This window comes from Apium graveolens, chromosome 4 (assembly GCF_009905375.1).
Source record: "Apium graveolens cultivar Ventura chromosome 4, ASM990537v1, whole genome shotgun sequence".
NCBI classification, from domain to species: domain Eukaryota; kingdom Viridiplantae; phylum Streptophyta; class Magnoliopsida; order Apiales; family Apiaceae; genus Apium; species Apium graveolens.
This window is the reverse complement of record NC_133650.1, coordinates 295,880,744-295,952,832: the sequence shown is the minus strand read 5'-3', so window position 1 is coordinate 295,952,832 and position 72,089 is coordinate 295,880,744. Positions and strand designations below refer to the sequence as shown.

The 72,089-nt window shown below is 35.8% G+C and overlaps 2 protein-coding genes across 2 annotated transcripts; one reads left to right on the top strand and one right to left on the bottom strand.

Moving 5' to 3' along the window:
- The first annotated feature begins 30,791 nt into the window (after window positions 1–30,791).
- LOC141721262 (mRNA cap guanine-N(7) methyltransferase 1-like) lies at window positions 30,792–36,633 on the top strand. The gene is made up of 13 exons (XM_074524089.1): window positions 30,792–31,049; window positions 31,313–31,452; window positions 31,543–31,611; window positions 31,700–31,771; window positions 33,671–33,772; window positions 33,943–33,999; window positions 34,101–34,239; window positions 34,688–34,752; window positions 35,014–35,064; window positions 35,170–35,232; window positions 35,820–35,943; window positions 36,100–36,161; window positions 36,346–36,633. Exons 1-13 carry the CDS (start codon window positions 30,971–30,973, stop codon window positions 36,436–36,438), a joined length of 1,116 nt encoding a protein of 371 aa, XP_074380190.1. The 5' UTR covers window positions 30,792–30,970; the 3' UTR covers window positions 36,439–36,633.
- Window positions 36,634–36,701: 68 nt separating this feature from the next.
- Window positions 36,702–39,557, bottom strand: LOC141721263 (uncharacterized). The gene is made up of 4 exons (XM_074524090.1): window positions 39,192–39,557; window positions 37,735–37,891; window positions 37,346–37,439; window positions 36,702–37,222 (listed from the first exon to the last, which is right to left on the bottom strand). The coding sequence occupies exons 1-4, from the start codon at window positions 39,518–39,520 to the stop codon at window positions 36,942–36,944; spliced, it is 861 nt and encodes a 286-aa protein (XP_074380191.1). The 5' UTR covers window positions 39,521–39,557; the 3' UTR covers window positions 36,702–36,941.
- Window positions 39,558–72,089: the final 32,532 nt, after the last annotated feature.

Genomic DNA, 72,089 nt, shown 5'->3' with positions numbered 1-72,089 from the left:
TTATTACCACATTGAATACACTTCGAGGGATCTCCTCTTAGGTGTATTGGGTTCCCGCCATTGATGAATCATGTAGGGCTAACAGCCCCATCCCCAACCTAGATTTATGGACTACAACATGCTCAAGTCATTTAGTTAAAGGATCAGCTATATTATCTTGAGTACCAATGAACTTAATAGCAACGACTTTATCAGACATTATACCCCTTATAGACTTTATTCTAACTTGGATGTGTCTTTTAGTTTTCGCGTTATACTTAACACTTCTAATTTTTTCGATAGTTGCATGACTATCACAATGAACGGAAATAATAGAAAGAGGTATGCTTACTACATGTAACACTAACATAAGTCCATGAAACCAGATTTCTTAGCTACCCAACTTGCATCACTGTACTCCTCAAGTACACCCGAAAATTTTTGGTAATAAAAACCAAGGGAAATAGTTTCCTTAAGATATCTAAGAACTCTATCCAGTACCTCCCAATGAGTCTTGTTTAGACAACTCGTGTATCTCACCAACTTAGACACAAAATAAGAGATATCAGTTGATTAAGTCAACTCGATCCCAAGAATCATACTACCTTCACCCATGTCCTTTATTTCAAAGTTCTTTTTTAAGAAACTTTTTGTCTCATTAATAATATTAATATTGGTTCCAAAGAACAAAATATTATCCACATACAAGCACAACACAATACTTTCACTGCCTCTAACTTTATAGTGGACACACTTGTCACTTTCATTAACTAAAAAATTGAAAAATAAAACAGTTTCATCCGAATTTTTGTGCCAGCCTACAAGAGCTTATTGTAGGCCATAAATGGACTTGACCAACTTACATTATTTCCTTTCGTTACTAGAAGTAACAAATCCCTCAGGCTAATCCATATAAATCTCTTTTTGAAGGTCACCATGAAAAAAAACTGTCTTTGCATCCATCTGATGGATGATACCAGGTACGGATGCCAATGTTATAAGAATTCAGATTGTAGTCATTCTAGAAACAGGAAAATATGTATCAAAGTAATCAATGTCTTTTCTTTGCCTAAATCCCTTAGTTATAAGCCTGACCTTATACTTACCTATTGATCCATCCAGGTTCAACTTCCTCTTGAAGATTCACTTACATTCCATAGTTGAACACCTAGGAGGAAGATCAACTAACTCTCATGTGTCATTAGAAATAATATATTTCATCTCATTTTTCAAAATACCTTTCCAATTCCTTGATTCAGAAGAATCCATGACCTGACGAAAAGTTAATAGTTCGTCCTCGACATTGTAAGTGATCAAATCACTTCCAAAGTCCCTAACAACCTTTGCGCGTTTACTCCTTTTAGGTTCCTCTATTTCACTAGGAGTAGAACTACTAGCTTGATCCACCCCCACATTTGTCAGCATTTCCACATGATCAAGAATGGAACTCGATGTGTGAGTGGGATCATCATTAAAAATACTTTGAGGAATGTATTCCTTCATAGGAAACGCTTCCTCAAATAAGGTTGCATCATGAAATTCAACTATAGAATTTACCACAATACAATCTATGTCAGATTTTATTACTAAAAATCTCATAGCAGTTGTGGAATCACTATAACCTAGAAAGATAGTATCAACAATCTTTGGTCCTAGTTTCTTCCTCTTGTCTTCAAGGATAAGTACATTTTCAAGGCAATCCCACACTCGAAGATATTTCAAACTAGTTTTATTACTATTTCATAACTCATAAGGGGTCTTTTCCATATGTTTCAAAGGGATTCTATTTAGAATATGACAAGCGATATTCAGAGCCTCTCTCCACGTGTACTTAGACAACCCGGAGTTAATCAGAATACTATTGATCATATCTAAAAAGGTTATATTCTTTTGTTCTGCCTTTCCATTAGACTCAGGTGTGTATGATGGAATAACCACATGAACTATACCATTGCTTCTGAAAAATTTGTCAAATGAAGTACTCGTAATGCTTACCACCTCTATCGGATCTCAAATATTTAAATACTTTACCAGTTTGTATTTCAGTTTCATTCTTATACATAATGAACTCATCAAGTGCTTCATCCTTATGTTTAAGCAAATAAACATAACAATATCTACTACAATCATTAATAAAGATAATAAAATATCGTATATTATCTTTAGTCAACAAGCCATTAAATTCACATATGTCAGTATAACTAAATCTAATATTTCAGAATCTTTTACAACATTATGAAAAGTTTTTCTTATTGATTTAGAAGAGACACATACTTGACACTTAGACTTTTAATCAATAACATGCTTTGGGATCAACTCTAAATTTCATCATGTTCTTTAGAGCATCAAAATTTAAATGACCAAGACGAGAGTGCCACAAATCAAGTGATTCAACGCAATTAATAGAAAAGGTGAGTCAGTTTAACTTACATTACCCGGGGTCTATATAACCCAACCCATGTGTTAATTTTTTTTCTCAATTTTAAAGTTTTACCCCAAAAACAAAAATGCAAATCAAAATACAGCAAAAAGCAATATATTAAGCAAACTCCGGGGAAAACTAACCCCGGAAAAAAATCACCAAACAAGTTCAAATTTTACAAGCCAAAGGCTCAGTTCAGAAAATAACAAAATACTTGAAATAAAATTGCAAGGCACTAAGGCCATTTATTGTTATTGTTGATTTTCTTGGGTCTCGGGAGGAGGAGGAGTCTGCTCGGGCTGATCTTGAGGCAAAGAAGGCTGCGTGGCAAGTGGCTGCTCGGGGAGGGCCGAATCAGAATTGGAAGCACCTTGGGCCCTTTCAGATGCGACAATTGCATTAGTTTCGTCCTATGGCTTGTATTCCTCTTCAAAATAGCGCTCAAGGAACCCATCAATAGCACCCCTGGGGACTTTAGCCAAATAGAGGGAGACAACTTTCCAGCAAATATGGATCTTCTCGACCACTTTGTCATTGAGCTCTGTATAATAGGCCGGAGTACCCCGAAAACCCGCAATGACGTCCTCGGGCTTTGGCTGAGAAACCAACTCCTCCCTGAGCTTTTTGTTTTCATCAACAACCTTCTTCATCCGGGCCTCGGTTTGATTCAGAGTCTGCCAGACTCCATCGACGATCTGCTTATAAGCAACATTCTCCTTGACTTTCAGCTTCTTAAGCTCCCCTTCTTAAGCTCCCTGTTAGCATTCTCCAGATCCGTCTTCTCCACCTCCCCGACATCAGCTTTTGCCTTCAAAGACCGGGTTTAGCCACGAGCCCGATGACTTTAGAATTCGAATGCAACAGAAAGTAACAATTCCAGTGACAAGTTAAGGCACAAGAAACACAAGTACAAATCAAAATACTTACAGCAGTGATATCCTCCTGGAGTCTAGAAAAAAAATCATCTAGGGGCTCCCCCCGTTACTGCCTCCTTTCAGCATTTGTGGCGTAATTCTTAAACAACTCCCTCCTCCTCGTCTCCGGAGTGAAGCTATCCAAAAGAGCCTTTAGAGTCTCGGGCGTGTCCGGGGCAAGCTCCATAGCAAACTTCTTAGAGGCTCGGCCCTCCGGGACCTCAACATCAGTAACCCCAAGAACAAGACTCTTCCTTTTTATGGGCTCCTTTTCAATCTCCTTCTCAAAGACAACAACCTCCCCGGGGACCACAACCTCCTCCACCCGTTCACTAGGACCAGTTGAACCAACATCGTTCACCAAGGGCTCTGACCCGGAAGCAACATCAACAACTTTTTTTATTTTTCCCAACCTTAAGGTTGTTCAAACCTCCGATCTTACTGCATTTTGAGGTCAAATCCTTCAAAATATCTGATATTCTGTTCGGTAAAGGAAGAAGCTCGGGGATACCTGAAATAAAACACAAGACAAATGTTATCCTCGGATACACATAAAAACCTACATAACGACCAACACAAAATAACATAGTAAAGCAACTTATAGCCAGCAACATGCACATTATCAAGAAATGTATCACGGGTCAACTGCCCTCCGAGAGCCCCACATAAGTCATTGACCATCGTGAGAGTCCCTTGTCCGAGCTGCTGGACCGGAATTTTATATGTTTTTAAATATTGTTTATACATTGGCATAAACTCCACGTCCCCTCCCGAACAAATATAAACTCCTTATGCCAACCCTTAAGGGAATTCATCATCATCACCAGCATCACCATATTATCCGCCGGGAACCCACAATCTTCTAACTCAAACAAAGGCTTAACGGTCGACTTCTTGATTTAAAGAGATGATGGAAAATCTTAAAAGTGGGGATGTAGTTTTTTACATGGCAACAAGCCAAGAACTAACTGATCCACTTGATCGAGTTCGGAGCCATCTACGTGAAGGGAATCCTATAAACATCCTGACACGGGGCCTTCATAAATTGGTGCAAACCCAACCTCGTTCCCCGGAGATGCTCTAAGGGAATCTCAACAAATCATAATGTGTCCCTGGAGTGTTAAAAATTCTTCTATCTAAGGTTCCCTACCTTTTAAACCCTCTGGGGCCCCATACACCTCGGATAAATCCCGGTAATAATATCCCAACGGATGGAGATCCCTCGTACATTGGATAAAACAATGGTCCACATCCTCCCAGGATCCATCATCATTGGCTATGGGTGAGCATAAAAATCTGAAAATCGGATTATCCGAATTTCCGATCCGGTATCCGATTTAAAAAAATTTGATTATTAGGATATCCGATTGAATAATTCAGACCGGATATCCGATCCGGTTTTTTTATACAGATTCAGATTTGGATCCTGATTACAACTTTTCATAAAAACCGGATATCCTGATTTAATCCGGTTTTTACTTTTTTTAATAAAAAATAAATTATATATATAAATACAAGATAAATTATATTTATTTTAGATTTAAAAAAAAATTTAGTGACATTATGACTGTTTCTCTCTAGGACTTTCAAAGTTTCAGGTTAATATCTAATTGACTCATAATTTATTTATTAGTATCATCAACAAATTTGATATAAGTGTGTAATGTCAATATTAACAAGTTTACATTAACTATGCTTGCAAATTTGATATAAGTGACCATAAGAAATAAAAATTTATGTTTGACGGGTATTCTAAAAATAAGATAACAAATTTAATATAGGTGTGCAATAAGAAATATGTTTATATTAATCATGTTTGCTAATTTATAATCGATGTTTATATTAAATTAATATATGTGTCACCATTTTTCCCAACAAATAATATGATGACAAAAGTATAGTTTCATGCATCATTAGTTTCACAACTTGAATATGTATTATTTATCCAGTAAATCGTAATTTTCTTAAAATATGGAAATTTTAAATGGATCCGGACAATCTGATTTTCGGTCCGGTTTAATCGGATATCTGAATATCTGGATATCCGGTTGAATCGGATCCGGAATAAAATTTTAGCGATCAAAAAAACCGGATATTCAATTTAAATTTTAAAACCAGACTGGATATCCGGTTTTGCTCACCCCTATCATTGGCTAAGGTACCCCCGTGCCCTAAAACTAAAGTCTTAGCTAAAACCTTGACCGGTATCTCAACTCGGGGAGGCATATCTAAAGATTCGCTAGAGGACCAGGAAGAAGAAGACAAAGAATCCACAACACCTATATGCTGGGGATAATTCGGGTTCTTCTTTCTAAGGTTAGCGTATTGTTTAAAGCATCTACCTTGTATATACATGATAGTAACCCAGTCAAATCCCCTCCAATTTAGTTGGAGGTTCCCACTACAAGTGAGGAACAACACACTGTCAAAACCACAGAGAAATCTGTGAGTCAAACTGTGACCCTAGTCACAGGTGTTTCTGATGATTCATTCACCTCACAATCTCAAACTTGTATTCATTTTTTTGATGAAATGAGTATGATTAGACCTATATGGATTACCCCTGATCATATGATCACAGACAACTCTTCTCAGCCACCTCATATTTCTGTAAGTCAAACAACAATTGAGCCTTTCATGTGAGAATGAGAGAAAAGATTGAGAGAAAAATAGAAATAAAGAGAGGCATAATCCTTCCTGGAAAAAGGAGAGCTAGATGAGTGTCTGGGTTTAGTAATCCTTGTGAGGAAACTCTGACTCTCAAAAGTCACGAGACTAGTGCAGTGAGAAATAGTGAGACTACTTATTCAAAAGAATAGAGAGTTTAAGACTTTTGTTCCTGACAGACTTCTTCTGCAAATCTAAATGAAACCCCTATTTTACTTGATAAACTCATCACCACATATCTCACTGAAGCTTGAAGCTGCAGACAGTGTTCTAAATGGACAATGACAACACCTTGAACAATGTGCATCTAGCTGGATCTTTCGACCTGGAGATAATGTCAAAAAGGGGAGAATATATCTAAATGCTAAAACAGCTGATGGATGTTGCCAGATAATAAAATTCTATTCTTCATAGGGGGGAGAAGAATAAATCTAAATGCAACTCACAAAAGAAGACCAGATGGGAAGATTGACTTGTGCATTTAGTTAAAGTTTTGACATCATCAATCAGAACTTATGCATAATTCCATAATGAACAAGTTGGGGGAGACTGTAATATATAAGTGATGATGTCAAAGATCACTGGAGATAACAATATCATTAGTGTCTCTGATCAAAGTATGAAGCAAGCCAAATGGACATCTAATCTGAGGAGGAGATTAATGAACTATTGTTTTTAGTAATCAGTTAAGCTTGGGGCCAACCCTAAGTAAGTTGTATTGTTATCTTAATTTGTATTTTGTACCTGTAACACTTAAAGTCTGTAAAAATGTAAAGGAGCAGACTGAAGTCTTTTTCCTGAAACAGTATCAAGCCTAAGAATTCTATCTGGAAGAAGATCAAGAAGATCATGCCTCAGAAGAATTTTGAAGAAGTTTGGAGTTGAATAAATCTGTTTGGAGAAAAATACTCTAAGTTAAGATCTCTACAAGTCACAGATTTAATATTATAGATAAGTCATTCGAGAACTCCAGAATGGTTTATCGAGAATTCAGGATAGCTACTAGAGAACTCAAGAAGATATTGACAAGCCAAATTAAAGAACTGAAGATTGGAGATATCGACAAGTCATTCCTTCACTAAAGAACTCAGAGTTATCCACAAGTCTACATTCAGTAGAGAACTCGAGTTATCGATAAGTCAAGTTCCACTAGAGAACTCAGAGATATCGATAAGTCAAAATTCACTAGAGAACTCTGAGATATCGACATGGTAAATTTGACTAAAGAACTCTCAGATATCGACAAGGTAAATTTGACTAAATAACTCTGAGATATCGACAAGCCAAGAAGCCACTAGAGAACTAAGAGTTATCGATAAGTCAAAGTGAAGATGTGAAGACTAGAGATCTCGACAAGCTAAAAATCTCTTATAGAGAACTGGAGACCTCTACAATCGAAACTAAATATAGAGTATTAGAGATCTCGATAAGCCAATATACTTATCGAGATATCAAGTGTTCTATAAACCTAAACTGGAGATCTCGAGGTACAATCTTAAAGTACAAAATTGCATATCAGTTTAATATCCAAGATAAACAATCAACAAACAATCCAACAGCTGGATTGACAAGTCTACAAAAAGCATCTTGAAGAATGTGCAAGATCTATGGCAAAGATTAATTGACAGAGGAAGATTAAAGTGAACACGGGATGCTAAAGATATGCTAAGCCAGAAATGGAAGATCTACTTTTCTATAAATAGAAATGACAAGTGACAGTTTAGAAAAGCTAACAACATGTCTTATTACACACTGTGTAAACCAGCAGTTAACTAAGTTATAAAGTTAATACTGGTCCTTAGTCAGAAGTAACAATTTAGATAAAAAAATTTGTAACACTCTCAAGGAGAAGCTAAGCTCTTTATCAACAAAGAGCCTAGAAATTTTGTAGCAAAAGAATCCTAATTTTACTTTAAAATTAAATGAGTTTTGAAGATCTGTGTTCTTTTATATTTCTGCAAGTTTAAATTCTGCATGAACACAATTCACTAAAAGAATTAATTTATTTTGTTCAACCATAAACATTCAAGAAAAGCTCAAAAATAGTAAAACACATTTACCCCCCCTCTGTGTGTTATTCATTTCCTAACAAGCGGTATCAGAGCAAAATCTGAAAGTAAACAGATTTAAGATCTTGGAAGAATGAATACACAGAAAATCAGTAAAATCAAAATTCCTACCTTTGACAAAGCTAACTACATTCTTTGAAAAAAGAAAATGATGTTGTTCATCAAGATGACCAATCCACTATACATTCAGATCCTTAAGGATGGACCCTTCATCTCTATAGTTAGAATTGAGGAATCTATATATGGAGAGAAGATTATCCCAGCTCTTTATGCTCCCAAAGATCCTGTTGAGTATACTAATCCTGAAAAAGAGAAAGTTTCCCTGGATAGCAGTCTACAATTAATGTTAATTGAGTCACTTGACAATGTAATGTATAACAACATTGTCAACTGTGACACTGTCAAGAAAATATGGGAAAAGATTGAGATACTGTTAGGTCCCAATGTGTTTGTAGAAGGGGGGGTTGAATACAAACAGTATCGAATAATCGAATAAATGCGGAATAAAAAATGTGAAACAAAATTCAAGTTAAATAAAAATATTATTAAACTTGAAAGGTGTTACAACAACTGTATCGATTACAAGGAATTAATCTCAAATTAATTATCACAAATTTAGAATAAATTTGACATGAACTTTTTCTATTTTTGCAATAATTTGAATCAAATGCTAAACGCGATTTGAGATTAAGTTCTAGGGATTTTGATCCGCTAGATTGTTACACAAGAACAAGAAAATGATTTCTAGTTGATTGGATTTAACTTTACAAGCTAGAAATTATGATCTTGAAGTTTGCAGATGAAGGATGAAATATTTTGTTTCTTTTTCTTTTCTGCTGTGTTCTTGTTTTGACTTGTGTTCTGGATTAAAATTGTTGAATGGCTGCTTCTGTCTTTTTAATCAATCAACAGAATGGAATGAACTGGAATGACAATCCCATAGCTGGTAGGACTTTCGGTGAGACTATCCTTCGAACTAGCAAGACAATCTCAACAGCTAGCAAGACTTTCGGTATGACAATCAAATAAACTAGCAAGACTATCAGAATGAACTAGCAAGACAATCCTCCTCCCAGTGTAACTTTCGGTGAGACTATTGAAAATGGCCTGGCATGACAATCGGTATGACAATCCTGATTGTCATGCTAGTTCATTTTCAATTGTCTTGCTGATTTAATGCAGATTTTAATCCAATTAAAATTCTGAAAAACCTTAATATTAATTCAGAATTAATTAATCAATTAATTCAATTAATCAATAAATTAATCTTTGCAGATATAATTTATTTTCTTAATTAAATTATATGACTTAATTAATTAATAGAGAATTAATACTAATCTGAGCAACAACCATTCTTCTGAAAATCTTCTGAAAATTACTGAAAATTATGAATCAATTCCACCACTTCAACGTTGACACTCGATGTACTGTCTGGTTCATGAGTGACTAACTTCCGGGACGTTTCTTCATGTCTTGACTTTGATACTCTGATTTTCTTCAGATTAAATCCTTGTAATTAATTGATACCCTGACGAGATCTCTGTCACTTGATTAAATCCACAATCTTGATTTATATCACTGAGGCATGATCAATTTCTTGAACTTCTTCCAGTAAATTAATTCCTCAAGACTGTAGATGAACCTTGTTTCTGAATCCTTTGACAGATATTACTTTGCGAGATCTCTTTGACGGTAGATCCACTATTTACTTATTACATTCTTATTTGAGTTGAGTTAAATCCTCGAATATACAAATAGGCTATGACATATGACTTACAATCTCCCCCTATTTTTTTGTTAGACAATAACACACAAATACCTAGAGGATAACTCAACTAACAAATAAGAAAAAGATATAAACTGAAATGCAAAGTAAATAGTAGAAAAGTTTCTAGAAGACATTTAACATTTTCCAGATTCCAAGTAGATGTTCCTCTAGACTGAACATATCTTCAAGTAGTTTCATCTTCATTTGTACAACCACATTTCCTGTTAAGAAGCACATATCTCTCTTGCTTCTCCCCCTATGAGAATCAACTGATTAAAGAAGATCACCTTCATTTACCACCTCTCCCGTACAATAGGATCCGCAGATAAAAGCCAATGGTACTCCCCTAACAGCTTCTTCCCTTACTAGAAAATCACCTTGTGTTTACCACCTCTCCCGTACAATAGGATCCGTAGTTACAAACAACAATAGTGTGGTGTAGTGTACATATGATCTTTTTCTTCCTCCCTGCTATTTCTCCCCCTTAGTTGAGGAATCCTCCAAACTATTACTTAAGCTTTTATCTCCCCCTTAAAGAAGGAATGTATGCCATCGTCTGAAGGAGTTCTCATATTTCACTTGGTTGGAAAAGAAATAACAAGAAGTTTCTCTTTCTTCCTCACTGTGAGTGTGTGATTCTGTTTAGTGTACCTCACATGTGTTTTACTCTTCTCTCCACTCGTGTTTACACTCATTCTCACAAGTGTATTACTCCTCTCATAGCTCCAAAAATCAGCTGTACCTGCAAGGAAAATCACCTTAGCCATCCTTAAGGAGGTCACAGGTGGTGCAATGGGAGTTCACAAATCCCCATCCTTGTTAAACTCGTCAGATGAATCTGAGTCATAATCTACAAGTTGCTAGTTTCCCTTTTAGGGTTCCAGATTTGAATTCTGGGAAGGTAAATAATGATCCAAAGAATTTAGCATAAAGATCAAGGTTCCCTTCTAATGTCTGTGAAGACATTTCTTTGTGACTCATCAGGTAATATCTGAATCATTGTCAACAAGTTACCGATCTGCGCCTATGTCAAATCCACTATCCGCAGATGCATCCAGGGGATTTAAGCCTGAGGAGGTAGACACTGACCACTGACATATGGCTTTTGGATCAGTATCCTCTCCTAACACCTGTAAAGGCAATTGGTCCACTAACGAACCTTGAACAATCGAATCTGACCTTAAAATGGTCGAAACTCTTGTTTTCGACAACTCATCCTTTGTGTGTGTAACCTCTCCTTGTGCATCAAGAATTGTTTATGTTTGAAGTGGTGACACTACATCGGATGCCTTGGCCGACAGGCAAAATTCAATAGACGCACCCTGTTGAGAGAATGAATCTAGTAACTGTTTTTGTGCCTTTCCAGCCATTACATCTTTTTGAGAAGATGTATGGGGGCTAGCAGTTGTCTCGGTTTAAATACTACTCATCTATGTAGGAGACAAAGCTACTGGGTTGACTATAGAACCTTCCTTATGTGGTGCACTAAGGCACTATCTCCCTCACGCTCATTCATACTACATTTAGTGGTAAGAGAGTGTTGGTTGGTTCTGTTTCTGTGTTTGTCTTTACAATTTGGGATATAAGTTGTGGGTTTTCAACCTCATGATTGTCAATGAAAGAAAGTCATTGGAGATTGAAACTGTATCACAGAACATATGGAAATATAGAGAGAAAATGATTTACAATAGTGATTTCAAAAGATTTTACATGAAATAAGAAATCACTAATGTAGAAAGAAGTTTGAGTTCAATGATAGCATTATCAATATACCACTGCACATATAAAATAATATGATTGTGCCTAGTGATAAGAGAGTTAAAAATATGACGACTCTACTAGTTCATATTAAACAATAACTTTAGTTAGAGTGCCATACCATGTCCTTGACGATTGCTTGAGTAGTACACTAGTTCATACCAACCTGAAGTGAGATTGTGAAGAAGAGATTGCATAGTCCAATAGATCTGCAACTGCAAAGTCCATGAACTAAGGTGCATTGACTTCCTCTTTTGACTCACCAACCAGGAGTACACTTGTACACATCTTACTATAGTCCAATTCCAAGTGTAATGTGCATCAGGTGCCCGATATGTCATAATATTCTCAAGTATCGTCACTGGTGCTATATGTTAGATACTGCTTCCTGATAATAACCTAGCACAATATACAAAATTTCATTGATAACATATCCAGCTTGCAAACAGCCATATCCCTCAGATAAACCTTTGCTGTTATCTCCAAAGGTAAACAGGGGGCCAGCTTTCTCAACCACATTTGATAGCAGGGCTCTATCTCCGGTCATATGTCTTGATGATCCACTGTCAAGAATCCACACTACCGGTTACATCTGTTTAATGCCCTGCACTTCAAATGGATTAGACCTTCTTCGGAACCCAAACTTGGTTGGGCCCGACATACTTGTAGAATTGTCCTTTGTCAGGCAAAACAACATTTTTAATTTTAATGGTCTCAACATCCTCAATGACTGAACATTTGACCTTGTAAACAGCCTTAACAAATTTCTGGTTAGGCTTAGGCACAAATGTCTCCTTTCTAGCCTTAGAAGGACTAGCAGTCTTAGACCTATCATGCTTCTTGTTATTCACATGCTGACGAGGAGTAGTCTTATCATTAGACACATGCTTACCATTAAAATAAGCATACATCATATTAAAAGCACAAGACATACAATTAGAAACACCACATGCTTTATGAGAGTGATTAACAGCAGGCAATTTATGCATGGTAGACATGGCATTTTTGTTATCCAACTCATGTGTGTCTGAGTTAGTCTCAGTTGCTTTCACAACTTTGACTGGAACTTTCGACTCATTTGACTTGGAAACAATCTTCTCATTAGCATAATCCTCAGCACGTATTTCTTCTTGAATAACAGAAGAGGTCGCATCAAATGGTTCAACAATTGATGGTTTATAGAGGGGTTCATCAACACCCTTAAGCACATGTGGTACTTCCCTCCCTTTAGCACAGACATGAGGAGGGGAGTTTATGCCTAATTCTCCAATAGCAACATTGTAATCATAACCTATTCCAGATGTTTGATTAACAGCTTGCTTACTGTAGAACTCTTTAGCCTTCGAACAAGAATTGAAGTAGGTTCTAACCTTAGTCTCAAGACCGGTGATCTTGTCTTTGAGAATAGTTTCGAGTTTTCTATAACAGTCAACTCTATTCTCTAGAAAAGATACTTGTTCTTTTAATTTATCTTGATTAATGTGCACAAGTCTTAATTCATTGACCTCTTTCTCAAGGTCTGTGATCTGTAAACTTAACAATTCATTATCACGACGTGCACAATCTAAGTTACCTCTTAGATGATAAACCATTTCAGCATCAGAAAGTTTTACCTCTATTCTTGACGATGAAGCTTTTCCATCAATAGCCATAAGAGCAAGATTTCCTTCATCTTCATCTTCACTGTCAGTATCATCCCAGCTTCTTCCCTTTGCCAGATAAGCCCTTTCAGAGTTCTTTCTTACTTGCTTTGGCTTCCTACATTCTGTGGCAAAGTGTCCCAACTCATTGCAGTTATAGCATCTGATGGTGCTCCGATCAACCATCCCTGTTTTGTATCCACCACTGCTGGTGTTAGAGGATGAAGATCCACCTTTCTGGAATTTGTTGTAGTTGGACTTGTACTTAAGCTTGGGATTCCTCACTACTAGAAAAAGTAGAATAGACATCGCCTCTTAGACATCGGTTGCTTTTGGAGCCGATGTAAAAGGTGTTTTATACATCAGTTTTAGGCAACTGATGTCTTTTGGTTTTGTAAACATCAGTATTTTAGCCCAACCGATGTTATATGTCTGTTTTAAAAAAATTAATCAGCGCGGCTTCCCCGTTTTTCCCCCTTAGCCAAATAATCTATTCCCTCCATGTTTCCCCCCTATTTTTTGTCTTAACAAAATTTCCCCCCCTCTTTTCACACACTTCTTCCCCCTCTTTTTATTAATAATAAAACAAAAAACATCAAAAACATAAAACATCAAAAATCATCTCTCAACCTCACTTGCGTTGAGAACACCCACCAAGAACACATTTTCTAAACACCCACACCTGCTATCGTTTCCCTCTCTGTGCTCTTATTTTCAGTAAAAATCTCTTCTCTTTTCCCCAAATTATTACAATTTGGGGAAAAGAAATGTAGTATATGTATTTATACATTTAGCAATAATAAATCTTGTTATATAGAGATGTTATACAATTGATAAAATAGGTCAAAACAATTTGCCCTAATTGCATCGCCATGGTGTCTCTGCTTGATTTTTCAATTCTGTTACTACAATCCTGCTCTACTCAAAATTAGGTATTTTTCTTCTTTATTTTTCCATTCTTACTTGTGGTTTTATTTTATAATATTAACTCATATATTACATCTTTATTCATCTTAATTTCATTATTTTGTGGTTATTTGTTTTTTATCAGACGGTGACCATTGGAATTACTGATGCTCATAGTTTGTATTCTTTTAATTTAATGGTTTTAATATGATAGTTTTAAGCAAGTTTGATTTGATTGCTATGTGTTTGATGAAAGTCCGCTTACAATTTTTAGATCATTCTTATTAAAACCCCTGGACACTTCACCTTGCAGTATCCGAGTTGAAAATAAAATTCAATCGTAATTAAGTAATCTCTCTAATTCCCTATTATTTTTGTGATTATTTGATATGCCTATAGTTTATATCAAGTTATTTTTGTAATGTTTATTGGCAGTGATTAGCTAATGATTGTGTTCTATTTCTTTATCAGGTACTTCCTCAATCTGTTTGGATTAAGAGGTTTATTTAGTCTTATTGTAGGAGAAGAAAATGGTAAGTATATTGTACAACTTTTAAAACTGTTTCACGATTTTAATAGCTTAATACATATAGCAAGATCAGTTACTATTGGATTAAAATGTCTATGTGATGCAGCTACAGATGACACACAATGCATGATGCAAATGAGTGGATTTGGATTTGACCCTTCCAAGGTAGGTGTTATATGTATTAGTATTTTCATCATGATTCCAAATCCAAATGTACATTTTTTGGCCTTTAAACTTTTAGAAATCTTAATCTTAAGTGAGGAGCTGATGGAGGAATGAAAGACAAGGTTTTAGGCCATTGCTTTCTTTTTTAGTATATGTAGCCAAATTGGCAACAATACAAGAATTGCACTGTAGTATTGAATATACAGTGTTGGTAAAAAAAGCAACTTGTGAGCTTTAGTCCTGTCATTTGAGCAATAAAAACTTAAGGTCTCCGGGTATTAATAATCAAGCATTGTGTGTTTAAGGTTAGGTCCAAAGTGGGTCTTTAAATAACCTTATCACCGGCTAATCCTAGATGGTTCTTTGACAATTGCAGTTTGCCAGTTTCCCCTGAAAATCTATTAAAACAGGCCATGCTTCTGTTATATACTTTTAATTTTATTTTGTGCCACATAAATTGTACTTTAAAGTTCTAAAGTTCTACTTTAACATGATTATTGTAGGTTGAGCGCGAGGTTGAGCGCGATAATGAAGTCGCTAGGTATACATACCTTACAATCCATCCCCTCATATCTATTTTTCTATACATACACATTTCTCTTTTATTATGCTTCTCCTTTCTTTTAATTAGTTCGACATAAGCTTTGTTTCATTGTGTGAAAATTACTACTTATTTTTGGGTTTGGATGATATCATGATTTAATTAGTTCTATTGTTGTTTTGAGATAGCTGAATTCACTAGTTTTTTTGACATAATTATTGTGAATTACATGTTCAATATATGCGCTTTTAGTTAACTAGTTGTTTGGTTCTTTATTATTATGTGTATGATTCTTTCCTGCTTCAAATTGAATCCTTTTGAGTATCTTAACCTCCCGTTTGATTCTACTCCTGAAGAAATTAAAAAGCAGTATCGCAAGATAATTTCTTTAAAAGCATTAAGCTGGCTGTGTTTTCATTTTTTCCCCTATCAGTTTTAGGATTTACGGTGACGTGCTTCATTTAAATTATTATGTTGTAGTTGTCGCTTATGGTCCATCCAGATAAGTGCAAGCATCCACAAGAAAATGAGGCATTTGGTGGTAAGTTAATGTATAATGTGTAAATTGCTGGATAGAAACAAAATCCATGCTAATTGCTCTTGGTCTTTTTTAAATCCGTAAGATTTACATTTTTAGGATAACCCAGTTTTTCCAACTTCCCGCTTGTAGCTTTCAAGGTAGTTAGATATCTATAGAATTGCTCCGAAAACATCATTTTTCTGTTAGTCAAAATTATACTCTTTTCTTGATTGAAGTGGTTGTGATTTTTTTATATTCATCTTTAAATAGTGTCTATGAGTCTAAGATATCCAGTCCTCTTGCCTAGTATTGTAATACTTCAAGGTTTAAACTGAATCTCTATTAGTTCATTCTAAGTTTCCAACTGATACTGATAGCACCTCATTACTATGTATAGCAGCATTTAGCTTATTTGTACATTCTTAGCGACCATCATCCTCGTATAGACGGATAATATAATCCTGTAGAGTAAAAGATTGCACTGTAAGTAAAGAAATAAGAATAGGAGAATTTGTTATTGGTCTCATATCTACCTGTTATTTGCAGGACTTGATTTCTTGCTAGTTCTTTTTCAGAAGATATTTCGATTTTTTTGTAAGTTTTCTGGTTCTTTAAATTTTGATTTGATTTGAGCATTGCCCATTTTCAAGATATTTGTCTGTGATTTACTTGCTTTGTATTAAGTTTTTATGTATCTATATTCTATACCATGTTTACAGTTAGATCCTTTGTATCATGTATAGTTGATGCCTATAGATTAATAAGAATTTATGTTGGGTTGATGTACAAAAATGATTTACTGGTCATTCAAGGCCTCTCTTCTGGTTTTGAGCAGACAATAACATTTATATGTTGCCTTCTTTTCTTTTAAATACCCGAGATTTGCATGATGTTCTACTTGGTTATTTTACTTGTCTTCTGCTTTTGCTGATGATGTATTTAGTAATCTAAATTGTAACATAAAATCGCTAGATTGGTGCTCCTCCTGCTTGTTATCGTAATTGATTGTTTCCATGCCAGTTCGATAGTAGAGGGATAGAATGTTCATTCTTGTGAAGTTACCTTTTGTTTTCTGTTTTGTGGTAAATTTTAGGTGTTTGATCATTCAAGGCCTCCCTGCTGGTTCTAACTTCTAAAGAGGCATTGGTCACATTTAACAAGACTTTTTTCTATAACCACCTGATATTTGCATGATACTCTACTTGTTTTTCCCATGTTGTCTTATTATCTCACTGATGACATATTTAGTAATCTGAATTTTGGCACAGACTGCTAGACTAGTGCTTCTCATGCTTGTTATTGCAGGGGTAGAGGAACCATGATTGTTTCTATGCCAGGTGGATACTAGGCTCTCTTAGGGACATACGTTCTTGTATTCTTTTTACTTCATTATTTTCTTATACATATTGATATTCTACAGGATGCTGAAGAATGTTGGACACAGATTTTGTACACACTCTGACAGTCCTGGTTGTTGAAGATCTTATTGTGATCTCTGACAGGGCATACAATAGAATAGAAGTCCTTGAAATGGTAATTTTAAAACTTGTTTTTGATTTATTTGCTCTGTATATTGAGTATGCGTGTTATCTTATACATTATAAGAGAAGATGTTTAAGTTGTTGCTTATGCTATAACTTAAAATGGTTGATTTTTGTTATAGGATGGAATCAGTGTTTTCAGTTTTGTTGCTCGAGCAAAGTCTTGCTCAAGAAACCCGTAATCCTGACCATAGGCTACTTGCCTCGGTAAACAATCATAGGCGTCAACTAGCAACTAGTCTTGAGACAGTAAAGTGGCAGGTGAATGTCATGCTTTTTTTGGTGTTTTTCTTTATTTCTGTTATTTTAGGATAGTTATTTGTTACTGTTTTAATAGCTTGAAGTATTCTACAATAAAATTAATCCTCTCAGGTCTGTCAAAAACTTATTGTCATCATACGGGACCAGAGGCTACAAGAGCTTTACTAAGAAGTGGGAAGATGCAGAAAATATTTTACATGCTATTATCGGTACAAAGTCAAATTCTTTGTATAGACAGTAGTAGAATATATGAATGGATATTGTAGTACTTGATATTTGGATTAGATGAATCTGTTGTACCAGATGTTTGAATATTGATTGTTAGATTTATAGATAACTGGTATTATGCAGCAATTGGTTTTGGTAGTTCATTGGTTTTTGGAATCTATATTTTTAAAATGTGCATTAATAAAACAGGTACAAATATCGTTACAATGGAAAATGATGTCTGTCAAAGCTTAATACTTCAATTCTAGTGGACCATTAACATCATTAAAACACGATGTTAAATACTACAACAAAAAAAATCTTAAAACAAAAAACTGATGTTATTAAGTATTATAGACATCAGTTTGTTACAAATAGACATCGGTTACCAATTAAGAACCGATGTCAAAGGTATTGTTAACATCGGTTTTTGATGAAAACTGTTGTTACTCGTACTAGTAACATCAGTTTATTAGTTAAATTGAAAGATTTTGCTTAGCTCAAATATATTTAAATTGATAAAAATACCATATTATGATGATATATGAAGATTATATATGCATGAGAAATTTAATATCAAGATATAGAAATCGGTTTTAAACAAATAACTGATGTTATATGCTGTATTTAACATCAGTTTAAAACCGATGTTAAATGGGGTGGTCTTTAACATCACCCACGAAGACATCGGATTTTTGCATTCATAGACATCGATTTTTAGCCGATGTCTATTGACGTTTTTCTAGTAGTGCCTCTTGAATCTGACATGGGAGAATCTCTTGACAATTTGGGCCATTGACTCGTCTTCCAATTGCTCCAGCTCTTCCAAGGAATAAAAATCATCACTTGATTGATTTGTAGTAGGAGGATCATATTCTTCTACTAACATATTTTTCTCAGCCTTGGAACACTGTACCATTCTCTCCAATTGTTGAGATTGCTGTTGTTGTTGACCTTCAGCTACAAGCGTAGTAGATGTGCTAACCATTTTATCCTTCCCGTAGACTTCCTTCTGTTGAATCTGCTCCAACTCATAGGTTTTTAACACTCCATAGAGCCTGTCCAAAGAAATCTCACTCAGATCTCTAGCTTCTCTAATGGCAGTGATTCTATGTTCAAGATGAGTTGGCAGTGTTAAAAGGAACTTTTTGTTGACCTCCTTGATTGAATAATATTTCCCATTTATGTTCAGGTTGTTGATCAACGCATTGTACCTCTCAAACACTTCAGTAATTCCTTCTCCTGGATTTGATTTAAAATATTCATACTCAGAGGTTAGGATCTCCAACTTGTTCTCCCTAACTTCCTCTGTGCCTTCATTAATCACCTCAATAGTTTCCCACATGTGTTTGGAATTTTTACAGTTCATCACATGTCTGTTCATCAAGGGATCAAGGGAATCAATTAATATTAATTGAAGGCTGGCATCCAAGGAGGCTTCTTCCTTCTCAGCAGGAGTAAAATCTTCAGGCTCTTTTGGATAGGTTCTAGCTTTGGTAATCACAACATCATCTACTATCACCTCTGGTTCAATAACCATCGGAGTTTTTAGACCCTTCTTTAACAAGTTCAGATATTTGGGATTTGTAACTTGTAAAAATAATAGCATCTTCTTCTTCCACATGATATAATTTTCTATATCAAATAGTGGAATTTTAACGGTTCCAACTTTTTGTGAAGTCATTATGAATTTTTGAATAAATAAAAATTCAAGGAGTTGAAAAATCACAAAAGTCTAGGATCTTGATTTGTTCGTTAATCAGAAGGCTCTGATACCAATTGTTAGGTCCCAATGTATTTGTAGAAGGGGGGGTTGAATACAAACAGTACCGAATAATCGAATAAATACGGAATAAAAAATGTGAAACAAAATTCAAGTTAAATAAAAATATTATTAAACTTGAAAGGTGTTACAATAACTGTATCGATTACAAGGAATTAATCTCAAATTAATTATCACAAATTTAGAATAAATTCGACATGAACTTTTTCTATTTTTGCAATAATTTGAATCAAATGCTAAACGCGATTTGAGATTAAGTTCTAGGGATTTTGATCCGCTAGATTGTTACACAAGAACAAGAGAATGATTTCTAGTTGATTGGATTTAACTTTATAAGCTAGAAATTATGATCTTGAAGTTTGCAGATGAAGGATGAAATATTTTGCTTCTTTTTCTTTTCTGCTGTGTTCTTGTTTTGACTTGTGTTCTGGATTAAAATTGTTGAATGACTGCTTCTGTCTTTTTAATCAATCAACAGAATGGAATGAACTGGAATGACAATCCCATAGCTGGTAGGACTTTCGGTGAGACTATCCTTTGAACTAGCAAGACAATCTCAACAGCTAGCAAGACTTTCGGTATGACAATCAAATGAACTAGCAAGACTATCAGAATGAACTAGCAAGACAAGCCTCCTCCCAGTGTAACTTTCGGTGAGACTATTGAAAATGGCCTGGCATGACAATCGTAATGACAATCCTGATTGTCATGCTAGTTCATTTTCAATTGTCTTGCTGATTTAATGCAGATTTTAATCCAATTAAAATTCTGAAAAACCTTAATATTAATTCAGAATTAATTAATCAATTAATTTAATTAATCAATAAATTAATCTTTGCAGATATAATTTATTTTCTTAATTAAATTATATGACTTAATTAATTAATAGAGAATTAATACTAATCTGAGCAGCAACCATTCTTCTGAAAATCTTCTGAAAATCACTGAAAATTATGAATCAATTCCACCACTTCAACGTTGACACTCGATGTACTTTCTGGTTCATGAGTGACTAACTTCCGTGACGTTTCTTCATGTCTTGACTTTGATACTCTGATTTTCTTCAGATTAAATCCTTGTAATTAATTGATACCCTGACGAGATCTCTGTCACTTGATTAAATCCACAATCTTGATTTATATCACTGAGGCATGATCAATTTCTTGAACTTCTTCCAGTGAATTAATTCCTCAAGTTCGTAGATGAACCTTGTTTCTGAATCCTTTGACAGATATTACTTTGCGAGATCTCTTTGACGGTAGATCCACTATTTACTTATTACATTCCTATTTGAGTTGAGTTAAATCCTCGAATATACAAATAGGCTATGACATATGACTTACAGATACTCTATAAGGGAACTGAGGAAGTTAGATCTAATCAAAGAAGGATACCGATTTCACAGTATGAAGGTTTCATGGCTAAGCCAAAGAAAATCATTACTGATGTATTTGAAAGATTCAATAAGCTGATAAATGACTGGCAACTTCATGACAAATACTATGAAGCTGAAGAAGTAAATCTAAAGTTCTTGCTTACTCTTCTTGATCATTTAGAACAGAAAATCTCAGCAATCAGGGAAGGGAGAGACTTGAGCAGAATAACACTGGAAGTTCTATATGGAATTCTCAAAATATATGAACTAGAGATGATTCAAAGACAATCATTGAGATCAGGTTAAGGACATGTTGTGGATGGCTCAAGTGCTTTAATTGTAAATGAAGGTCAAACATCCAATGATAAACCAAGATCTCAAACTCCAGTTGCCTCAACAAGTGAGCAAAGAATAAATGATTCACAGGAACAAGTCATTCTGAAACTGGATAAAGATGAGTTTTATACTCTTGAAGAACTGGATGAGCTAGATCAGTCAATGGTCTATTTGGCTAGGAAATTCTCTAATATTAGAGTAAAGAAGCGAAGATACTTCAAGAATAAAGGACAGTCTTTCAACAAAGACAGCAGCTGGAAGGAAAAAGGAAAGTACAATTCTGATAGTAAGAATGGCTACAAAACTGGATCTGTTGACAGATATAAGATAAGGTGCTTCAATTATGATGTACTGGGCCACTTTGCTATAAAATGTAGGAAATCCAAGAAGGCAACAAAAGATAATGCTTATCTTGAACTTGAAGCAAAGTACGAAGCTCTTCTGAAGAAACAACAAAGCAAAGCTTATATTGCAGAAGGTAAAAGTTGGGATGACTATAAAATTGATGAAGAACTTGGAAACTATGCACTCATGGCCTTGGAGCAAGGAGAATCATCCTCATCTAAATCACAGGTACCAACTCTTACCACCACTGATTTAAATGTGAATCAATATAAGGAAACTGTTGAGAAGATGAGCACATAAATGTTTCACATCCACACAAGCATGGTTGCTGCTAATGAAGAAGTTAGCAAATTAACAAAGTTGAATGAGAAGCTTGAGAATGAAAAACAAGGAACTAAATTGTTGATAATGGAGCTTGAAGCTATGAAACAAGAAAATGGTTATCTGAAGAGCAAGCTCAAGTGTGCAAATGAGATTGAGGTTGTGCTAAGGGAAAAATTGGAGAAAAATCAAGTAAAGTTGAAGTCTTTCAATAATGTATCTGAATTGGTTGGTCAGTACCATGAGAAAATCAAACCATGTGCAAACATTGCTATTGGTCTTGATTATGATGCTTTGAATAACAAAAAGAAGAACATAAGGGACAAAGAGAAAGCAAACAGAGAATGAAAATGTTCCAGCAATGCTGAAAAAGGTTGGGTCACCTATGTTCAAGGCTTGTGAAGTAGACTTCAGTGAAGAAGAATTGATTATCAAGTAAGAAATTGTGGATGAGGATAATGAAAAGAAAAATGCAAACTCAACTCAATCTTCTATGGCTGAAAAAAATCTCATGGACAATCAAAGCACCAAAACTCCTGTCAAAGGAATAAAGATTGAAGATGCAAGAAAGAAGAAGAAAAATAGAAATGGGAAAACATGGACAAACAAAATCAATGATCTAGCTTATATTGCAGATGCTCCTGGAAAGAAGTGTGAAAAATATGGCTCTACAAATCATCTAACTCACCTTTGTAAAAAGGTTGTTAGCAAGCCAACTAAAGGAGCTTGCAAATACAATGAAGCAGATTTAAATGATCCCTACTCATTCTGTGATAAGTTTGACTGCATCCCTTGCAACTTGAAAGTGATGAAGAGTTGTCACAAACTGAGAGTAGACCTTAAAGAAACAAAAATTGAGTATAAATCAGAAAGGGAAAATGCACAACAATCATTGAACTCTATTTTATCTGAAACAAATCACTCTACTTCTGCTAAATCAGTTAATAAGAAGAAAGTACCCAACACTGCTTGGGTCACTAAACATACCTGAATCTCATTGTGTGCAGGGAAAAGTGAATAAAATCATATGAATCATTAACAGTGGATATTCCAGACATATGACAGGTGATAAGGCCCTGCTATCATAGTTTGAGGAGAAAGTTGGCCCGTTGGTGACCTTTGGAGACAACAACAAAGGATTCACAATGGGATATGGCAAGATTGTTTCTGAGAATGTTGTCATTGATGATGTAGCACTAGTAGCTGGTCTTGAGGTGAATCTTCTCAGTGTTAGCCAATTTACAGACAGAGGCTTCGAAGTTTTATTCAACAAAGAAAATTGCACTTTTATCAACAAGAGAACTGGTGAAGTTGCTCTGAAAGGAGCAAGGAAAGGAAGCTGGTTTGTTACAGACTTGGACTTAACAAATAAGGATGGTATTTGCTGCTTCTACACCAAGGCATCAGAAGAACAAAACAAGCTATGACATAAGAAGCTGTCTCACCTGAATTTCAAGGCAATTAACACCTTAGTCAAAAAGGAGTTAGTAAGAGACATGCCCAAACTGGAATTTGCTCAATTTGAAGTTTGTGAGGCTTGTTAGAAAGGAAAAATGAAAAAATCTAGTCACAAGTCAAAAACTGTGAATTCTATAAGTGCACCATTGCAACTCATTCACATGAACTTATTTGGGCCAGTGAATGTCTTATTAGTTTCAAGGAACAAATATGCACTTGTGATGGTGGATGATTTCTCAAGATACACTTGGGTAGAGTTCATATACTCTAAAGATGAAACTCCACACATCATAATTGAGCACATCAAGAAGATAGAAAAACAGGCTGAAGATTACAATTGTGTGAAAAGATTGAGAAGTGATAATGTAACAGAATTCAGAAATGCTACATTAAGTGAATTCTGCAAAGGCAAAGGCATTGTTAAAGAATTCTCAGCTGCCAGGACACCTCAACAAAATGGAGTAGTTGAGAGAAAGAATAGAACATTGGTTGAAGCTGTCAGGACAATGCTGCAAGATGCCAAGTTGCCAACAAGTTTTTGGGAAGAGGCTGTTAACACTCCATGTTATACTCAGAATAGATATCTCATTAACAAGGCACATGGCAAGTCACCCTACTCAAATCATGTCTAAGAGAAAGCCTACTGTAAATCATCTTCATGTGTTTGGAAGCAAGTGTTACATTTTGAAAGACAACTCTGAATATGTGGGAAATTCGACTCAAAGGTCTTTGAAGCAATTTTTCTGGGATATTCACTGGAAAGATCAGCCTACAAAGTTTATGTGATTGATCAAAAGAAGATTATGGAGAGCACATATGTGACTTTTGATGATGACAAATGTCCAGGCTTGAAATGCCTTGATGATAATGAAGTTGAAGCCCTGGAATAAGAAAACCTCAACATTGATAGTGACTGATGGAGAAGATGAAGTTGATGCACAACAAATACTAAATGAAGAGACTACACAATAGGAAAATCATGAAAATGGAAACTCATCTCAAACACCTGAATTTGAGAGCACAAACTCAGGGGGAGAAAGAGAAGAAGGATCCAGCAGTCATACCAACAATGAAGGAAATAATGAAGGCACAAGTCAACAAACTCATACAAGGAAGTGGGATATGAGTCACACTATAGATGCACTTATTGGTGATCCTACTGCTGGTGTGAGGACTAGAAGTGCAACTGCTAATGAGTGCCTACATGCAAGTTTTCTGTCTCAAGTAGAACCTAAGAAAATTAATGAAACTCTTCTGGATCCTGACTGGATATCTGCCATGCAGGAAGAACTAAATCAGTTTGAAAGAAGCAAAGTCTGGAAATTAGTTCTTGCACCAAAGAATAGAAGTATTATTGGAACAAAATGGGTGTTCACGAATAAAAAAGGATGAAAATGGTATAGTTACCAGAAATAAAGAAAGGTTGGTTGGAAAAGGCTACTCACATGAAGAAGGAATTTATTATGATGAAATTTTTGCTCTAGTTGCAAGACTTGAAGCCATAAGAATTTTTCTAGCATTTGTTGCACATTCTAACTTCAAAGTATATCAAATGGATGTCAAAAGTGCCTTTCTGAATGGTGAGCTAGAAGAAGAAGTTTATGTATAACATCCTCATGGCTTTGAGGATCCAAAATTTCCAAATTTTGTGTACAAGTTACTCAAGGCTCTATATGGACTAAAACAGGCACCTAGAGTTTGGTATGACACACTATCAGATTTCCTACTGAAGCATGGTTTTACTAGAGAAACCATAGACAAGACTCTCTTCTACAAGAAACATAGTGAAGATATGATCCTAGTTCAGATTTATGTGGATGATATCATCTTTGGTTCTACTAATGAGAAGTTTTTCCAGAGATTCCCCAAGCTTATGCAAAGTGAGTATGGAATGAGTATGATGGGGGAACTGAGTTACTTCCTTGGACTTCAAGTTAATAAAAAAAGTGATGGTATCTTCATCAGCCGAACTAAATATGTCAAGGATCTATTGAAAAAGTTTGGAATGGTTGATTGTTCACCTACATCTACACCTATGTCTACTACAACAAAGTTGGATGAAGATAAGAAGGGAAAGAGTGTAGATATTTCAAGCTATAAAGGGATGATTGGATCATTGCTTTATTTAACAGCAAGTAGACCAGACATCATGTTTGCAACATGTCTATGTGTAAGATTTTAAGCCAATCCAGAAGAATCAAATTTGATGGCTTTAAAAAGGATTTTCAGATACTTGAAGGGAACTCCAAACTTGGGATTATGGTATCCTAAGGGAACTGGTTTTGAAGCTGTTGGTTACACAGATGCAGATTTTGCTGGATGCAGGGTTGACAGAAAGAGTACCAGTGGAAGCTGTCAATTTCTTGGACAAAGACTTGTATCCTGGTATAGCAAGAAATAATAATCTGTATCAACTTCTACAGCTGAAGTTGAATACATAGCTGCAGGAAGTTGTTGTGCTCAAGTGATTTGGATTAGAAATCAGCTAATGGATTATGGCCTGGTTTTATACAAAATTCCTATTATGTGTGACAATACTAGTACCATATCTATAGTAGCTAATCTGGTTAATCATTCCAGGATAAAGCACATTGATGTTAGGTACCATTTTATTAGAGAACATGCTACAAATGGTATCATTGAGCTCATTTTTGTACCAACAGAAAAACAATTGGCTGAAATTTTTACTAAACCTTTGGATGAAGCAACTTTCACTAGACTTGTAGGTGAAATTGGAATGCTTAATTCTTCATCCTAAGGCAAGAACTCAGCTATTATTTTGTAGCAGATTAATCTCCAGTAAATCAAAATTAATTTGATTAAATTAGAAATTAACTGAAATATGAATTATAAATATTTCAGAAATTTCTGCATATTTGTTTTTCAAATTTAAGTTCAACTTGGAATTTTTCAAATTCTAAGTAAACTGTTCAGTTGTCAATTTACATTCTTAATATGTAAAATTAACACAAGGCAGAATTACATAAACCAAAAATATATAGATAACTGAGTTCTCGATAAGTCAATTTGACTTCTCGATTAGTCAATTTGACTTCTCGACAAATCATTTTAGGACTTCTCGAGTGAGTCCTCGATAAGTCAACTACTGACTTCTCGAGTGACTTCTCGATAGGCCTAATATGACTTATCGATAAGTCTTTGTAGAGTTCTCTAGTAGTGTTAATTCACGAAATTCTCTACAAGGGTAACTTTTGACTTATCAATAACTCAGAACTGAAATAATTTAATTTAATAAATTATTTTGGTAAAATACTTTTGGAAAATTTATTCTAATTTTATTTTGAACTTGTTCAAATAAAAGTTGGAATTAATTCAATCCACCTTTTGGACAAACTGGGTATTTATTTGACATCACGATAAGTCATTTTTGAGTTCTATAAAAGAGTAATTTAAAATGACTTCTCGATATGTACTTCACTTCTCAAAATGACTTCTCGATAGACAAACTCCAAATGTCTATTTTTGAGTTCTCGATAAGTTATTTACTTTTACTACAAATACCCAGACTTCTCGATACATATTTTAACTTGGAATTTCTCTAAATTCTAAGAAAACCATAATGAACAAGTTGGGGTAGACTGTAATATATAAATGATGATGTCAAAGATCACTGGAGATAACAATATCATTAGTGTCTCTGATCAAAGTATGAAGCAAGCCAAATGGACATCTAATCTGATGAGGAGATTAATGAACTATTATTTTTAGTAATCAGTTAAGCTTGGGGCCAACCCTAAGTAAGTTGTATTGTTATCTTAATTTATATTTTGTACTTATAACACTTAAAGTCTGTAAAAATGCAAAGGAGCAGACTGGAGTCTTTTTCCTGAAATAATATCAAGCCTAAAGATTCTATCTGGAAGAAGATCAAGAAGATCATGCCTCGGAAGAATTTTGAAAAAGCTTGGAGTTGAATAAATCTGTTTGGAGAAAAATACTCTAAGTCAAGATCTCTACAAGTCACATATTTAATGTTATAGAGAAGTCATTCGAGAACTCCAGAATGGCTTATTGAGAAGTCAGGATAGCTACTAGAGAACTCAAGAAGATATCGACAAGCCAAATTGAAGAACTGAAGATTGGAGATATCGACAAGTCATTCCTTCACTAGAGAACTCAGAGTTATCGACAAGTCTACATTTAGTAGAGAACTCTGAGTTATCGATAAGTCAAGTTCCACTAGAGAACTCAGAGATATCGATAAGTCAAAATTCACTAGAGAACTTTGAGATATCGACAAGGTAAATTTGACTAAAGAACTCTGAGATATCGCCAAGGTAAATTTGACTAAAGAACTCTGAGATATCGACAAGTTAAGAAGCCACTAGAGAACTAAGAGTTATCGATAAGTCAAGGTGAATATGTGAAGACTAGAGATCTCAACAAGCCTAAAATATCTTATAGAGAACTGAAGACCTCTACAAGCCAAACTAAATATAGAGTACTAGAGATCTCGATAAGCCAATATACTTATCGAGATGTCAAGTGTTCTATAAACCTAAACTGGAGATCTCGAGGTACAATCTCAAAGTATAAAATTGCAGATCAGTTCAATATCCAAGATAAACAATCAACAAACAATCCAACAGATGGATTGACAAGTATACAAAAAGCAGCTTGAAGAATGCAAGATCAATGACAAAGATTTATTGACAGAGGAAGATTAAAGTGAACACGAGATGCTAAAGTTATGGTAAGACAAAAATGGAAGATCTGCTTTTCTATAAATAGAAATGACAAGTGACAGTTTAGAAAAGCTAACAACATGTCTTATTACACACTGTGTAAACCAACAGTTAACTAAGTTATAAAGTTAACACTGGTCCTTAGTTAGAAGTAACAATTAAGATCAAATTTCTTGTAACACTCTCAAGGAGAAGCTAAGCTTTCTATCAACAAAGAGCCTAGAAATTTTGTAGCAAAACAATCTTAATTTTAATATAAAATTAAGTGAGTTTTGAAGACCTGTGTTCTTTATATTTCTGCAAGTATAAATTCTGCATGAACACATTTCACTACAAGAATTAATTTACTTTGTTCAACCATAAACATTCAAGAAAAGCTCAAAAACAGTAAAACACATTCACCCCCCTCTGTGTGCTATTCATTTCCTAACAAGTTTAAAGAACACGCGAATAACGGTTACTACATTAAACAAATGAATGACATGCAAAAGAAAAGAAGATGGCGATAACAATAAGAGAGATGAAACTTATAAGAAAACAAGAGAAAATATAAAGGCTTCGACAAAACAAATGGCGCTCAGATTTCCAGAGGTTGATTGCAAAATCAAAGAATAACTTTCAAGTTCTTTGTTTGCGTAAAAGAAAAAGAAGAAGAGAAGAAAGGTATTTATTGAGAAACAAAAAAGAAGTGAACAATTTCTCTGCTTCACAAGTATGACCAAACAGCTTTGCCACGTGGCGTCTATTCACTGGCCTCGTAAAAAGCAAAACTGCTGCAGTTAATTTCCTTTGTTGTCAAATAATAATTACAACCAATAATTATTAGCTTTTCACGTTCTTTTAGAAAAAGAGAGGGAGGGGGGAGCAAACGTCTCTTGCACTTAAACATACATATACAGATATACATATATGTCAAATCTATTTGAGTCTTAACAGACTCCTGACACTCTGGGAAAACTGTTGACACTATTAAAAGTCCAGTCAAATCAAGGACATCTCATTCTTATCTTCTCTACCTCTATCCGAAATCTTACCCTGAAAAACAACTTTTCACCGATCTTGGATATAAATCAAAAAGACTAACCAAGTCAACTCTGAAGTCTCATATTCATAATACCCTGGAGTTAGGGGTTTCAAATCAAAGAAAAATCCAAGTATTTTCTTCTAAATAATTCAAGGAACCCAACCTTGGATATAAATTAAAAAGACTAACCAAGTCAAATCGGAAGTCTCATATTCATAAGACCTCGGAGTTAGTGGGCTACAGATCAAAGAAAAAATTCAAGTTTTTTCTTCTAAATATTTCAAGAAACCCAACCTTGGATACAAATTAAAAAGACTAACCAAGTCTCCAAAGTCTCATATTCATAAGATCCCGGAGTTCGGGGGCTACAAATCAAAGAAAAAATTTAAGTTTTTTCTTCTAAATAATTCAAGAAACCCAACCTCAGATACAAATCAAAAAGACTAATCAAGTTAACTCTGAAGTCTCATATTCATAAGACCCCTGAGCTAGGGGCTATAAATAAAAAAAATCTAATTTTTTTCTTCTAAATTAATTCAAGGAACCCAACCTTGGATACAAATAAAAAAGACCAACCATGTCTACTCCCCCATCCAGGAAACCCGCATAGGGGAGTGGGAGGCAAATGATAGGCCATATTTGATAGTGGCCCAGGTAAGACCCAATAAAAAGAGCCCATGGCCCTAAATGCAAGATTATGACTCATGTGGCAGTGGACCCCGGGTGGTCCTGTCACATCAGAATATTCTTCCCAATCATTGGGTTGTGAATACGAGGAATATTCTTTAGTCATGTGACACACACTCCCGCTCCCGGGTGGTACACGCCGGGCACGCTATGGCACACTCCTGCAACAGAAGACACCTGGACACATGTCCTCATCCCAGTTGTCCATGTTACCATTATCCGGAACTTTTCAACGGTCCAGATCCTAGGAAACATGAGCCCATCGCGGACGTCCGGTGCTTAATGATCCAGAATATTCCAATAGCCGAGATTGAAAGTTTAAACCCCCAAACCCTAGGTGATGGCGTATAAAAGGCCTCTAAAAAGGTATTTTGGGGTTACTAATTCTATTCTCTTACACACATATATACACACCTTATATATTTATAGTAATTCCTATTCTATCAGTCTTCTCCAAAATCTTGTCTCATTTTCACGTCGGAGGTGTTGCGGGGACGTCACCTCCCTCCGGTTCTTTTTTGCAGGACCCCAGCCTACAGTTTAACCACATTCACTCCCATTCCTGCACAAATAGAAGCCGAGTTCGGATAGAGTGAGGAAAGGAGCCCGGAAAAAATTGGAGTTATCAACTGGGTTGGATTGACCTCACAAAATCGAAAACCAATTTTAAAACATTAAATCTGGATTAACGTCGATTAAACCCAATTAATAACAATTTGAATTTTTCGATTTGGGTCGGCCGAAAACAAGCCCGATTTGGGCGACCCATGTACAACCTTGTTCATAACTCATATGCGCAACGCCCCAACATAAGGGCCATACCATTTAGCACACACAAAGCCCATTATACCAACAGTGAGACACCAAGACAACTACTCCTACTAGTTTAATTTTGTACTTTATTTTGCCCCTTCCCCTAATTCTTCTCTCTCTCTCTCAACGCAAAACAACCAAATTTATCAAAATCACACTTGAGAAACTCCTGCTTGCACAAACCCTCAAATATTTCATCCCCCAATTAGATTATACACACATAAATTCATCATACATGAAGCGAGGTTACCAAGAATCTTCATCTTCAAGCTCCTTTGGACCCCCTAAATCCAGACCCAGATTCAACCCAGAAGGTAATTTTTATTTTCTCTTTAAATCCCATTTTTTATGCCCAAATAAAATGATATTTAATTTCTTGAATTTAGGCTTTTTTCGGTCTTTTTAATGTACTTTAAATAAATTTTATTTATAGATGCTGAGAATATCATGCTTTAGCCTTTATGTGATTAATTTGTATCATGCTACTTGTGCATTGTTTTGATAAATAGCTCAAAAGTTTTTATTCTTTTGTTAAATGGCCCTAAAGTTTTATGCTTGAATGTGTATTGTTGTTTAGGTGACAATGAGTTTCAAGAAGATGAGAGTACGAAAAAAGAAGCCAGGAAAGTAGCTGACCATTACAGTGCAAGAAAAAATCACACCTTGGAAGAGCGTGAAGCTAGTCCGATTATCCACTTAAAGAAACTTAACAACTGGGCATGTCTTAATATATTTTATCATGCATTTTACGAAATTTTAGATATCTGATTGAAAATTGAGTGACGAAACTTTGTTATTATTGAACAGATAAAAAGTGTCCTAATTCAGCTTTATGCACGTCGAGGAGATGCTGTTCTTGATCTTGCTTGCGGCAAGGTAATTCTGTTTTGGGAATAATTGGCATTTGTTATGTTGCATACTTACTTAGAATGTCTATTTATAGTAGTTTTTGTACTTGTATCAGGGCGGCGATCTTATTAAGTGGGACAAGGCAAATGTTGGATATTATGTGGGCATTGATATAGCTGATGGCTCTGTATGTTACTTAGTGCCTCTTTTGTATTACTTTCACACAGTTCTTGCATGTTATTCAATCTCATGATATGGAAAAGGAGTTTTTAGCTGAGTGCGCTATTTATTAGTCGTGGTTACAATATCTAACTCTGTGTGATACAGTACAGAGAATTTTAGTAGCGTGCATTTAGGTATTTGTCATAGTGGGACAGTAACTGATTTCAATTTAGTGCCCATTGTTAAAACAAATTTAGATGTCAGACGATGCTAACTCATCAGTTTTCTTCAATATGATAGCACAATTTGAATATTGATTTAGGAAATTAAGTGTACGATGATCTGTTGAACAGAATTAGTGGTAAAATTAATGTATTGTCAAACCAATCATTATTTTTTAATATTAGAACTGTTTCCCATTCCTTAATAATGGACATTTTACAGTTTCTTTAATATTCCGTGTCAATAGTCGTTTTCAACTTCCCATACACAATAAATGACTTCTTTTCCATACATACACTTCCCGTACTCTATTAAATTTGATATAGTTGATGCATTTATTTGTCTCTGTATAAATTGCTAGAACGTCTGTTATTAAGGAATGGAGGGAGTACTTTCCTTGACAAGTCTTAATTTGAGAGTGGTCACATTAGTATTAACAGATATATAACTCAATTTCTAAAGGAAAGAAACGAATTATCACTGCTTTACCTTCTATTCATTTTCATAGCCGAGTTCGTAAATTATACACATACAAACTGTGAATTTAGCTGACAACTGGTCTGGAAGTTATTTTGATAGGACCGACTAGAATTGTGTTCATGAAAACTGAAATCTGAAGGAAAGTCGACAACTTGTCGAACGGCAGTCAACTAAGAAAGATGCGTCCCAATCCCAACTAAGAAAGACGGGCCGACTAGAATTTTGATGGGTCGGGAGTAGTTCAAAACCCGGCCCGGATTAAATAAAATATGAAAGATGTTAGAAGACATAAGCCTAATCTGTATAATCAATCGCACCACACCTGGAATATACATAGAGAGGTGGGGCCATGGGGGGGAGAAAAACAATGATCAATTATTATTTATTACTGATTCTGATCAATTATTACTGAAAAATGTTTTTTTGAATAAGTATGTTATTTTTTCTTGATCTTTAGTTGGTAATTTGTTATTTTTTTACTTTATATATAGTTCGGACTCCGGAAAACAGCCTTTTTATTCGCATGTAATTTATCAACATACTAACAATAGAGTGTGTTAAATACTAGTTGGTCAGTGGATTAATTATATAAGAGCAAGTCTTTATCTTTTGCGTAGATGCTTTATCTTCATGTTTCGTGAACTATATATGCTTTAGAATGTTTAGAGCAACCTTTATAATTCCTTGAGTGATAAAATGTATTTTTTTGTAATTTATATAAAATATGTTATCATCAATTTTTCGAATAGTCGACTAATTGAGCCAGATTCGTGTCCACTCACTGTCGTAACAACCTTAACACCATGAAAAGGTCATAGGTTCAAACCCTTATTACCCCTCCCCATGTACTTGAAAAACTATTGAACAACTAAAACAAAGCATAGAAGTACAGTGGTTAAAGATTATGCTTGAATTACAGGAACCAATACTTATTCAATCCTGCAAGACTGAAATACCTTGTTTGTATGTATTGGGCTAGACTTCTTTTGTAAATTATTGTTAAGATTAGTTTTAGCTCTATGACTTCCAGTCAGACCAATTTTTCTCATCAAAATTCAATTAGGTGTAATTATATGTTATTTTGGTTGTAGTTAGGTGATTGGTTGCACAAGATGGAAATTATTCCCTCTTCCTATTCCATGATACAGTCCTAAATATCTCTACTGTTTCATGTATTATAGAATTAACATCTTACTGTCATGTCAACATTTTCTATGCACAGATAGAAGATTGCCGTACCCGGTATAATGGTGATGCAGACCAGCATCAGCGGCGTAAGAAGTTCACTTTTCCTGCCCGTCTTCTCTGTGGAGATTGTTTTGAGGTTGCTACAAGTCTATAATCTTTAAGAGTCAAATAATCAACTGAAAAAGTTCACTTTCTCCTGCTTGTCTTCTCTGTGGTCAATGTTTTGAGTTTCCTACAAGCGTATTGTTTTTAGAAAATTAAACCATCATTCAGATGGATGATTTGAATTACATTAATGGGTTTCAGGTTCGCCTAGATGAAGCGTTAGCAGATGATGCGCCTTTTGATATATGTAGTTGCCAAGTAAATTCTCAATCTCCCATAGAAAAGTTTTTCTGACAATTTTGTAAAGCTCCCTATATGTAGATCGTGGGTCATAATATGACACTGGTTACAATTTGCAGTTTGCCATGCATTATTCATGGTCTACTGAGGCACGGGCACGACGGGCCTTGGCAAATGTTTCAGCATTACTTCGGCCAGGAGGTATCTTCATTGGAACGATGCCAGATGCCAACGTAATCGTCAAAAAACTCAGAGAAGGCATGTCTCTTTGCTATAATATTTTGCTTGTGCAGATGATTTCACTTGCCTATTGGCCTTGATCAATGCTTATATAGACTCAATTATATATAATATATGTACAAGTACATTCCATGTTGATTTCTGTAGAAGTTTTTAAACTTATATCGGACAGGAAAAGAAATTTGGGTGGAAAGTGACGAATTTTTACCAGTCTAATAAGTTTGTTAACTTTAGAATGCTTGAGAAGTACAGTAACCTGTTTCAGATATTCGGATATGTAGTAATATTTCTGTATTCAGATCTCTCATAATATTTATATGCTGAATCGACTTGGAGAATAGTGAGAAGTTGTTCGTTAATGTGTTATGTTAAGCATTATAGCTGAACTCGGTCTATTACCTTTTTCGGTTAGAGAACTATATTCTGTGGAAAGAGTTCTATTCATTCTTATATTTTGAATATGCAGCTGAAGGACTGACGTTTGGAAATAGTGTGTATTGGATACGTTTTGATGAAGAATTTTCAGAAAAGGTGAGTCAGTTTAACTTACATGTCAATTGGCACTACTCTCTCCATATTAAGTAGCGGAAAGAGTTTGATTGATGTATAGTATCATTTTTAGTAAAAGATTTGACTAGCATATATAGAATAACGAGGAATTTGATGGTGACTTTACATTCCTCGCAACCTGGTTGAACTATTAGAATTGTATGACATTTTTAAAATGAAAAATATGATTATCTGTGAAATCAAACAACTAAGTTGTGTAACACTTTTTGTTCTTCTCTTCAGAAATTTAAATCGACAAGTCCCTTCGGCGTGAAGTACAAATTTCATCTGGAGGTAAGCTCTTATTTAGTGTTCTTACATAGGATATTGGATTAACGTCAAATTGAATTTTGTTAGTAATCATAATCATTCTGAGTGGCGTGGAACTTTTTGTTGTAGGATGCTGTTGATTGTCCAGAATGGATTGTGCCCTTTCATGTTTTCAAGTCACTGGCAGAGGAGGTACAGTTTGGTTCCATAATATGTCACTGATGTAGGACAAGATTATTAAACAGAGATTAAGACAAGTATTTATCGATAAACAATGAATTATACGAATCCCAAGAATAATCAATAATATTATTCCCAAGAAATGTATAATCAAAGCTCAGTAATAACGTGGGGGATTACATCACTTATATAGACTATAAAACCTTAGTATTAAATCTAATAGACTAAGGCCAGTGACAATTGAGCTTTATTGTAAGTAACCTATTTAATTAATAAACTACTTGCCCCACATAAACACAAACAAATAATTTTAATCCTCTCTAATCTAAATACATATAAACTCATAAATAACGTATATAAACATTTTCCACTCCCGTTCCTCATCAGCCTTGCACACACACACACAAGCGTGCATGCACACGCCCACGTACACCCTCACTTTGCCGTTGTCGGCTTCAATTCTCAACCTCCCTAACAGAGGTGATGGCGAACTGCTAGAGCAAGAGGTTTTTCAAATACAAATATGCATTATTGCATTGTGTAACTTCTCTGCATGTGTAATGACATTCTTCTTCACACTATTTTGTTTGGATACGCAGTATGATCTGGAGCTGGTGTTTGTGAAAAATAACCATGTATTTGTTGACGAGTACATGAAGAAACCAGATTACATTGAACTTATGAGGAGACTTGGAGCTCTGGGTGACGGGAACAAGGACCAGAGTAAATCTCAAAACTCGAATTTTGATATCATTTGTGGCTCATATTTCTTGGTTTTTGCAAATTCCATACAATTCACTGCCTGGTTTATCATAGTTTTTTTTGTTTGTTTGTTGTTTGCTTAGTCTGATGTATCATACTTTGTCTTCTGATATTAAGGTACATTGTCACCAGATGAATGGGAGGTTGCTTATTTATATCTGGCTTACGTCTTGAGAAAGGTTAGCTTCACTTTCTTGCTGTGTATAATTAAGAGAATACAATAATACACTCAGAGGGTGTTCTTGCTCGTGAATGTGCCAGTCCGCCGTGAACTTGCGGCCTATGCCATGCACTCTTAATATATCTTGTTTCTGTTTGAGTTTTGGTTGGTCCTTTCATCGTACAACTCTCTTCTCTTTGCAGCGAGGCCAACCAGAACAAACACGGCCAAACAGTAGAAAAGACAGAGGAAAAATGCGCATTATGAAAGAAGACATTACATACTTGAGCAGTTGAACTCTATTCAGAGATTTGTAGTTTTTGTATCAGTTCCTAGACTCGAAATGGAAATGTCTTTGGTACAAAAGTACAATGCAGGAGGACGTGGGGAAAGCCCTATAAATTACCCTCTAATTAGCCATTTAATACCTTGCAATAGCTGATGAAAAAAACTCATGAATAACGAAGTTGTATGATCATTATAGGATTTTACCCATGCCTGTACTTCAAATTGTTTACAACTGTATTGTAAAAGATAGCACATAAACAATGCAAAAAAGTTCTAAATCAGCAACGACCATCTTTCTTATTCATTTATTAAATTATTAAACTGTACAATGCGAATTGGGTGGCTTGCCAGTCTTGCACACTACTAAACTACAAAGAAACTGTGATAATACCTTGCAGTCTTACATATCTTGTGATAATACAGTGCCCTAAGAAACAAACTGCTAATAATACCATGCCCATATAAAGTAAATACTTCAAGTTCAGAAGCTTCGACGAATTTTATTAGCAGCTTAACCACGCCTAAGGATAGCTACAATGATAACCATGATGGCTAATCCCATTATTGAAGCACCCATAGCCTTGTCCACAGATGTTGCTTTTGCACTTCCCTCAACTGCTCCTGGACCACCAAAAAGATTCTGAAAGAAACCAGATAAACTGTTCATCATCTCTTCTATCCTTCCTTTAATGTCCTGGAAGAAATTGCTAAAATCACTCTTTGTTTCGGTTTCCTCATCCGAAATCTCATTTTCTGAGTGCTTGGGGGAATGGTAGCCGGAAAATTCAGCACCTGCAGTTGATTTTAGAACTTCTATTCAGTCCTAAAAAGAAGTATCGGTAGAATATAATAAGAAAACCTCATTCTGTTTTGTCGGAGCTGAGACGCAGTGATTAGGGAACTGAAGTTACATACCAGTTTTTTGAGAGCTGAGAAATTCCACAAGTGCGTCATTTTGCAATACAGCAGTCCAGACATTTGGATCACTAGCAATTGAAGCTACAACAGTCTGGTATTATAAGTTAAATATATCAGTGTCCCCACTTAGAAACAATCCTTATTAATAATATGTTGGAAAGATAAAATAAACAGGGATGGAAAATTAAAAAAAAAGAAGTTAAATTCCATATTCAGCAAGTATAGATGCTATGGTGGTTGGGGTAAGAACTTGCTAAATTTCATTCGAAGTGAAACCACTGAGCTGCCATATTTATTTCATTTTGTAATTAGTGAACAATATGTCTGACAGTTTTACATGACAAAATAAAGAGAAAGAGGGTTCGGATAAAATTCATTCTTAGAACCTGAGCAGCAGTGCTTTCATTCAGCAACCGAAATGCCTGAATAGCATGACTTCGTGCCAAGGGATTGGTATCGAGAGTAACACAAGCTTTAGACTCCAGGTGGTGCTCAGGATATGAAATATATTGACAGCCACCAGATTTATTTGACAGGTACGCCCTGAGGATATTATACCAAGCGCTATTTGAATAATGAACAATTGGATAAGCTCAAAAAAACTTAACTTTAAAATACCTATTGGAATTTCATTGTCGCGCTATAAAAACAAGCAACCAATGCAGATAGAACGAGAAAGGCCATTTATGCTATTCCAGTAGAATAGTTCTAGCTTGTCATGCAATGTCTTAATAAAGATGCAGGCTTTATATATGTTAGAGGTAGACTCCATATATCTGAAGAATCTATGCCTTTTGGGGAAAATACCTGTTCTGAAAAACATTGAGAACAATGGGATGCCTCATGGCTGCTTCATTTATGTTTCAAATATTGGGAAAATGGACTAAATCATGTAGTCATCTGTCAAATGATGCATGTACTGAAAAAATCGTGAACAGAAAGTTGGGAAATATACAAGGACTGTTCAGTGGTAAATATTCATTATAGGCCTTCAGGGGGCAAAGAAACACAATTCAGATAGGGATGCAAAGAAAGTGTATTGGCCTAGGGGCAAGAAAGGGCTCTGAGGGGAAATAAAATTAGTCTGTCATTTAATCAAATATAAGTGTAACAATCTTTCACTCACCACTCTCTGCACAAGGCACCTAGAAGTGACTTAAAGAAGTCCAACACAAATGTTCCTCAATGTTAAAATAGAAAAGACAAGCCTTGCTTATAAAATTTACTATGCTACAAAAAACTTCAAGCTGTAATGTCGATCCTGCCAAAAACTGTATAACATAACCAATAAAGGCACCATGCTTGTTCATACCAATTCTGATTATAAGGCGTTCCTAATTAAAACCACAGAGACAGACTTTTAAACCACAAATATAGTTGAAGTAGTTTTCTTTTACCAGCATGGACATTTCTATGCTGTATAGTTCACCTTATCTTCATCTTTCATAATAGAGGTCGTTTTTCCCAAAGCTTAGACGCAGTGAACTACGGAGTACTACTTAACTGAGTCACTTCAGCATGTAGGCAGTGACATTCATAGTGACTTTCTAGCTTATCCGAACCTAGAGCTAGAAACGCCTTATTCTCTAATTCACCTTATCTCTTTCACAATCGAGATTGTTTTACAGCAAAACTCGAAAGTGTGAGCAACCATCAATAATTAATTAAAATCCCAAAAGCAAAAAAAAATAAAAATGACTAAGAATCATACAAAATGATAAATGTTAATTCCGCTTAAAAAAATTTAATAGACAAATCATAAAAAGGAAGTGCAGGACAATTATTATCACGTGTTCTCGCGCTAAAACTGTTTTCGATAATATATATAAAGGGGAAAACATACTGATCAAGAGCAGTTTTGAGTTCCAAGGTGGCATCTTTGGCTTCCTGAAGTGAAGGTGCTCCACCAAACACAAGTCTACCAATCGGCTCCTCCTCCACGTCACTAATCACTTCTCCTTCGGCGAATTCCCAATCATCGCAATCTTTATTCACCGTTGAAGAACAAGAAGATGAAATATCGATTGACGCCTCAGAGAAGACGCCTGCGATTGGGCGAGCCTTGGTAGAAAGATGTTCCGGCAAAGGTACTGCCGGAATTCCTCCTCGGAAACTGCCGTTTACCACGCTGGCCAGCTTTCCGGCCGCTCTCATCGCTGCTCCGCCTCCCATTTTATTTTTTAATTTAGGTAATTGATTGTTTTTTGTGTTTTTTGATATGTTATCACGACTATCGAGGAAGTTGCCACGTAGGAACTGATCTGTCCCCGCAGCTCAAGGGTAACGGATTTGCGGATAGAGTTGAATTTTGTTTGTTTTCATTTTTCAATATTACTTTATTATCTTAAAATTAAATTGGGTTTTTACAAGCACTAAATATCAAAATTTTATCTATTTTTAATTAATTTTTATTAATTAATTTTTATTAATAAATTTTTTGTGACGCAGAAGGATGCATAATTATTAATGAAACAAAGATCAATTAGAAAATGATATCGAGAATTTATTGTGTGCCGACACATCATATAAAACCTAAATTAAATTATCATTTACCGTTGTTAATTATTTCAAAATTTTAAATTTGTGTTTGATTTTAGTTATTTTATCAATTATGTTAAATTCAATCATGCAAAAAATTTTACTTGAAAAAATCGTCCAAAAATTTCCTTTTTTTAAATTAGAATGTTATATTATTTTATTTCAAATTTATTTAACTAAAATAATAATTTGAAAACCGGATTATCAGTTTCGATATCCAATTTATCCGGATCGGATATGCCATCCGATTTTTTTTTATATAAAATAGAGTTTTTTTTAAGAACAAAATGAAGAATTCATTTGAATATTGAACCCTAGCCGGGACAAACTCCTGAACTGTCAACTACAACCTGATTGTGAAACAAAAATCGAGCTAACCAAATAGTTGTTTTGTTTTCAGATTGTTTAACGCATAGCATATTCAAATTATTTAATTTAAAAAGTATTACAATGACATCTCGTGGAATCCAACCTACATCAATTCTGAAACTAGTAGTAACACAATTGACCTTCACATAAGCACCATCTGTAGCCCAATGTTCACAATTATCAATTATATTAACTGATATTAGCGCAACAAAAACCCCTAAAATACGAACACTTTTTTGTTGTGAAAGATGAGTTTTTGCGATATCCACCACCGTCTTAGATCTGATACAAGCCTTACGGATCTCAAAAAATATCATATAAATCTTTTTCAGAGCGGCCGAAACCGGCAACAAAAGACAGAATAATATCATAACATAAAACACTAACATCCCAAAAAGATGGGCACGACTAACAACCTTGATAACAAGGTACTCGACAAGATCTCACCCGAAAAAAAATTAGATCATGGTTTATTGAGAAAATAATAGATAAATAAAGAGGAGATGGAAGAGCGAAACAGAGTTTGATCGATTGATGAATGAAGGTTTAAGAATGGAGATGTGGTGGCTAGAACTCTAGGGGTCGACTCTCAAAACCCTATTATGAGTTAGTTTGATTAATGTTACTTTTAAATATTCTAAAACATATATAAAATATATTTTAGTGTGTTTTTAAACACACACAATAATTATTGTTAGGCTCGTAATCAATTGTAGAGGGGGGGGGGGGTGAATACAGTTTATGTAATCAATTCGACAAAATTTCATCAGAATCAACAGTTTTTATATTAACATATAAAAACTGATTACAAACATACTCTCTCAAAAAGATGAACAAATATCCTTGAGAGCTGTTAGGTTATGCAAATGATATAACAATGTTCACAATGCATATATCATGAACCTAATCCGTGCTTTATATAGAGTACAACTACACAATCAAATAAAGAATCATATTCTATTACAATAAGGAAACCTATCCATGTATGATTGCTTCTGAGATAAGTCCTTCACCGCCTTGAATTCCTGTTTTCCTTTTCCATATCGAATATCTACTGAAGTGACAAATCCTGATGACATCATCTGCTAATCATCAAGTACTGATATAAGTACTGATGACGTCATTATTCAGTAAATGATGATATAAGTTCTGATATGAACTTCTAATAGTTTCTGCTGATATCATCAATTATATCTAACAATCTCCCACAACTAGTGCATTATGGCAATATGTACAAGTTCCAATTGATGATGTCAAAACTATCTAAATGCAGAAATCAAGTAAACATATTCTTTCTTACTTCACTGAATATCAAACTTTACTCTTCATTCTGAACTCTAACACAGTCTGGAAAATCTTTAAGAACCTTCCTCCACAAATTTTCTTCCATTACATCTAAATACCATTGCATCCTCTGTTTATGTTTCTTTAGTTCATCTGCTGATTCATCATTCTGATAGATGGCAGCCCTGAGATAATGTAAATTTAAATTTCCAAGAGATAGATCATCCAACTCCAGAAACCAAATTTTCTTTCCATTAGGATTAAAGGTTAAAACTTTAGTCCCTAGAATCATTTCTATCTTGGCTCCTCCAATAGGCATATCAACAACATATTCAGTTTGATCAATGTACTTTGGAATGTAGTTCGATTTGTAAGGCATTCCTTTTTGCTTTAACTGTATCAGGTTCTTTATGAATGCAGACCATCTGGAAGATATAAATTAGTTACCTTGAGAATTATAGCAATAAGGTCCAATTCCTGCCATGGTTTGTCCCTTAACTGTTCTTGATTCAATCTTAAGCTTTTCCCAGACTCCATAAAATAAATTATTTTCTTTTCAGCGTGATCAATAATAATTTGCACAGATATGATCTTCTGTAAGTCTTCAAGCATTACATTGTCTCCAATTTCTGTCAAGTTAGAATGTTTTCTCAAAGTCAAAGCATCTCCTACAAATGGATCATCAACAATTAATCTTCTAAGACCGCTTGTGATTCCAGTTTTTCTAGATTGAGAACTTCCACTATAAATTTTCTTTAATGTTTCAGAAGAATCTCTTCTAGGTGTTGGTTTCTTACTTCCCCATAGTAGCTTCTTCTTTTCTTCAAAAGTAAGTTCTGGCTTATCAGAGACTATGTCTTCAAAATCAGAATTTGATAAATCTGCTTGAATTGGGTTTAAGAAATCAACAACATGAGTAAAATCAGAGGTTGTGATTGGTTGAATAATAACTTCTTCTTTAACTTGAGTATTGTTAGAGGTTAATTTCAATTTATCAGCCCAGTCAACTCCATAAATCTTCCTTGTTTGGTGAGCTTGGCTGATTTCTTTTTCTTCTTCTTCTTCAGTAATTTAATCAGTATCAAAAGATTGAGCAACTATATAGAGTGGATCTATCAGTATTTTTGATTTAGTTGCTTTAGATACTGATTTCTTCTTTGTAACAGCTTTGGCTTTAGGCTTTGAAAACTTTGACTTCTCTCCTATCTTCTCTTTTCCTTTAAGCATCCTGTCAGCAGTTAAGATAGCTTGAGATCTGAGAGATCTTTCATCCTATGCCTGACTTAACTTCTTTATGATTACACCTTTGGTTGGTCTGTTAGAAGGATCATCTTCATAAAGTACTTGAGAGATAACAGTAGTGTCAGTATTTACCGTCTTCATGGAATTCTTGAAGTCTTTCTTCATCTGCCTTAGATGTTCTAGATAAACTCCAGGATTTTCTGTTTCGAAGATTCTTCTACTCACCTCGGAGTAGAATGCTTGAATCTTTGAATCCTTGTAAAATAGAGTTATATGTCTGCCTTTTACTTTCAAAGTTTGAAAATTGTTGTGTATATGTTGTGTACTTGATGATTTTATGAACAAAACACCTTGGTAGATTTTACTTAGTGAAATTATGTAGCACTCGACGGATAAGGTTTAAAGTCCCAACGGATGACTCAATATAGTCCCAACGGATGATGACCTATTATCCATCGAGTGAGTAGCTTATGTAACAATAAGTCTGTAGCACATTTCTGCATACACATTGTTTAGAATATGTAGTAGTACTTAAGTCATGATGACTTTAGTTAGATATGCATAATAGGTTGATTAATTGTACATAGATGATGTCTTGTAATTCTGCATAAGTGAAATGAAGTCAAGTGCCTGATTACTACCCGACGGATGAACAAACAATGAATTCGACAGATGATCAACAACCCGACGGATGATCAATAACCCGATGGATAAAGAATTCAAATATCTGTTGACAGTGACAACACAGTCACATGCGTCGAGTGGATGCAAATGGAATATGGTAGCCTATTCAACTGGATTTCGAGAACAAAGAAGCATTGCCATTTCCATGCTATTATGAAGATATTCAAAGATGCTGGAATAGAGTAATGAAGTAGCATTGTAATAGACGAGATAGTTTTATTTTATTATCCTGTCTCATTACTTTGTAATCTTGGTGATATATAAACCAAGAAGTAGCAACTAAGGAACTATCGAATCTGAGAAATAAGTAGAGAAACATTTGTAAGCAGAATCCTTAGCATTTCTCTGTATTCTTAGTTGTTCAATTGTTGTAAGCAGCTGTGAGCATTTTGCACACATGGTTCTCTCGATATATAATATATATCTCTGGTGGAATCATCCAAATCCACCAGAAAGTTTTTAAAGACTCTTGTTTTTAATTACTTGTATTTTGATTCATTTAAGTAACTATTCCGCATTGTGCTAATCAATTCACACTTATATATATATTCGAGTTAGAACATCCTTATTTCAAGAAAAAGTTTTAAGAATTCCATTCAACCTCCCTTCTGTAATTCTTGTCATATTGTTAAGGGACTAACAATTGGTATCAGAGAAAGCTCTTAACTTACAAAGAGTTTAAAGATCAAAACAATACAGCAAGATGAACAAGAAGGATGTTGGAGTCAAGATCCCTTTCCTGGATAAAGATAATTACCATCATTGGAAGGTAAAGATGCATCTTCATTTGCTTTCCCAAGATGAGGCCTATGTTGACTGCATAGAAAGAGGCCCTCATGTTCCAATGAGAGTTGCAACAGGAAATGAGCCATCAGTCCCCAAGCCAAGGCATGAATGGTCTGATCCTGACATTGAACAAGTCATGAAGGATAAAAAGGCCATGAATATCCCGTTTAATGGAGTTGATGGACATATGTTTGACAATATTATCAACTGCAAAACTGCCAAGGATGTTTGGGATACAATACAGATCATCTGTGATGGCACTGAGCAAGTTAGAGAAAACAAGATGCAGCTCCTGATTCAGCAATATGAGTATTTTCATAATGAAGAAAGCGAGTCTCTCACTAACATTTTTAGTAGGTTTCAAAAACTACTAAATGCTCTAAAGTTGCATGGAAGGGTCTATCAGACAAAAGACTCCAATATGAAATTCCTTAGATCTCTTCCAAAGGAATGGAAACCAATGACAGTCTCATTAAGAAACTCACAAGATTATAAGGAGTTTACTTTGGAGAGACTGTATGGCATCCTGAAAACTTATGAGCTTGAAATAGAGCAAGATGAGAGGATGGAGAGAGGAAAGAAGAAAGGAGGATCCATTGCACTAGTTGCTGAGTTGGAAAAAGAGAAGGAAGTGAGGATGGAAGATGTTGAGTCAACTTCAAGGGTTTGTGAAAGCAAGGGAAAGGGGCTTGCAGCTGAAAATGAAGATTCTTTGAGCCAAGATGACATGGAGGACATTGATGAACACCTAGCATTTCTTTCTAGGAGATTTTCCAAGCTCAAGTTCAAGAAGAACTTTGGAGCAGCTAAGCCAAATAGAAATATGGTGGATAAATCAAAATTCAAATGTTTCAAATGTGGCTTGGCAGGGCATTTTGCCAATGAGTGTAGGAAGTCAGATTCCAGTAAGAAAAAGTTTAAGCCTATGGATTATAAGCAAAAATACTTTGAACTGCTCAAACAAAAGGAAAGGGCTTTCATAACACAAGAAAATGACTGAGCAACAGATGGTCTGGATGAAGATGAAGATGTCAGCTATGTTAATCTAGCCCTAATGGCCAAGTCTGATGAGACATGAAAGGCTTATGTCATAGCCTATTTGTTTATTCGAGGATTTAACTCAACTCAAATAAGAATGTAACAAGTAAATAGTGGATCTACCATCAAAGAGATCTCTCAAAGTAACATCTGTCAAAGGATTCAGAGACAAGGTTCATCTACAGACTTGAGGAATTACTTCACTGGAAGAAGTTCAAGAAATTGATCAAGCCTCAGTGATATAAATCAAGATTGTGGATTTAATCAAGTGACAGAGATCTTGTCAGGGTATCAGATAATTACAGGAATTTAATCTGAAGAAAATCAAGTTATCAAAGTCAAGATATGAAGAAACGTCACGGAAGTTAGTCACTCATGAACCAGACAGTACATCAAGTGTCAACATTGAAGTGGTGGAATTGATTCATAATTGACAGTGTTTTTCAGAAGATTTTCAGAAGAATGGTTGTTGTTCAAGAGTAGTATTAATTCTCTATTAATTAATTAAGTCATATAAGTTAATTAAGAAAATAAATTAAATCTACAAAGATTAATTTATTGATTAATTGAATTAATTGATTAATTAATTCTGAATTAATATTAAGAATTTTCTGAATTATAATTGAATTAAAATCAGTTTTAATTCAGTAAGACAATTGAGATTGAACTGGCATGACAATCTGGATTGTCATACCGATTGTCATGCCAGGCTATTCCTGATTGTCTCTCCGAAAGTTCTACTGGGAGAAGATAGTCTTGCTAGTTGAAATTGATAGTCTTGCTAGTTCAGGAGATAGTCATACCGATTGTCTTCCTATTATAAATGATTGTCCGACTGATTGTCTTCCTAGTACAGATGATTGTCATGCCGATTGTCATGCCAGTTCAATGAAGTTCTGTTGATCAAATCATTTAAAAGGCAGAAGCAGCAGACATTCACAATTACAACAAAAGTCAACCATTTTCAAGAACAAAAGAAAAGCAGAGCTGCAAATATTCCATCTTTCAACTGTTGATTTCAGATCATCAATTTCTTTTTATTTAAGTTAAATCCAAACCACTAGAAATTATTCTCTTGTTCTTGTGTAACTATCTAGCGGATCAAAATCCCTATAACTTAATCTCAAATTGCTTTTAGCATTTGATCTTTTTATTGCAAAAATAGAAAAAGTTCATGTCGAATTTATTCTAGATTTGTGATAATTGATTTGAGATTAATCCCTTGTAATTGATACCGTTGTTGTAACACCCTTCAAGTTTAATAATATTTTTATTTAACTTGAATTTTGTTTCAATTTTTATTCCACACTAAATTCGATTAAACGGTATAGTTTGTATTCAACCCCCCCTTCTACAAACATATCGGGACCTAACAAGACAGAAATAAGTTCTTCAAGTAATCAGGTAATTACTACAAACCTTGCACATTTATCTAAAGCTGAGTGTAATGATGCCATAAATGACATGTCTACAGAGTTATATCATTTGCGTGTTACACTTAAGTCTCTTACTACAGAAAATGCTAAAATCAAAGAAAATAATTTGTTTTTGAGTGAGAGAAATAATGTGCTTGAGTCTCAGTTCATTGATTTTGAAAAGTTAAGAATTGAGTGTAAAATTGCCAAGGAAGAATTAACTGAGTCCTTGAAGAAAGAAGAAATTTTAAAGAAGCGGCTCAAGCGTGAACAAGAGGTGATTAAGGCATTGAAAACATCCAGGGATGTCATGCTCAAATCACCAAAGTTCAAGAATTGAGTCCTTCTGTGATGCAGCCTGGAAAAAGAACAAAGAGAAACTAGAACCAAATTTGGTAGATGGAGTGCTAACAGATGTAGACTCGACGGATGATGAGGATCATCCGTCGGATAACAAAAAGGGTTATCCGTCGGATGATGAAAATCCTCATCCGTCGGTTGTGAGCAAGCCTATCAGTAAAGCCAAACTTGTTAAGCTGAATGAGAAGTATGGGTCTGTTTCCAAGAACTTTGTTTCAGGAGAATCGAGTCAAGTTAAGAAAGGGAAAAAGGCTAATGTTGGTCACATGACTGTCAAACAGTTAAGTGACAGACTTGAAAAGATAGAGGTAAAAACAGAGACTAAAAAGAAAAACAATGGAAATGGTAAAGTAGGGATTAACAAACACAATAACTACACACCTGATAAATATGCTCCTAGAAAAATCTGTGTCAAGTGTGGTAGTGTAAATCATCTGTCTGTTAATTGCAAATCTGCCATGCCTACTACCATGTCTGTGCCACCTCACTTTCCAAACATGAATGCCATGTCTCCCATGCCTATGAATGCTATGTCAACACAGAATATGAATGCACAGTTTGCTAACATGCCATTTGCACCTAATCCTTATTATACTGCATTTAGTATGCCACAAATGCCATTTAGCATGCCATACTGGAATAACATGTTTACTAATAGCATGCCATTCCATGTTAATAATATTATGCATGACAATTCTGTTGCAATGAATGGTTTCAAAGGCTCAACTCAAATGACCAAGGATAAATCTGATATCCGCAAGTCCAATGAGATAAAGCCCATGAAACAGAAAAAGAAAGCTAACAAGGCAGGACCCAAGGAAACTTGGGTACCAAAATCAACTTGATTTGATTTTGATGTGTGCAGGGAAACGGAAAGAATCTTTAATACTTGGATAGTGGTTGTTCAAGACACATGACTGTTGATTCTACCCTGCTCACAGAGTTTAAGGAGAGAGTTGACCCAAGTATTACTTTTGGAGATGACAACAAGGGTTATACTGTGGGATATGGCTTGATTTCAAAGGACAATGTCATCATTGAGGAGGTTGCCTTAGTGGATGGTCTCAAACACAATTTGTTGAGTATCAGCCAACTTTGTGATAAAGGCAACTCAGTAACCTTCAACTCAGAAGCCTGTGTTATGACTAATAAAAGAAACAACAAAGTGGTTCTCACTGGTGTGAGAAAAGGAAATGTGTACCTAGCTGATTTCAACTCATCTAATGCAGAATCAGTTACTTGTCTTCTCAGTAAAGCAAGTCAGGACATGATGAAAGTTGGCTATGGCACAAGAAGCTATCCCATAAACTTCAAGATCATGAATGATCTAGTAAAGAAAGAACTGGTTAGAGGCATTCCTCTAGTGGAGTTTTCTAAGGATGGACTGTGTGATGCCTGCCAAAAAGGGAAGCAGATTAAAGCATCATTCAGGAAGAAACTTGATTTAACAATTGAAGAACCTTTGCAACTGCTACACATGGATTTGTTTGGACCAGTCAATGTGTTGTCTATCTCAAGGAAAAGATTTTGCCTAGTAATTGTAGATGATTTCTCAAAATTCTCTTGGACATATTTCCTAAAGTCTAAAGATGAGGCTAGTGAAATCATCATCAATCACATAAGGCAAGTCAATAATCATCCTGATTTCAAGGTTAGAAGAATCAGGAGTGACAATGGAACTGAGTTCAAGAATTATGTCAGGAGAGCATTTTGTGAGGAAAATGAGATTCTGCATGAATTTTCAGCAACAAGAACTCCACAACAGAATGGAGTAGTGGAAAGGAAGAATATATCACTTATTCAAGCTGCAAGGACAATGCTTGAAGAATCTAAATTGCCAACATATTTCTGGGCTGAAGCTGTTAATACTGCATGCTACACTCAGAATATTTCTCTGGTTAATCAAGCAAGATGCATGACTCCATATCAATTGTTCAAGAACAAGAAGCCAACTCTAAATTTTCTTCATGTCTTTGGCTGCAAGTGCTATATTCTGAGAAATCAAACTGATCAAAATGGGAAGTTTGATGCTAAAGCAGATGAAGGAATTTTTATTGAATATGCTGTTGGTAAAGCATATAGAGTCTACAATCTAAGAACCAACATTGTTGTGGAATCTATACATGTTGTGTTTGATGATAAAAAGATTGAAGGACTGCAAGATGGAGATTACCATGAGAGTCTCAAATTTGATAATGTGGAGATGGTTAGTGATGACAGTTGTTATTCCTAGTGAACTAACAATGAGATTTACAGAAGGGGGGTTGAATGTAAATTTCAAAACTTTTTCAAGTTTTGAGCAGTTTCAAAGGCTTTGTGTTTAAGATAAACAAGTGTGTGAATTGCTTTAAGCTAATACAGACAGATATATATTCAAGCACAAAAGTACAGAACACAACAGACCTTAAAAACTTTTCTGGTGGATTTGTTGTTCCACCAGAGATGGTATTTCAGAAAATCTGTGATTCAAGAAGTTGATCACAGCTGCATCCTAGTACAAACTAGATAATTTTTCTCAAGATTTTTCTAAATAGCTCTGGAAAAATTATCCTAATTACTAGCTGCTACTTGGTTTATATAACACCAAGTTTACAAGTGAAGACAAAGATAAAAAGTACAATAATAAAATAAGTTCTCCACTTGTTTCTTCTCCATTTTACTCCAGTGCATTGTTGACTATTGCCTCTTTATACTAGAGTAGAACGGCTGCTTTTTCTGATGTTCCTGAAATAGGCTACCACATCTCAGTTGCCTCTGTCAACCCATGTGCCTCTGTTTGTAGGTACAACTACCACTTGTCAACTGCTATTTAACAGAACATCCGTTGAAGCCTTCATCCATTGATGGCTTTATCCGTTGATGTGTTAGCAGTTGAAGCTCTATCCGTTGATGCACTCATCCGTTGAAGGATGTTATCCGTTCAAGCTTTAGAGACATCCGTTGAAGCTTTGTTTCTCATCCGTTGAAGGTCTTTAAGTTATCCGTTGACACCATTTCATTTATACAAAATTACAAGGCATGAAATATTTACAATTGGCCTTCCTATCTGCATATCCTTTAGTAGTCAACATGACTTATAATTTCCCTCAACATTTAAAAATTATATCTCAAATTCAGAGACTGAAATGTGCTACAACACTAGACTTATTTCTAAGTAAAGCTACACCATCAACGGATAGCCAAAGTGGTCTTATCCGTTGAGGCTACAAACACTAGATTTCTACTTAAGTGTTTTGTTAAACATATCATCAAACTAATGCACATATATTCCTAACAATCTCCCCCTATTTATGTCTATAAGAATTGTAGACATAAATTCAAGGTTAACTTGATGATAACAAAACACTTAACAAATATATGAACTGAAACTAAGTAGAAATTTAAAAGTGCTACAAAAGTGTATGTACTAGAAGGTAATTGAAGATTTACAGTATTTCCAAGGGTGCTCCTCTAGCCTGAGCAAATCATCTTTTTCTTCTTTGATCCCTGGTTTTCTTTCCTAGCCCTTTGTCATTTTCCTCAATTTGGAGTTGGAGTTGTCTGAAGAATTCAGCTTCATCTTCATCACTGATATCCAACTTAGATTGCATTTCTTTGAGAGTTTCATTGCTGGCAATCTTGAGTTGGTCTTCAAGTCTGAAAAATCTTCTGACTCCTTTATCATCTCTGAATTCCATCAACCAATGAGGTGATTTGTTAATTGTAGTTCCCCTTTCTTGAATGAGTAAGGTTCTGGGCAAAGCATTGGGCTCCCTCCAAGTTTTCCTTATATTGGCAATCTTGTTGAGAATTTCAGTCTTGGCAGTCCTGGTAAAGCCAGAATCCTTTTGTATGGCTGAAAAGACTCTGATCAAGGTAGAGTAGCCTTCATTCAGAATCCTGTAGAGAGGCCATGTTCTTTCCCCAGCTCCTTTGTATCTGAACACCAATCTCTCTGGTAGCTGTCTGTAAGCAGCAATTCCCCTTACATCCTCCAGCTCATCCAGATAAAGTTCAATATCTGAAATTTCTTTTATGTCACAGATGTGAACATAATCATCTTTAGAAGTGGGTGGCTTAGGGTTAGGTTTATGTTTTTGAGTGAATTTCTTAGAGTTTAGGGGAGGTGTAGATTTGGATTTTCTTTTCTGTTTCTTTGGTAGTGGAAGAGTGGTTAAAAAGGTAGGCAAATTGATGGTGTCCCAATCAATAGGTTCCTCTTTTGGGATGATTGGTTCACCATGGATGTTTATAGTGGGATCAGCAACAAAGGGTTCAGGTATGGAAGGTAGAGATTTAGTTTCTTCAGTGTTGCCTTCACTCCTTCTATGTGCCTTGGCCTTTCTTCTGTTTCCCTTCTGCCATTCCTCTTTTTCCTCCATACTTTCACCAAATATACTCCCAAAAACCTCATCTAAGTTTGCAATCTTGTCTTCACCCCCGACTTCAATTCCTTTCTCATTTTCAACTAGACTTGACTTTAGCTTTTGTTCAAGCTTTGCTTGTGCTCCTTTATCAGCCTTGAGTTTTTCAGCTTCTTTCTTTAACCTTTTGGTTTCTTCCCTCTTGGCTATTGAGAATTTGGGATGTCCTTGCATCACACATATGCTCTTTCCCTCTCTAAAGATAGTAGCCATATTTCTCCTTACTGCCTCATCCATGGTCTCCTTGTGTTTTATGATGCTTGTACCCAAAACTTTGTCTTCATCAGGCTTTGGAAGAGGAAAGTCCACTTCTTTCATCTGAGCAAAGTCTAGAGGGTTCTTTGTGGAGTCCTTGCTGGATCTGGTGTTGGGCTTGAGAACCATAGGTTTTAGATTCTTAAAAGAAGTCTCTCCAACCTTATTTCTCCTTTCTGGCTTGTGCTCCATATTGATTGGTTCAACCTTTGTGCTATGTTTCACAGATATTGATTTATCTTGTGTTGAGCCAAACAGCTGTTGCATCCTTTCATCAATTCTCCTCCTTTGCTCTTTCACTTGAATTTCAGCTGCTGCTAGCTGGATTAAATCAATTCCATCAGGCTTTCCTTTGATTTGCATGATTGGAGAAGTAGTGATGGCAGGAACTAGCACTTTAGATATTTGGACTTTTGTAGATGGCTCTCCTTCCCCTTCCCTTTTACTCTCCCCCTTTTTGTTATCATCAAGGAGAGGGGTCAAGCCTTGTGCTTTTGCCAGCTGCATAAGTAGATTTGTTTGAGATTGTTGGTTGTGAAGAATGGTGGCCACAGAATCTTCAATAACTTGAACTCTGTCTTCCAATTTGGCCAGCCTCTTTTCAGTATGTGATTCCTTTTTCAATCTCAACAAAATGTCCTGCATTGTACCAAAGGACATGACTGAATCCAATTTTTCAGAATTGTAGGATTTCAAGTCAGCAATATCCTTTCTGAGTTCATCCACACTCAGATTCTGTCTTACTTGCTGCAACTTCATGAGATGCAGTGAGTCCAAGTGAGCTGTAAGGATAGCCTTTGTACCAGCATGAGAAGTTTTCTGAATGGCCTGTTTGATAGTACTGATTTGTTTGACTAAGGAGACATTGAATTGCCCTGTTGTAGACTCCTTTGTGAAGGCCCATTCAGGTAGATTTGGAATAGAACTAGGGCCTTCATCTCCCCCTAAGTTCATGCTTCCATCAGAAGAAACAAAGTCATCATCATCAGAATTTACTCCAAATTCTTCAAATGACTCACCAGCTGTTGAAGGCATCTTGTTAATAGCAGTTTTGTCCCTTTGAAGAGATGCTGTTGTGTGTACTAGATGTAGTGTCTTTTCTGCCTCCACATTGCCCTGTGCAGCCAATACTTGATAGGCTGAAACAGGATGAGTAAAAGTGTCAGCATCCAAGGAAATGTTATCAATTACAGCTTTGTAAAGTTGCTGAAATTGTCTTTCCTTTTCAGCATCATTCACAATCATTGACTCACTAGCAATGGCTGGATCCATCCTTATATCTGCTGTACCTGCCTTTCTCTCATTTTCTCTATGTTCTTGCATCAGGGGCTCCCCCTGGCTCACACAACTCACTCCCTCACCTTCACCTACTAAGGTGGTACTCCTCTCACTTACTTTTGCCATGCTGGAAGAAATAGCATGCATATTTGAGCTCTCAATCTCTCCTTTTGCCTGGGAGCAACCCAGCCTCTCACTCAAATTGTCACTCCCTTCCCTCAGTCCTAGAAGTGATTGTACAGTAATCAAGTCTTCTACACTTGGAATTGTTTCAGTTGTGTGTGTAGAGACTATCAACGGATGAGGAATAGCCGTTGAAGGTGAAACTGATGGTATCAACGGATAACTGCTGTTAAGCTTATCCGTTGAAGAACAACCAATTGTCAACGGATGAGTGATATCCGTTGAAGAAGGAAAAGAAGTAGAACTTGAAAGTGATATAACTGTTGAATCTGTGTAGATTGATATGAGTTTTGGTGACACAGATCCTTCAATTACATCTGAAAGAATTTGCGGGTGATCTAACAAATCATCTAAAAGATGATGATCACCTGTATTTGAGTGGGGCTCCTCCCTGAGTTGTAAAGAGGGAGAATCAGGAATTGATGGGAATAACATATCCACATCTAGAGATGGTGAAGAAGTGTGTGGTGATTGATGTGTGTTAATTGTGAGAGAATGGGGCTGTGACTCCATATTTGTTGGAGCCACATCAAACTGAGTTTGAGAAGGCATAGATACAGATGGATGTATCTGTGCAGTGTGTGCACCCTATGTAGAAGAATGGGTTCTAGCTCTCTTTCTTCTAATAAAGTCTTTTGTTGGTGAGTGTTTGGCTTTAGTGTCCCTCCCTCGTTTGTGTGTTCCTGGTTGGGAACTATTTTCAATAGTTACATCCTTTTGGGAGGATGCAGCTAGAGATATGCTAGTAACCTTTTCAACCACCACAGCTTTTTGAGAAACTGTGGCTTGGCTAGCTTGGGAAGCACTTTTCTCTCCTTCCTTATCCTGGGGGTTTCTTTGATGTTCACCCCTCCCCTCACCACTCACACCCTGTTCACTCCCCTCAGGGTTAATGGTAGGTGTTACAACTGTTGTCTTTTGAGAAACAACAGAGGTGGTTTTCTTTGTCTTTGATTTTGAAAGTTTAGTTTTGGTGACCTTGTTAGGAATCTGTTGGGGCATTGTCACAGATTCCATGGCCACACTAGAAGATAAAGAAATAGAGGGGTTGGAAGAAGTAGGAGTTGTAGAAGCAATTACCTCACCTACCTGTGGTGCATTCATGATTGGTAAATATACCAATGGCACACTGCTGTTGAGATCCATTCTCAATAAATCTGCAAGAACTCTTTTCTCTTGTGCCCAGCACTTGAGTTTATTATTCTCATTCGTAATGACCAAACCTTCAGCAACATGGTTAGCCAATAACATAAAGAATCTAGCATAATAGATGTTATTAGGTCTATTAGCTTTGTTACCTAATCTAGTACCCAATTCTAGCATAATATAGTTGCTAAAATTAAAATACCTATCAGAAACAAGCATATAGAGCATATTAACAAGAGATGAAGTTATGGCATCAAAATTGCTAATTTTCCCAGAGAAAACCTTGATAAAGGCATCCCCAAGAAAACTCCATTCTTTCCTAAGGCCTTTTCTTCTAATACTCCCTAAACTAGCAGAGTTAAGAGAATAACCTATGGAATCTAACATGCTGGATACATCATTATCAGTGTGTGGTGTCATGGCATTGTTCTCAGGTAATTTAAAACATGCTAGTAAGTCATCACAGTTAACACAGTGATTTTTACCTTTGAGAGTGAAGGAGATAGTCATATCTATGGAGTTGAACTCAGCAGATGTCCAAATCTCCTCAACTACTTCACAGTAAATCGTTGGGGCTTCCAGCATTGCATAGCTAAGTTTACAGTTTTTGATGAAGTCCATCATTTTGTGATAATCTGAGTGGGCTTCATTCTTTTCTACCAAAGCTATGAAATTGTTCTTCTCATAGATGAACCCAGATTGAGACATAATCTTTACTACTGGTTTCATTGTTGTGAGTAGAAATTGCAGAGAATAACTTGAAGGTTTTGCAGAGAGAAAATGGTAAAAGCTTTGAAATTTCAAGAAAGCGTAAAATAAAAATGAAAAATCTGAAGGGCTTATATACTTTCAAAAAAAAACATAAATAAGAGATTAAACAATAAATATGTGTAAGTGAATTTCAGCCGTTTAAGAATAAACTGTAAGTATTCTGAAAACTACCTTTAAAACAAATACATACAGCTGTATGTATGAGTATCAACGGTTAAGACAATAGAATCAACGGCTGTGAAACACTTGAATCGACTGATGTGATATTTCAACGGATAAGGTAAACTGTCATCCGTTGAAGAGCACTTCAGTTTTATCCGTTGACGGATAAAAATTCCAGAAATGTATATGACTTTCAACGGATAATGAACATCCGTTGACAGAACAATTTTGACTTTCAACGGATAGGGAATATCCGTTGATGGAATAATCTATGTTAAAAATCAAATTTGTTCTTGCAGCTAATACATTTCAGGCTTCAATTCAAATTGCAATGAGGACATGAATTTTAAGAGTAATTAAGCATGCCTAGCTCACTTACCAATCTTGTGAATGTTGATTCATCAAGTGGCTTGGTAAATATGTCTGCAATTTGTTGTTCACTTGGAACAAAATGAAGTTCCACTGTACCTTTCATCACATGTTCCCTAATGAAGTGGTACTTGATATCAATGTGCTTGGTCCTTGAGTGCTGCACAAGATTCTCTGTTATGGCTATGGCACTTGTGTTGTCACAAAAAATAGGAATTCTATCAACATGTAGTCCATAATCAAGGAGTTGATTCCTCATCCATAACACTTGAGAGCAGCAACTTCCAGCAGCAATGTATTCAGCCTCAGCTGTAGAAGTAGAGACTGAATTTTGCTTTTTGCTAAACCATAATACAAGCTTGTTTCCCAGGAATTGGCAGGAGCCTGTTGTACTTTTCCTATCTATTTTGCAATCTGCATAGTCTGCATCTGAGTAGCCAATTAGATCAAAACCAGACTCTCTAGGGTACCAAATTCCTAGATTTGGAGTCCCCTTGAGATATCTGAAAATTCTTTTAATAGCTACTAAGTGAGATTCTTTAGGGTCAGCTTGAAATCTAGCACAGAGACATGTAGAAAACATTATATCTGGTCTACTGGCAGTTAAATATAAAAGTGAACCAACCATGCCTCTATAACTTGTAATGTCCACAGACCTTTCAGTCTTATTTAATTCAAGTTTGATGGCAGTGGCCATGGGAGTTTTTGCAGATGAACATTCTATTAAGTCAAACTTCTTTAAAAGATCATAAATATATTTAGTTTGACTAATGAAAATTCCATCACTAACTTGTTTAACTTGTAAACCAAGAAAATAGGTTAGTTCTCCCATCAGGCTCATTTCATAATTACTTTGCATTAGCTTAGCAAACTTTTTACAAAGCTTATCATCTGTAGATCCAAATATTATGTCATCTACATAAATTTGAACAAGTATACTAGAGCCATTAACATTCCTAAAGAAGAGAGTTTTATCAACAGTACCTCTAGTGAAGTGATTCTCCAAAAGGAATTTTGATAAGGTTTCATACCAGGCTCTAGGTGCTTGCTTCAGTCCATAGAGTGCTTTCAACAGATAATACACATAGTCTGGAAAATTTGAATCTTCAAACCCTGGAGGTTGACTTACATAAACTTCTTCCTCCAATTTCCCATTTAGAAATGCACTCTTGACATCCATTTGATAGACTTTGAAATTGGCATGGGCTGCATAGGCTAGAAAAATTCTGATGGCTTCAAGTCTTGCAACAAAAGCATATGTCTCATCAAAATCTATTCCCTCTTGTTGAGAATAGCCTTTAGCAACCAATCTGGCTTTATTCCTTATGACAATGCCATTTTCATCCATCTTGTTTCTGAATACCCATTTTGTGTCAATAGGACTCTTGTTCTTTGGTTTGGGTACCAGCTTCCAAACTTTGTTTCTCTCAAATTGGTTCAGCTCTTCCTGCATAGCTAATATCCAATCTGGATCCAATAAAGCTTCTTCCACTTTCTTAGGTTCCTCCTGAGATAGAAAACTACTATACAGACATTCATCTTGAGTAGCTTTTCTTGTTTGCACTTTAGATGATGCATCACCAATGATCAGTTCAAAGGGATGATTCTTGGTCCATTTCCTTTGAGGTGGAAGATATACTCTAGATGAGGTGGCCTCAGTATTGTCATGATGTGAGACAGAGTGTTGATTAGTTGAAACTCCCCCTGAGTTGTTGGTCCTTTGCAGGGAACTTGGAGTTCTATCAACTGATGATGTAAATCGATTATCCGTTGATGAACTATGATCAACGGATGCTTCATTTTGTACTTCAACGGATGATGCATTATGTCTTTCAACGGATACTGCATTGCCTCTATCAACGGATGCAGAATTTTGTGCATTATCCAAGGGCATGTTTTGAATCCCTTTTGAAGTGTCATCTCCATCAGTCTCCTCTTCACTATCATCACAATATATCTCAATGTTGTCAAATTTAAGTCTCTCATAGTGTCCCTCATCTGTTAGTCCATCAATCTTTTTATCATCAAACACAACATGCACAGATTCCATAACAATGTTGGTTCTTAGATTGTAGACCCTATAAGATTTTCCAGCTGAGTAACCAACAAATATCCCTTCATCAGCCTTTGCATCAAACTTCCCTTTATGGTCAGATTGATTTCTCAGTATAAAGCATTTACATCCAAAGACATGAAGAAAGTTTAGAGTTGGTTTTCTTCTCTTGAACAACTGATAAGGAGTCATGCCTTTAGCTTGATTGATCAAAGAAATATTCTGAGTGTAGCAGGCACAATTAACAGTTTCAGCCCAGAAATATGTTGGTAACTTTGATTCTTCAAGCATTGTTCTAGCAGCCTCAATTAAAGATCTGTTCTTTCTTTCAACTACCCCATTTTGCTGAGGTGTTCTTGGAGCTGAGAACTCATGCATGATTCCATTTTCTTCACAGAACAGCCTCATTGTCAAATTCTTGAACTCAGTTCCATTGTCACTCCTGATATTCCTAACCTTCAAGTCAGGATGATTATTGACTTGCCTGATGTGATTGATAATGATTTCACTTGCTTCATCCTTTGATCCAAGAAAATAGACCCATGAAAACTTTGAGAAATCATCTACAATCACTAAGCAATATCTTTTTCTTGCAATTGACAATACATTGACTGGTCCAAATAAATCCATATGTAGCAGCTGTAATGGTTCATCAATTGTTGTTTCAAGCTTCTTTTTGAATGATGCTTTCCTTTGTTTGCCTTTCTGACAAGCATCACACAAACCATCCCTTGAGAATTCAACAAGAGGAATTCCTCTAACTAAGTCCTTTTTGACTAGATCATTCATTGTCTTGAAATTCAAGTGGGATAGCTTCTTGTGCCATAGCCAACTTTCAACTGGACTTGCTTTGCTGAAGAGACAAGTAATAGATTCTGCATCAGTAGAGTTGAAGTCAGCTAAGTACACATTTCCTTTTCTAACTCCAGTTAGAACCACTTTGTTGTCTTTCTTACTGGTGACAACACAGGCTTCAGAATTGAAGGAAATTGTATTCCCTCTATCACATAGTTGACTGATGCTCAGTAAGTTGTGCTTGAGACCATCAACTAATGCAACTTCATCAATGATGACATTCCTTGTTGAAATCAAGCCATATCCCATAGTAAACCCTTTGCTGTCATCTCCAAAGGTTATGCTAGGGCCAGCTTTCTCCTTAAACTCTGTGAGCAGGGAGAAATCTCCTGTCATGTGTCTTGAACAACCACTGTCCAAGTACCATAGATTTCTTCTGTTTCCCTGCACACCATAAAATCAATCAAGTTGATTTTGGCACCCAAGTTTCCTTGGGTCCATTCATGTTAGCCTTTCTCCTAAACTTCATTCCTCCTGCATCTTTAGACTTAGGTAACTTTAAGTCAACCTTGATCTTAGATGTAGTTGGTTGAGGTGTAGGGTTAGTCACAGAATCATTTAGCACATTTGGAATCTGATAAGGCATGGATTGTGCAAACATGTTATTCCACATAGGCATATTGTATGGCATTTGAGGCATACTAAATGCAGCAAGATAAGGATTGTTAAAATATGGCATGTTTGCAAAATGTGCATAAGGATTCTGTTGAGACATAACAGGCATAGCATTCAGAGGTGATGCAGACATATTAGGCATGGAAGAGGGTACAGGTATGGGAGTTTTCTTAATAGATTTGCAATTAGCAGATAGATGATTAACACTATTACAATGCACACAGCTTTTTCTAGGAGCATACTTATCAGGTGTGTAATTGTTATGTTTGTTAACCCCTACCTTCCCATTTCTATTAGATTTCCTTTTAGTTTCCTTTTTATCCTCAACCACTTTGAGCCTATTCTTTAACTGTTCTAAGGTCATGTGTCCTATATTCACCTTACTGAAATCTTTGGATGTGCTTGCTTCTTCTTTGACAAAGTTCTTGGAAGTTGAACCAAATTTTTTGTTGAGTTTCTTTAGATTTTCACTTTTAGAAACATCTGCCTGTTTTAATTGAGGAACCTTCAACGGATGCTCCTTTTCTTCCTTCAACGGATAATTTTCATCATCCGTTGATTCCACATCCGTTGACAGCCCATCAATTAATTCCATTTTCTTTTTGTTTTTATCCCAGGCAGCCTCACAAAATGATTCAATTCCTTGTACCTTGACAATTTGAGAACTAACATCCCTAGATGTCTTCCAGGCTTTAATCACCTCTTGCTCTCTCTCTAATTGATTAGAAAGTATTTCTACTTTCTTAACAGATTCAGCTAGTTCATTTTCAACAAATATACAATGTAGCTTAGTTTTCTCTAGGTCAATCAACTTATCTTCTAACACAGCATTTCTATTACTTAAAAACAAATTGTTCTCTTTAATCCTACTATTTTCTTTAGCAAGAGATTTAAGAGACACACACAAGTGATACAATTTAGTAGACATATCATTAAAAGCATCATTGCACACTTCTTTAGTAAGCTGTGTTAAATCAGTAATGATTACCTGGTTGCTTGATGAACTAACTTCATTTTCCTCAGAATCAGCCATGAGAGCCAAGTTGACATATTCCACATCTTCATCCTCTTCTTCTCCATCAGCTGCCCAGTCTTTTTCTTGAGTAATGAAAGCCTTCTCCTTTTGCTTAAGCAGATCAAAATATTTCTTTTTGTAATCTACTTGGTCAAATTTCTTCTTTTCAGTAGTTGGCTTTCTGCACTCACTTGCAAAGTGTCCACTTATACCACAAATGAAACACTTGAACTTGGATTTGTCCACCATGTTCTTATGAGGTTTAGTGGCTCTAGTGTTTTTCTTAAATTTCATCTTTGCAAATCTTCTGGACAGAAATGCAAGATGCTCATCAATACCATCAGAGTCATCTTGGCTGGAGTTGTCTTCATTCTCAGCAACTTGCTCCTTACCCTTGCTTGATTCTGATTTGCTTGTGCCATCTTTGGAGTTTAATGTTGATCTCACAGTTTCTTGTCTGCATTCTTTCTCATTTTCAGCTACCAAGGCAACTGAACCTCCTTTCTTTCTTCCCTTCTCCAATACCTCATCCTGTTCCAGCTCTAGTTCATAAGTCTTCAAGATTCCATATAATCTTTCAAGAGTGAAGTCCTTATAATCTTGAGAGTTTCTCAAGGAGACAGTCATGGGTTTCCATTCCTTTGGCAAGGATCTTAAAAATTTAAGATTTGAATCCTTCACCTGGTACACTCTACCATACAGCTTCAGTCCATTCAACAGCTTTTGGAATCTATTGAATGTGTCATTTAAAGATTCATTTTCTTCAAAATGAAAATACTCATACTGTTGAATGAGAAGCTGCATTTTGTTTTCTTTTACTTGTTCTGTACCTTCACACAGTAGCTGAACTGTGTCCCAAACCTCTTTGGCAGTTGTGCAATTTATCACATTATCAAACATATCCTTGTCAAGACCATTAAACAAAATGTTCATAGCCTTCTTATCCTTGTGGACTTCTTCTGTGTCTTCCATTGTCCATTCTGCTCTAGGTTTTGGAATGGATTGACCAACAACAATTGTGGCTGTAGCAACTGTGGCTACTTTGTGGGGAATGTGAGGACCATTCTCAATGCAGTTTACATAACCTTCATCTTGGGAGAGTAGATGAAGGTGCATTTTCACCTTCCAATGGTGATAACTGTCTTTGTCAAGAACTGAGATTTTTACTCCAATATCCTTCTTACTCATCCTTGTTAGTTTCCAAGAACTTTAAACTCTTTGTGTGTCAAGAGCCTGCTCTGATACCAATTGTTATTCCTAGTGAACTAACAATGAGATTTACAGAAGGGGGGTTGAATGTAAATCTCAAAACTTTTTCAAGTTTTGAGCAGTTTCAAAGGCTTTGTGTTTAAGATAAACAAGTGTGTGAATTGCTTTAAGCTAATACAGACAGATATATATTCAAGCACAAAAGTACAGAACACAACAGACCTTAAAAACTTTTCTGGTGGATTTGTTGTTCCACCAGAGATGGTATTTCAGAAAATCTGTGATTCAAGAAGTTGATCACAGCTGCATCCTAGTACAAACTAGATAATTTTTCTCAAGATTTTTCTAAACAGCTCTGGAAAAATTATCCTAATTACTAGCTGCTACTTGGTTTATATAACACCAAGTTTACAAGTGAATAAAAGATAAAAAGTACAATAATAAAATAAGTTCTCCACTTGTTTCTTCTCCATTTTACTCCAGTGCATTGTTGACTATTGCCTCTTTATACTAGAGTAGAACGGCTGCTTTTTCTGATGTTCCTGAAATAGGCTACCACATCTCAGTTGCCTCTGTCAACCCATGTGCCTCTGTTTGTAGGTACAACTACCACTTGTCAACTGCTATTTAACAGAACATCCGTTGAAGCCTTCATCCGTTGATGGCTTTATCCGTTGATGTGTTAGCAGTTGAAGCTCTATCCGTTGATGCACTCATCCGTTGAAGGATGTTATCCGTTGAAGCTTTAGAGACATCCGTTGAAGCTTTGTTTCTCATCCGTTGAAGGTCTTTAAGTTATCCGTTGACACCATTTCATTTATACAAAATTACAAGGCATGAAATATTTACAATTGGCCTTCCTATCTGCATATCCTTTAGTAGTCAACATGACTTATAATTTCCCTCAACATTTAAGAATTATATCTCAAATTCAGAGACTGAAATGTGCTACAACACTAGACTTATTTCTAAGTAAAGCTACACCATCAACGGATAGCCAAAGTGGTCTTATCCGTTGAGGCTACAAACACTAGATTTCTACTTAAGTGTTTTGTTAAACATATCATCAAACTAATGCACATATATTCCTAACAACAGTGATGATGAAAGTGATCAAGAAACAGTATCTAAGGATAATGCAGAAAAGTCCACTTCAAATGAAGCACAAAACTCAACATCTATCGAGTTGCATAATGCTTCATCCGTCGGGAGGCAATCTGCGTTATCCGTTGGGAGACAACCAGCCTCATCCGTCGGTACTCAAAACTCACCATCCGTCGGGTTATCAAGAGAAGCTGAAAATCAAGATAGATCACCTGTAGAAAGTTCCCCTTTCTCAAATAAAAGATCCACAAACTCAGGGGGAGTTTCTAACAATCAAAACTCAATCACACATCAAGACAACAATGAGGCCTCTTCATCTAGAGCTAATCTACCTTAACAAAGAAAATGGACAAAAGATCACCCCTTTGAGCTTATTATTGGTGATGTTTCTTCTAGAGTTCAAACAAGGAGAGCAACTCAAGAAGAATGTCTATATAGTAGCTTTCTTTCCAAGGAAGAGCCAAAGAAGGTAGAAGAAGCTTTGTTGGATCCTGATTGGATTTTAGCTATGCAGGAGGAGCTAAACCAATTTGAAAGGAATAATGTATGGAAGCTAGTGCCCAAGCCTAAAGGAAAGAATCCAATAGACACCAAATGGGTATTCAGAAACAAGATGGATGAAAATGGCATAGTAGTCAGGAACAAAGCTAGATTGGTTGCTAAGGGCTATTGTCAACAAGAGGGAATAGATTTTGATGAAATATTTGTTCCTGTTGCAAGACTTGAAGCCATCAGAATTTTCTTAGCCTATGCAGCCCATGCCAATTTCAAGGTCTATCAAATGGATGTCAAAAGTGCCTTTTTGAATGGAGATGTGGAGGAGGAAGTCTATGTCAGTCAACCTCCTAGTTTTGAAGATCCAAATTTTCCAGAACATGTCTATTATCTTTTGAAAGCACTTTATGGACTGAAGCAAGCACCTAGAGCCTGGTATGACACTTTATCAAAGTTCCTTTTGGAAAAACACTTCACAAGAGGTACTGTAGATAAAACTTTATTTTTCAGAAATGTTAATGGTTCTAGTATACTTGTTCAAATTTATGTAGATGATATTATTTTTGGCTCTACAGATGAGAAACTTTGCAAAAAGTTTGCCAAATTGATGCAAAGTAAGTATGAAATGAGTATGATGGGAGAACTGACTTACTTTCTTGGTTTACAAGTTAAGCAAGTCAGTGATGGAATATTCATTAGTCAAACTATATATAATTTTGATCTTTTGAAGAAGTTTGATCTAATGGATTGCACATATGCAAAAACTCTCATGGCCACTACAACTAAGCTTGAATTAAACACTACTGAAAAGTCTGTGGATATTTCAAGTTATAGGGGCATGGTTGGCTCACTTTTGTACTTAACAGCTAGTAGGCCAGATATAATATTTGCTACATGTTTATGTGCTATATTTCAGGCTGATCCTAGAGAATCTCACTTAATAGCCATTAAGAGAATTTTCAGATATCTCAAGGGAACACCAAAACTTGGAATTTGGTACCCTAGAGACTCTGGTTTTGATCTAACTGGTTATTCAGATGCAGATTATGCAGGTTGTAGAACTGATAGAAAAAGTACAACAGGAACCTGTCAATTTCTAGGAAACAAGCTTGTGTCCTGATTCAGTAAAAAGAAAAATTCAGTTTCTACTTCTACAGCTGAAGCTGAATATATTGCTGCGGGTAGTTGCTGTGCACAGATATTATGGATGAAAAATCAATTGCTAGACTATGGTTTGCAAGTTGAGAGGATTCCTATTTTTCGTGATAACACAAGTGCAATTGCCATCACTGAAAATCCAGTACAACATTCAAGGACAAAGCACATAGATATCAAGTACTATTTCATAAGGAAACATGTAATGAATGGTACTGTGGAGCTACATTTTGTTCCAAGTGAGAAGCAGCTTGCAGATATCTTTACCAAGCCACTAGATGAATCCACCTTTTCAAGGTTGGTAAGTGAGTTAGGTATGCTTAATTATTCTTAAATCTATATGAGTTAATTTGCAAGTTGAAATGCAGCCAGAAATTTAATTGATTTTTCAGTCTTGGATGAAATTTTGGCTAAGTCAAAATTTACATCTCGACGGATGATCTTTATCCATCGAATTTGATCATCCGTCGGTATACTATTTGGTAATAAAAATCAATTATTTTTCTGGAATATTTTATGACTCGACGGATAACAGTTTATCCTCATCCGTCGAATTATCTTAATATCAGCCGTTAATTCCCTGTACATTATCCATCGAGTATACTTATAGTTTGTAAGCATAACACGACGGATAATGGGTGGAATTTTTACAGTTTATTTTTTTTAAACGGCTATTTTAGGCAATTTTTATTGGTTACTTTATTTTACTTTATTATTTTTAACAGTTATTTTGGAGATAGTATAAAAGCGTATTTCATTTCAATCGCTTTTCTTTTATCATTCTCAATACAACTGCTCTAATTTCATTCTCTCTCAAAGCAATTACTCTCTTTCTCTTCAAGCTCTTATTCTCTAACAATGGCACCTGTTGTAAAGATTATGTCTCAAACTGGGTTCATTTATGAGAAGAACAATTTCACTGCACTGGTTAACAAGGGTATTCAGCAATCTGGTGACTATCACAAGATGATGGACTTTGTGAAGAATTGCAAGCTCAACTATGTCATGCTGGAATCACCCACAATCTTCTGTGAAGTTGTTGAAGATATGTGGACCACTGCTACCTACAACTCTACAGATAAGACCATCACACTCACCATTAAAGGTAAAGAATTATGTATTAGTAGTGATGTTATAAAAACATGTTTCAAGATTTCTGATAACACTGTGACCTCACCACACACTGACACTGATATAATCAATATGCTTAATTCCATGAACTATGCTCTTTATACTTCTAAGTTAAGTGACATTAGGAGAATGGGGCTTAGGAAAGAATGGAGTTTTATGTGTGATGTTGTGACAAAGGTCTTTTCAGGTAAAGTCGGTAATTTTGATTCAGTCAATATCTCAATGCTTAACATGCTCTACATGCTAGTTACAGATAAATTCTATAATTTCAGTGACCTTGTCTTATTTGAGTTAGGCTTTAAATTAGGAGAATTAAATAAAAGAGGTAAAAATATGTATTATGCTAGATTCTTTATGATGTTAGCTAACCACCTTTGTGAAGAGATTGTGCTTGAGAACCCTAACAACAAACTAGATTGTTGGGTTCAAGAGAGAAGGCTCATTGCAGATTTGAACAGGGCCAATCATCACAAGGATGTGCCATTGTTCTATTTTCCTGTAATGCAAGCACCTCAGGTAAGTGAGGTAAGTTCATCTATCCCTACAACTATTCCAACCTCAACAATTTTTTTGAGTTCTAGTGTGGCTATGGCAACTGTGTCAATGACCCAACAGTTACCTACCCAAGCTACCAAAACTGTAAAAATTTTCAAACCCAAACCAAAGAAAGCCCCCTCTGGTATCTCCCAAAAGATGCCAGTTGAAAAATCCACTAAAATCAAAGAGGGGAGTCTGAAGGAGGGCAAGATAGGTGAGAGAAGGGGTGAACATAAAAGAAACCCCAAGAACAAGGTTGGAGAGTTGAGTGGATCCCAGCCTAGCCACACTGCAGTTTCCCAATAAACTGCAGTGCTTAAAAAGGATAAAAGCTCATTTCTAGCTGCATCCTCCCAAAAGGATGTAGTTATTGAACAAAGCTCTCAACCAAGAGCACAGGCCAAGAGGGTTAGGGACATAAGCTCACCCCAAACTTATGCCAGAAAGAAGAAGTCTAAAACCCTTGGGGATGCACAGGGTACACACACAGTGCAAACTGGTACAACAGACACAGTCACTGCACCTTCACAAATTTAGTTTGATGTGGCTCCAATAAATGTGGAGTCACAGCCAAAATCTCTAGTTATAGAAGCACCTCAAACACCAAACTCACCAACAAATTCTATGGATGTGGATATGATAAACACATCAATTCCCGATTCCCCTTCTTTAACTCTGTTGGGAAGCCAAAATCTAGTGCAAGTGAGTATCATCTTTTAGATGATTTATTGGCTCACTTGCCAATTCTTTCAGGAACTGTTGTATCATCTGTGCCCAAAATATCTTCAATCAGCACAGAGTCAACAATAGTTTCTATTCCCAGTTCATTCATTTCTACTCTCTCGACGGATATTGCTCATCCGTCGAGTAGTGATTGTATCCCGATAGATAAGCTTAACAGCAGTTATCCGTCAGATAGCAAAACAACTCACTCGATGGATATCACTCATCCGTCGAGTATCTCTGCACAGCTTCAAACTTCATTTATTTCAAGTGCAGAAGATTTAGTGCTTGTACAGTCACTCTTAGGATTGAGAGAGAAGAGTGTTTTGAGTGTGAGTCTGGGTTGCTCCCAGGAAAAAGAAGAGGAAATGAGTGAAACTATGCAATCCATTTCTTCAGGATTGGCAAAAGAGAGTGAGAGGAGTCCCACCTTAGTAGGTGAAGGTGAGGGTGTGAGGGTGGGGAGCCAGGGTGAAACCCTGATGCAACAAAAGAGAGAAAATAAGAGAAATGCAGGTACTAGAGCTATAAGGATGGATGTCATTGCTAGTGAGTCAATGAATGTCCAGGATGTAGAGAGGGAAGGACTATCTCAGCATCCTAAAGCTGTTATAGATTCCACTTCCCTTGATGTTGAGGCATTTACTCACCCTGTTCCAGCTTATCAACTTCTAGCTGAACAGGGTAATGACAATGCAGAAAGGATGCTGAATTTGGTGCATACCACACAGTCTATGATGAGAGCTAAGGATGCCATCACAGCTTTGCCTTCTACAGCTGATGATGTGGACTATGAGACTGGTGGTTCGGCTTATTTCTTTGGTGATGGGAGTGGGGATAATGAAGATGAGGCAATGGACATAGGGGGAGAAGTAGGCTCAAGTTCAAGTTCAAGTATGCCATCATGGGCATTCTTAAAGCACTGTGATGAGCACTACTTCAAGACCACCCTGATCCAACTAATCAATCAGACAAATACTGCTCTTCAAACTACTACTAATTCCAGTATCAAGAAGCTCCTTCAGGCACATCTAGCCTCCCTGCAACTTCAACAAATACAGGGCTTCCAGCATGCTAGGGATGTAAACACCATGAAGGGTGATATTGAGGAGATGAAGAAGGCCATTTCAGACAAGCTAGATTCTAAACTTTCAGAAGCTACAATGCTTGACATCAAGAGGCAATTAAGGAAAAATTCTGATCTTGCAAATAAGATAGATGCCTTGGACACAAGAATGTCAGCCATGGAAGCATCTTTAACAGTCATTCATCTTCATCAAGCCCAACAGACAGATCTACTTCAAAAATTGGTGGCTGCCCAAACCTCCTCCTCTACTCAACTTGATGATAACAAAAAGGGGGAGAAAGGACCAAGTGAGGGGGAGAGACTTCAGATTCATATCAGTAAAGTAATTGTGCCTTCAATTACTATCTCAAAGCCACCAGTTACAGATAGTATTGATCTGATCAATGCAGCAGCAGCCAACATAAGAGCAGCTGATAATGAGAAGTTGAGTTTAGTCAACTGGGAGAAAATTGATGAGGAAATATAGAAGAAGTTTGAACTTGTTAAGGAGCCAGTTAAGTTAGCCATCCATCACTCTCAAGTCAAGCAAATTAGTGTGAATGAGATGAGCATGAACTATCTGGAAAGAGGACAGTCATCCTGCATCAATTCTCCAAAGGCTGAAACAATTCTGAAACCAAGGGTAAACTACTCAAAATCATCATTGAAGAACCCTTTGGATACTGTGTATGAGACACCTAAGCCTGATGAGAAGAAGCTTCTGTCAAGATCAATTACTTTCTACAAAGATCCAGCTGATTCAGCTTTAAAAAAAAGAATTGCTAAAATTTTCAGGAATGGGAAAGAAATTTGTGTGGTGGCTGGACATCCTCAATTTGCTCAAGAAAAGAGAGAAGAAAAGGCTAGATTGATGCAGAAAAAGAAGCAAGTTGCTCTGGATGCTAAAAAGACTAAACAAAAGAAAGAGCAAATTACTATCTTGGCCAAGCTATATGCTGTAAATTCATCACAACAAATTCCTTCTCAGCCATCTGAAGTTATTGAATCAAAGAAGCAAGTTGAACAACAGAAAAAATCTCCAAGAATCAAGGAATTGGCTAAAAGAACTAAAAGGAAACTGGACATGGTTGATAAGGAATTGGAGAATCAGTTTCCCAAGGAATCCACTTCAACTACAACTCAAGCATCAAAACCCTCTGTGGTATTTGAAGATATCAAAGTGGTGGATCCCTACAGGAACATCCATGGTGAACCTATAGTGCCTAAGGATGAACCAGTAGAATGGGAGAACATACCAATTCCCGACTTCTATTTTCCAATCCTTAACAAGCCAAAGTAAACAAAGTCAGGATAGTCAAGAAAGTGAAGCTGTCACCTCTCAAATCCAAATCTCTAGTCAAAGCTCAATCTAAAGTCAGTAAGGGAGATTACATGTACTTGTGTGAAATCAAAGAATTTTCTGATCTAAACCTCTATCTAGATGAACTAGATCAAGTGAGAGGAATTGATGCATACAGAAACCTACCTGAAAGGTTAGTGTTCAAGTATAAAGGAGGAAAGGAGATTCAGTGGCCACTTCACAGGATCCTTCAAGAAAGCCAAGCTGTACTGATTAAAGTTTATTCATCCTTCAAGAAAAACTTTGGGTTCAATATTACTGCAAGAAGATTGGTACTGAAGAAGATTGAAGAGCTAAGGAGTGTTAGGGCTAAAGATGCACTCCCAAAGACTCTAATCATCCCTTACATAGGGAGAAGAGTGCATCTAAGGACCTACTGGCTGATGGAGTTCATGGATGACAAAGGTGTGAGAAGATTTTTCAGATTAGAAGACCAATTGAGCATCTCCAGCAATGAGACTCTTTTGGAAATGCAAGGAAAGCTAAATCTCTCACAATCTGATGAACTGGAATTCCATAGGCAACTCCAAAATCAGATTGAAGAAAACAACAGAAATCTTGGAAAGAGATCCAGACCTTCAAGGAATTAGATAGATCTGCTCAGGCTAGAGGAGCATCTTGAAAATGACTGTGAGCAAAACTTTGTACATTTTGTTAATTGAAGCACTTTTCAGTATTATCTACTGTCTTCTAAAAGTTGTATTTTTAAGGTGTTTTGTTATCATCAAGTGTCTCTTAATTTATGGCTACAATTCCAGTAGACATAAATTAGGGGAGATTGTTGTGTATATGTTGTATACTTGATGATTTTATGAACAAAACACCTTGGTAGATTTTACTTAGTGAAATTATGTAGCACTCGACGGATAAGGTTTAAATTCCCCACGGATGAATCAATATAGTCCTGACGGATGATGACCTATTATCCATCGAGTGAGTAGCTTATGTAACAAGAAGTCTATAGCACATTTCTGCATACATATTGTTTAGAATCTGTAGTAGTACTTAAGCCATGATGACTTTAGTTAGATATGCAGAATAGGTTGATTAATTGTACATAAATGATGTCTTGTAATTCTACATAAGTGAAATAAAGTCAAGTGCCTGATTACTACCCAACGGATGAACAAACAATGAATTCGACGGATAATCAACAACCCGACGGATGATCAATAACCCGACGGATGATCAATAACCCGATGGATAAAGAATTCAAATATCTGTTGACAGTGACAATACAGTCACATGCGTCGAGTGGATGCAAATGGAATGTGGTAGCCTATTCAACTGGGTTTTCGAGAACAAAGAAGCATTGCCATTTCCATGCTATTATGAAGATATTCAAAGATGCTGGAATAGAGTAATGAAGTAGCATTGTAATAGACTAGATAGTTTTGTTTTATTATCATGTCTCATTACTTTGTAATCTTGGTGATATATAAACCAAGAAGTAGCAACTAAGGAACTATCGAATCTGAGAAACAAGTAGAGAAACATTTGTAAGCAGAATCCTTAGCATTTCTCTGTATTCTTAGTTGTTCAATTGTTGTAAGCAGCTGTGAGCATTTTGCACACAGGGTTCTCTCGATATATAATATATATCTCTGGTGGAATCATTCAAATCCACCAGAAAGTTTTTAAAGACTCTTGTTTTTAATTACTTGTGTTTTGATTCATTTAAGTAACTATTCTGCATTGTGCTAATCAATTCACACTTATATATATTCGAGTTAGAACATTCTTATTTCAAGAAAAAGTTTCAAGAATTCTATTCAACCCCCCTTCTGTAATTCTTGTCATATTGTTGAGGGGCTAACAAAAATATTGACTTGCTTCAGCACCAGCTTCTATCTCCAGAATATATTGGTCTTCATCAGTAGTTGTGACTTGTAAAGATTGTTGTATTATTGCAGTCACACTTAATACTTTAACTTTTCTTTCATTTTTTTTTTACTTTCTCCACCTTATCTAGATTGAGATCTAGTGATTTCTTTTAATGAACCACTAATTCCAACTAGCTCTTCACCTCTTCTCCTTTTACTATCCTTCTGTTCCCCCTTATTACCTCCACCAGACTTTTGATCATCAGTATTTGTCAATGTCAACTGCCTGCATTTAGATTTAATAATTTTCTCCCCCTTTTGGCATCATCACCAAGTAGTAGAGAAAGAATCAGCTCCATTGAATTTTGTACCTTTGTAAGTTGATCAGACATTTGAACTTGTTTAGCTTCCAATCTAGCTTGAGTAGCTTCAATTGCAGTTTGTCGGGAAATTATTGGTGCAATTTTTTTCTGAATTTCCCGATGAGTAGTCAGCTTTAATGCAATCAATGATTCTTTGATCTGATTGATTTGATAAGTAGTTACTTCTTGAGCTGTATGTAAGGATCTGAAAACCATAGTTGATGTTTTCAGATGAGTAAGCATATCAGGATTCTGAATTTTATGTTCTGTTATTTCCAGATGTGCAACAACATTTGTTCTGGATATCATCTTTACATTTAGCATTCTAGATATCATCAAATAATCCTGCTCCTTCTTGGCATCTAACTCTTTCATTTTATGTTGCCTTACATGTGTAGGCATATCTTCAGGGAAGAAAAGATCATCTTCAGGATCTATAAGAACATTAGAAATATAAGCTTCTTCACCATCATTAGATTTTTCATTTACAACTGGATCTTGAACTATCTGCTGAACTTCATCACCAACTTTAGCATGTAAGATAGAATCAGAAATTGGTGCATTATGTGATCCAGTAACTTCAGAAGCTTCTATACCATCAGCAGTTAACTCCACATCTTCAAGAATTATAGATAAATGAACTGGAGCTTCTAAATTTACTTCCAGAACCTCAATTCCTGTAGAGTGCGGGGGTGATCCTATAAAGGATGAAACTTTATGAATGGACTGTTGTGCTACTTCATCTTCAGCAACAACAGGGGTTACTTCAGGTGGTGGAATAGTAGAGTGAATGGACTATTTTTCATCAAAAACAGGGATTGTTTCATGTGGTGGAATAGTAGAATGTATGGACTACAAGAAAGTATCAGTACTTAGACCTACAGGGAGATTAACAACACTTGATACATCAGAGTTTATTCGAGGTTCAACAGACTGTTGTTCAACATCTGTTTAT

What these genes read in the sequence shown, in the direction of transcription:
- LOC141721263 (XM_074524090.1), bottom strand. Translation starts at nt 39,520, where the DNA reads ATGGGAGGCGGAGCAGCGATGAGAGCGGCCGGAAAGCTGGCCAGCGTG. An exon ending in CTCAAAACTGCTCTTGATCA is followed by an intron (nt 37,892 to 39,191) that starts GTATGTTTTCCC and finishes TAATATCCTCAG; the next exon opens with GGCGTACCTGTCAAATAAAT. An exon ending in TCTCAGCTCTCAAAAAACTG is followed by an intron (nt 37,223 to 37,345) that starts GTATGTAACTTC and finishes AATCAACTGCAG; the next exon opens with GTGCTGAATTTTCCGGCTAC.
- LOC141721262 (XM_074524089.1), top strand. Translation starts at nt 30,971, where the DNA reads ATGAAGCGAGGTTACCAAGAATCTTCATCTTCAAGCTCCTTTGGACCC. An exon ending in TTGATATATGTAGTTGCCAA is followed by an intron (nt 34,000 to 34,100) that starts GTAAATTCTCAA and finishes TACAATTTGCAG; the next exon opens with TTTGCCATGCATTATTCATG. An exon ending in AGTACAAATTTCATCTGGAG is followed by an intron (nt 35,065 to 35,169) that starts GTAAGCTCTTAT and finishes TTTTTGTTGTAG; the next exon opens with GATGCTGTTGATTGTCCAGA.